The 72,089-nt window shown below is 39.5% G+C and overlaps 3 protein-coding genes across 8 annotated transcripts; 1 reads left to right on the top strand and 2 right to left on the bottom strand.

The window, feature by feature from the left end:
- Window positions 1-29,163: 29,163 nt before the first annotated feature.
- On the top strand, window positions 29,164-33,948 carry LOC104237358 (alcohol-forming fatty acyl-CoA reductase-like). Its single transcript, XM_009791491.2, has 10 exons — window positions 29,164-29,326; window positions 29,426-29,529; window positions 31,171-31,373; window positions 31,634-31,734; window positions 32,168-32,360; window positions 32,535-32,696; window positions 32,886-32,967; window positions 33,074-33,343; window positions 33,458-33,585; window positions 33,737-33,948. Exons 1-10 carry the CDS (start codon window positions 29,251-29,253, stop codon window positions 33,888-33,890), a joined length of 1,473 nt encoding a protein of 490 aa, XP_009789793.1. The 5' UTR covers window positions 29,164-29,250; the 3' UTR covers window positions 33,891-33,948.
- Window positions 33,949-34,059: 111 nt separating this feature from the next.
- Window positions 34,060-45,519, bottom strand: LOC104237359 (proteinaceous RNase P 2). Of its 6 annotated transcripts, none has more exons than XM_009791495.2 (8): window positions 44,879-45,518; window positions 43,861-44,253; window positions 43,642-43,743; window positions 43,360-43,532; window positions 42,839-42,959; window positions 41,674-41,742; window positions 40,412-40,702; window positions 34,060-34,444 (listed from the first exon to the last, which is right to left on the bottom strand). In XM_009791495.2, the coding sequence occupies exons 1-7, from the start codon at window positions 45,374-45,376 to the stop codon at window positions 40,421-40,423; spliced, it is 1,638 nt and encodes a 545-aa protein (XP_009789797.1). In that variant the 5' UTR covers window positions 45,377-45,518; the 3' UTR covers window positions 34,060-34,444; window positions 40,412-40,420. The 6 variants fall into 6 exon arrangements, with proteins under 6 accessions (XP_009789797.1, XP_009789796.1, XP_070003618.1 ...); XM_009791494.2 differs by lacking the exon at window positions 34,060-34,444 and adding an exon at window positions 39,832-40,220; XM_070147517.1 differs by lacking the exon at window positions 34,060-34,444 and having other exon boundaries at window positions 39,832-40,702; window positions 43,642-43,728; window positions 44,879-45,519.
- Window positions 35,537-35,848, bottom strand: LOC138871231 (uncharacterized). Its single transcript, XM_070149100.1, has one exon. It carries the CDS (start codon window positions 35,846-35,848, stop codon window positions 35,537-35,539), a length of 312 nt encoding a protein of 103 aa, XP_070005201.1.
- Window positions 45,520-72,089: the final 26,570 nt, after the last annotated feature.

Raw genomic sequence — 72,089 nt, 5'->3', positions numbered from 1 at the left:
ACTAAAGCCACCAAAATAATAAGGCCTCTTCTCAAACACCGTCTCTCTACCCTAAATATGAATCATGTCGATCCTTCTAGTAATCTTTATGGCCCTCTAGAAGGAAATATCATCCAAGGTCTCCTTGGCCATATGTAGCCTGATGCCAAAAGTAAGTCCAATAATGAATATCCTCACCCACTCCCTCTTAGTAGAAAGTAATATAGTTGCATGGAGAACTAGGTCCACAAATCAAGTCTCATACTGGATAATAGTCATGATACCCTACTAAAGGTGCTCAAACTTCCTGCAATACTCCTCTCTTAGAGTGAAAGGAATAAAATTCTCCAGAAATTGATGCAAATAATGATCCCAAGTGAGGGGTGGCGAACCTGTTGGCCTACCCTGCTCAAAATTTTGCCACCACCTCTTAGCAGAACTGATCATCTGGAACACTGCAAAGTTGACCCCATTAGTCTCAACAATACCCATATTGCTCAACACCGCCTGGCAACAGTCCAAATAATTATGTGGGTCCTCAGAAGGTGCGCCACTGGAATGAATAGGGAAGAGCTATGTAAACTTATCCAACCTTATCAATCCCTTAGAAGACATCGCGGGCCTCTCCCTAGTCTATGTAGCAATAATAGGTTGAACTACCCCGACTAGCGGGACTGTTAGAGTCTGATACATGGGAGCCATTTGCTCTGGAGAGTGAGAAGCGAGAGTTTGTGCTCCTCCCCTAGACAGGTGGTGCCACCGGAATGCTCCAGTCTGGGCCACACTCTCCATAACTCTAACTAAGCGGGCTAGAGCGTCCTGAAGTACAAGAGTGGCTATGAATCCCTATAGGACCTGAGCGGGTCCAACTGACGCGGTCTGGACTGGGATATCCTCCTCAAGATCAATCTGGGGCTCCATGGTGGGTGCTGCAGCATGTGCTCTAGGCTGAGCTCTGCCTATGCCTCTGCCTCTACCCCTACCTCGGCCCAGCCCCTACTTATGGTAATGGCTGCAACAGAGGGCTCCGTCTCCTACCTCGTTGTAGATGTTGTGTAAGTTATCACCATCTATGAGAGCAAGAAATGAATGATTCAAACATCAATGATAGAATAAAATTGCACGATAAAGAAAGAAGAGGTGATATTTTTCCTAAAGCTCCATAACCTCTAGAAGATAAGTAGAGACGTCTCTGTATCGATCCTCCAGACTCTTCTAAGCTTGCTCATGACTCGTGAGACCTAGGCAACCTAGTATTCTAATACAAACTGTCACGACCCGAAATTCTACTCTCAGGACCGTGATGGCACCTAACATTTCACTTGCTAGGCAAGCCAATATTAGCTAGATTTTTTAATAAATATTAACAATTCAAAATAAAACAGTAACAAAATAAATCGAAATAATCTATAATGGAATAATAAAATACATATGACGATATCTAGACATCTCCCAGAATCGGAGTCACGAATACACGAGCAACTAGAGTACTACACATAAGGTCTAAAGCAAATACAACTGTTTGGGAACTTGATAAATAGTAGAATAGATAAAGAAGGGGACTTCAGGGCTGCGAATACCGTACAACTATACCTCAAGTCACTGAATGTAGATGAGTCCGAGCAGAACACCTCTTAACGCTGCTAGGATCAGCACCAGTGTCCGCACAAGAAGTATAAGTGTCGAGCCTAACCTCGACGAGGTAGTGACATGACTATGACAAGACACCTACATAAAATCATGTCCATATATATATATATATATATATATATATATATATATAAAGAATTAAAATAACAAGTTGAACAAGTAAAATATTAACTGGGAGGGGACATGCGAAAGGGGAATATTATAAGAATGACAAGTACTAAATCACCAAATAATATTGTAACGACCCGATCGGTCATTTTGAGCGTTAGCGTTCCATTCGGTGTTTTAATACTTTGAGTAGCTTCATATTATGTATTATGACTTGCATGTATGGTTGGTTTCGATTTTCGAGCAATTCGGGGTTGATTTGGAAGAATGATTCTCGTTTTAGAAGCTTTAAGTTGGAAGAGTTGACCAAGGTTTGAATTCTGTTAAACGGACTCAGAATCAAGTTTTAATTATTCCAATAAGTTTGTATGATGATTTTGTACATGTCCACAAATTTTGGTTAAATTCCGATGAGTTTTGGATAAGTTTGGGTTATATGGTGATTGTTTTTGGTTTCGACGTTGATTTGAGCATAAAGGTTACCATATTGAGCAAACGGTCATTGATTCGTATTTCTACTAAACCATTATATCTGTATCGTAATTTTAGAACCATAGCAACTGAAATCATCAAGTTTCGGCATCGTATGAAGAATTTATGGTCATTTCACAAAGAATTGGTTTGCGAGATTTTTAGATTAATTACGAAATTGCCACTAAATTCGTATTTAAAAATCTGCACTATTTCTAAATATTGAAACCAACATATCTACTTTATTATAAGGTCAAATGAAGTGATTCAAAATCCTATCTTGATTGAAATTTTCTGAGGAACTCGTTGGAAATATCCAAAGCGAGTTTCAGGTTCGTTTGGTACAAGAAACGAGGCAGAACAACCGGGCATTTTAGCTATTAATGTTGTTGGGGTTTTTCTCATCTTGAAAGTTTGAGATTGGGATAACTCAAGGATGTTTTTCAAGTTTATTCTATGGGGTAATGTCTAAACCATAACCTAAGTATTTTCCTTTGACTCAATCCCTTGGTTTAAGCTTTAATCCATGATTTTAATTGAAAACCCATTTAATTACTTAAATCAAGACCTAGGATTATGTCCTAAATTATAAAAATTGAAAATGAGTTAGAGGCATTTATTTCCTTATTCCTTTTGGGGTTTTGTTTTCCTATATTAGGAGAACAACATACTCGAATTTGGTGAGTTTTGGAGGAGTATTTCATAAGATATGGCCCAAAGTAGTGTGGGTAGGACTCTTGGGTTATGAACACCCAAGAGCGAACTTTTGGCTAATTGGCTGAGCTATCGGACTCTGATTGAGTCGGTTTCCATTCGTGTGAGCTTGTATTGGTTCGGGCTTCGCTCGGGCAAGCTTGGATTCGGAATTCAAGGGGGGTCTGGCGTTGACTTTTTGGGAAAAATGTAAAAATCCTATCTTTATTTATTGTAATTGATTTCTCTTGCATTATTTGATGTTATTAAATTATTTTTGGTTAGATTGGAGCCGTGTGTAGGCAAATTTTAGGGGAAAAGCTATTTCGGAGGGTTGAGTTGGCCTAGTTGAGGTACGTACCTTGCCTAACTATGTGGGGGGGGCTACCCCTTATGATTTGTGTTATGTGAAAGCCGTGTACGCAAGGTAACGAGTGGGTATACGGGCTATATGTGGTATTGACCGATTTAAATTATCTAGAATATTTCCATGTCTTTAATTGAATTGTCATACATGTTATATCTCTCATTGTTAATCTACACTTACATGCTCAATTTGATGTTGTTAGCACTTGTTCTACCTCTTACTTGTTATTTTTCTCTTATATGCTTTAGTTCAAGTTATTGCCTTCTTTATTGTTTTGTTACCTCTTAATTGTTTGAATCACTTTTAATTGAAGTTGTTATTTTGTGGAATATAATTTGTTGAGTTATTGGTGTTGAAGTTTTAATAGTTGTTATCACATTGAGGCGAAGTTATTAATTGTTGAGATACCTTTTTTTGTTGAGCATTCTCATTCATTTTATTATTGTCGAAATTCTTATACACATTATGGTTTGAGCCATGGGCTATTTGTTGTAGAAATATTGGTGTTGTTGACTTTGTGGCAAGTTGTGGCATATGAGCACTTGTGGTGCGAGTAGTGATTGTGTTTTGATATTGATACGCATGCAGTGGTATAAGGCTAGGGGTTGATGTCGCGCCCCCTTTTTACTTTGCGGGGAAGTTCGGGTTTCGATATTCATGGGGAACAACTCGTTTCCTTTTGGGAATTGGGTATTTGAAGAGTCGCCACCTAACGAATTAAGGTGCGTTAGGGCACCTAGAGTAATTAACTCATGTAACCAATTTTGCATTACCAGAGATTAGGGTAAGGGCTCGAAATAACCTTGAGGGGAAGGTGTTAGGCACCCCTTGCGGTCCACAACGGTGGTTCCATGTCGAACTTAAACTATGTGAATTAGTCAATTAACAAGTAAGCAGTCTTAGCATATATTTGCAAATTAAGGTAGTTTTCCCAGTCTAAATACATATATGATCAAGAAAGTTTAGAGGGTCCAATGAAAGTAAAAGAGGTTTGGACAGTTTAAACACATATATGTAAAGAAAAAGAAGTTTAGATGGTTTTAACACATATGTGAATTGGGAAAGGAAGTCCTAAGTTGATCAGCCTATAGGATCAATCTGTGCAATGCCCGGTAATCCTCCTCAACTAGAGGGGCTACACGTGACATTAGCGCGCAGGTCATCATATCCTTTTACTACCCATTACCCTCCCCTTAATGGTGATATAAGAGAATTTCATTAACGGCCTCTAAGCGTGATGTTACCCGTCCCTTCCTTGTGGCCCTGGAGGAGTTTAGGACCTCTAAACTTAGGCAGTTCTAGACAATCCTAAGGTGTTTAAAAGGCAAAAGTCTAGGCGACAACAAATAACACATAGGACTGTCAATTAAGGAAGCAGATAAAAGGCTTATAATTACCTCCACATATACATAGGGAAATAAGCAGCACGTCTTAAACAACCAATTTTAAAAGGATTCAGAAAGCCTAGGAACATGATATCTAGATGACCATCACAGATACAAAATATGCAGCATTTGTTTAAGGGAAGTGGCAGAATCCTAACCAGTCTGCCTACTGGCTTTATGGTCTGTTAAGCCTGGACAATTTCACACATAAATAGAACCTTATTTCATAGTTATTTAACGGCCTAAGGCTTTCCTAGGCGTGAATATGTAGTCATAATCTGGGAACCACTTAAACAATTTGAAGTTCTTTAATCCTATAGGCATGCTGATCTATAGCAGGTGATTTTATACTGATTCATACTAGAACATGGTACCTATTTGTGGGGGCTGTTTTAACCTACTTATTTTAGCGACATGTTTCAAGGCAAAGTGCTCACAGTCCTAAAACAGGATCTCTAATGCACATGGAGAAGGTTATTTTATTAAACAGTATTAGTAACTTAATGGAAGGATTTCTAAGTGATAGCGACTTATGCAGAATCAGAAGTGATGTGATGAACTATAACATGTGATATGCAGAAGCAATAAACATGATTGTCCTAAGTCAAGGCATCTAATGCACAAATTTTGTGTGGTTTAATGCGAGTAAGCATAGAAATCCTAAAGCATGATATATAATGCGTCATACAAACCTAGAACATGATTTCTACAGCAACTCAACATAATGTAACACCTAAAGCATGATTTTTACCCAATTTACCCCACATAATCATATAACCACCCTTCCCTTTTTACTAGTTACCCCAATATCTGTTTACAAAGGATTATTACAGACCAAGATTGAGTAAATTACATAAATGAATCGTAAAATTCCACTATAGGGAGTCTGAAGCAGTCCCAAAGTAAACCTGGGAGCACCAGGCCTTCAATGTAGTCTCAAATGCTCAGAAATCGCATGGCCAACAAGTGTCCAAGTGTGTCAAAGTTCCCTAAGGACCTCAAGGATCCCGGGCAGTGCTCACACCAAGACTTTTCTCAAATAGGGGGCTGCTTATGTGCAGTAGGAAGAGCCAACCCTGGTATGCCAAAGTTCAGAGAGATTTCAAGGATCTCTAAGTAGTACACATGCCAGAGGGGCAGAACTTAATAATCTAAGAGTAAATGAGAGTGTTTGACATAATTTGAAAGATTTAGTGAAAAAACACTGTGGAGATAACTTTTAAGAGTGAAATTTGTTTTCTAGAATAGACCAGTTTTAAGAAAATGCTAGGAATGAAAACTAGTTTTTGGAAGAATAGTGATAACATTTTGAAATCAGTTCTGAAGAGAGCAAATTCAGTAAACAGCCAATCAATCATAGAAGGCTCAGATTCACAACCACTTAGCAAGCAGGTTTGCACACATTGGTGAAAGGGATTGGGAACATATAGGAATATCATTGAGGGTACATGTATAGGGTACATAGAGGCATGTAGACAATAATATGCATAGAACACTTAGGAGATTCATAGCCTTAACAAATTAACCAGGATAGTAGGCAATTAAGACATGGAGCAAAGATGTAAAGGACAAAATCAGACACACAAGTGGGGTCAACCATATGCGTTAAGTAGCCAACATGATCACATAGTTAAGGGATTAAACATAAATCAACAAACAGACTGGTCAAGCATCAGATAAACAGCTGAAGTGTAGACATACTAGTTATACATTGAACAGGGCAGAATTCAGGCAAGCTAAGCAAACAAGTAAACAGGAAGACAGGTTGAATTCATAGTCAATGAACTAGTGCAAGAATGAAACACATAGAGTTTGGGTTTCCAATTTAACTACAGACATACCAGTTGAAGAAAAGAGTGCAGAATATAAAGCAGGTATAGTTCTAATATCTAGCCTTGGCTTTCAGTTGGCTAGATCAAGAGTTATCACAAGTAGCAGAGAAAGAAAGAGAGTTTGAGTGTGAGTGTGTGTTTCTTTATAACTTCTGTCCGTGTCTTAAGAAGTAAAACAGAGGAGTTTATATAGTAGTTCAAGAGTAGAGCAAATAAGGTAAAAGAATCAACTTTAGTTAATCAAGGGAAGATTACATAGCCAATTACACGAAAATCAGCATAGTCTTCCCTTAATTAAAGGTAATTAACCAACGGTAAGGACAAGAAATATTTAAGGAAAGAAATTCAAATCAGACTTAGGCAAAGAGTGAATAATTAAGAATCTAATTAAGGAAATAATCGTGCAAGGAATCAGTAGATACTACAAGCAATTAAATAAGGCAAGAAAACTAATTAAAGTCATCAATAAGGTAATAATCAAGAATCATACACTGAATTTTAACAGAGCAAATCACTCAACAATTTTGGAAAGAATATATCAATTTCCATAAACAAAATAGGCTGAATAAAACTTTAGGGACACAGAGAAATTAGGCGGAAAATAATTCAAAAACTCTAATAGAGATTAATTAGGATAAAAATCACAAAGCAAGGAATTTGACTAAGGGAAAGCGTGCAAATCAGAATACAGCATGAACCAATACGACTAGTAACTTTGAAAACCTCAGAATTGAAGCAAAACATCAGACAGTTAGAGTTTTAACATAAATCAACTAGGGCTTATACAACTTTAGCATAAATTAGTCAAGGACACTTAAGAACAAACGATTAAGCATTCAAAAATCAGAAAACCTTTTGAGAAGATGACTTAGGGTAAACCCTAGTTTAGGAAAAACGGGAAATCAGTTGAAAACCAAAAAAAGAATTCAAGGAAAACATGTGAGATATGTTCGATTCGTCTCAGATCTGTCAGAGATAAAAAAATTACGGTTTTTTAGAAAGCATGACAGAGACGAGAAAATAGGCCTAGAAAATCATGGATTCATATCAAAATAAGAGAGGTTTCTTACTCATGGTCGAGCAAACGGCCTGAAACAAGCAAAGAAATCAAAGGTACAAACCAGACCGCCTATGACCCTTGAGATATTCCCCAGGATCTAAGAAACTGATGAACCATAGCAAGTAGTAGGCCAGTATAGGCCTGAGATGACAAAGAAACATCATAGAATGGAGGGCTACACCGGTGATTGTGCCTGAGGATTAGGGTTCGGATAGAGAGCATTTGAGAGAGAAAGGAAAGGGTGATGGCGGCGTATGGTGGAAATGAATTAGGTTAGCAGGGGGTCGTTTGGAACTAAAATGGTATGAATCAATACGGGCCGTTGATCTCAGAGATCAACGGCCAGGATTAGGAGGGCTTGGGTCGGGTTTAGAATAATTGGGGTTGGGTTTGACCAATTTGGGTTTAGTCTTAGTGGGTTAGGGGTTGAAACTGGGTTGTTCAATTAGGCTAAATCCGAAATAAAAGGGCGATTTGTTAAATACTCAGGTATTTGAATAAAAATTATTTTATAAAATACTTAACAATGAGAAAAAATAAAATTCATGCACAGAGATGCTTTAAAATAGTTGTTTAATATTTTAAAAATATAATGGGCTAATTTATGGTAAAATAATGCAGTGATGTATGCATGGTCTATAATTGCAAAATTATTGCAATTGTAATCAAAAGGCGTGAATCTGGCCATTTGTGAAATAATTGGACCTTAATATGACCATAAATGGTATTAAATCAAGAGATGTTTTAAAATCATCTGTAATGCAAATTTGTAATTATTTATTTAAATATAATATTGAGATAAATTAATTTAATAAATGTAAAATTATGGAAAAAACCAATTGATGCTAATGCATAGTTTTAATGGTATGCATGCATTTCAAAAAATATTATAGGGAAAAATTGGATATCAACAACTGCCCATCATTACCCGGGAAGGATGGAAGAGTTTTCGGGTAAAGAAATGATGACCAATTTTTCCGAACGGGCATTTACAAAAATATAGGCCAAACTCTAGTCTTTGAGCTGCCTGCATATCCCCGGTTTTACAGGAATTAGGCCATGTGTAGTTCTGGATCCACCGGTGAATGAAACTGATGGAGTTGTTATAGGAATGGTTGCCAACTTCAACAAAGGCTCTTTTATGAAGGGTAATGTCGGATGGAGTTATGATTGTGGGTCTAGAGTGCTTCGGGTGCATTATAGGGCAGGTAGCTGGATATCACGAGGTAAGATGGGTAGCTAATAAAGATTAGTTATGAATGGTGAAGTGAAAAAAGGTATGGAAATCGGAGCAAATGGTTACTCCTGTTTGAAAACAGTTACCTGCGAGATCACCTGCAAACTCAAAACACGATACATGCAAGTACGTAGATTACTGCGGGTATTTAAACGTGATGCAAATTTCCTTTGAACCATGAAAGATTGCCTTTGGACGGTGCAGATGATGTCCTTAGACCATGATGTCCTGGGCCATGAATTGTTTAGTGAGGGATTTGCAGCCCATGAAATGATGTTCACGGGCCATGAAAATGGTGCCTCCGAAACATGTCACCTTTGAATAATGATATGCAAATTCGAGAGATCCTCAGGCCATGGCATGGCGTCTTCCGGCTATAAGGATGATGCCTTCAGACTATGGCGCCTTTGGACAAGTTGACGATATTTCAGCCCATGAGATACAACAATATGATGCTAAAGTCAACAAGACAAGGCTTAGTCTTGAGAGGTTGAGGGAAGAGCTTAGCCCGAAAGAGGAGCAAATAGATAGTGCCGGAATAGAGCAACATTTATGCAAGGTGGGACAATGCTTAGTCCCATGAGAAGGCAATGCTTAGCCTTATGCAAAATAGGAGACAGAGCTTAGTCTCATAAAAGATGCGGGACAGGGCTTAGTCCCATGCAGATGGAAGGCAGGGCTTACCTTTATACAGATATGGAGGCAGGGCTTAGCCTCATGCAGGGTTCGGGACATGGCTTAGTCCCATACAGGATGCGGGACAGGGCTTAGTCCCATGCAGATGGAAGGCAGAGCTTATCCTTATGCAAATAGAGGCAGGGCTTAGCCTCATGCAAGGTTTGGGATAGGGCTTATTCCATGCAAAAAATGAGTAGCGAAATAAGAGTAGAATATTTCTTAGCTGTAGATATATTCGGTGTCTGGTGGCCCAATTGATAGTGATTTTGCTGCGTGTATATCTTTGTGAATGCTACTGTTATGTCAATGGTCAAAGAAAAACTGTAACTTTTGTAAAGGGATACTGGTTCGTGCCTTTGTCTGTTGGCTTTGCTCCTCCTTTCTGGAGGCCTTGTTTGAGTTTACCTAGGTAACCTGGCTGTTACAAAAATAGAGTTTTTGAAAGTATGCAATAATCGATGAAAATAGAGTTATTTTAGAAAACATAGTGAAATATCAAGTAATTACAGATGAACTAGTGATAGTAACATATTTCAGAGACACTGTGGCTTTCTTGTATTAGAATTTTGAGGATCCTCCTCAAAATTCTACCCCAGTTTGGTTGATGATCTTTCAGCTGTTTGAAAATGACGAAATTTGTTGAACCTTCTTCGGAATTTTGAGAATCCTTCTCAAAATTCTACCCCAGTTTCTTAACCAATTTCTGACTCTCTGGCATGTGACGACGTCGACTGAACTTGCTCCGGAATTTTGAGGGTCCTCCTCAAAATTCTGCCCTAGTTTTGGGTCCTAGAGGAAATGAAAATTTTATTGTGATATGTTCGAACCCTTAGGGCTACCTACATATCCCCTCTTAAATGGGAATCAGGTCAAGCGTAGTTCAATTACATCATATGAAGAAATGTAAATAGTCTAATCATAGTATCTTTTGACTGCGTCTAAATTGATTAGTTTTGGTTGGATCTCTCCATCCATTTTTGCGTGTATGAGCGCTCCTCCCGTTAGCACCCTATAAACCATGTAGGGACATTACCAGTTGGGAGAGAATTTTCCTTTGGCTTCATCTTGATGTAGGAAGATCTTCTTCAACACCAACTGTCCTAGTGCAAATTGTCTTGGCTTGACCCTTTTGTTGAAACCTTTGGACATTCTGATATGATAAAGCTGACCGTGAAATACCGCATTCATTATTTTCCCATCTATAAGGGCCAGTTGCTCATAGCGGCTTCTTATCCATTTTACATCGCTGAGTTCGGCTTCCTGTATGACCCTTGAAGAAGAGATCTCTACCTCGGGTGGGATGACAGCTTCGGTACCATAAACCAGCATGTAGGGAGTTTCCCCGGTTGATGTGCAAACTATAGTGTGGTATCCCAACAAAGCAAAGGGTAGCTTTTCTTGCCATTGTTTGTGGTTTTCTACTTTCTTCCTTAGTATCTTCTTGATGTTTTTGTTGGCGGCTTTTACGGCTCCATTCATCTGAGGTCTATAGGTTGTTGAATTCTTGTGCTTGATTTTGAAAGTTTCACACATGACTTTCATCAGATCACTATTGAGATTGGTGGCATTATCAGTGACAATGGACTCGGGGACTCCAAATCGGCAAACAATATGATCCTTGACAAAGTCTGCAACGACCTTCTTGGTTACAGCTTTGTAGGGTGCAGCCTCTACCCATTTTTTGAAGTAGTCAATGGCCACTAGAATAAACATGTGGCCATTTGAAGTAGTGGGCTCAATCAAACCGATGACATCCATTCCCCAGGCGGCGAAAGGACAAGGTGAGCTTGTTGCATTGAGTTCATTTGGCGGCACTTTTATCATATTGGCATGCACTTGACATTGGTAGCATTTGCGGACATACAGGATGCAATCTGTCTCCATAGTCATCCAAAAGTAACCGGCCCTAAGTATCTTCTGGAAAAAGACAAAACCACTCATATGTGGGCCACAGATCCCATTATGTATCTCCTCGAGTTGCTTAGAAGCCTCTTTTGCATCGACACATCTTAGCAATCCCAAATCAGGCGTTCTTCTATACAAGTTTCCTCCGCTATGGAAGAAGTGGTTGGACAATCTCTGGAGTGTGCGTTTCTGAGTATGGTTTGTATACTCCAGGTATTCTCCCTTTGCCAAATATTTCTTGATGTCATGGAACCAAGGTTTTCCATCTGTTTTTTCTTCAACATGGGCACAATACGCCAGCTGATCATGAATTCTCACTAGGATGGGATCAATGAAATTCTTATTTGGATGTTGTATCATGGATGATAAAGTAGCTAATGCATCAGCAAACTCATTCTAAATTCTGGGCACATGCCGAAACTCTATCTTCGTGAACCTCTTTCTCAATTCCTGTACACGGTGCAGATATGGCAATATCTTTGAATTCTTAGTGGCCTACTCTTCTTGTACCTGGTGCACAAGCAAATTTGAATCACCAATTACCAACAGCTCCTGAATATTCATGTCGATTGCCATGTTGAGTCCTAGTATGCAGGCTTCATATTCTGCCATGTTTTTGGTGTAGGGAAATCCAAGTTTAGCAGATACCGGATAAATTTGACCTGTTTCTGATACCAAAACAACTCCAATGCCCACTCCTTTGAAATTTGCAACTCCGTCAAAGAACGTCTTCAAACCATTTTATACATCAGTAATGTCCTCTCCTATGAATGACACTTCTTCATCAGGAAAATATGTTTTAAGGGTTCATATTCTCCTCCCACAGGATTTTCAGCAAGATGGTCTACCAATGCTTGTACTTTGACCGCCTTTGGATTTATATAGACGATATCGAACTCACTTAACAGTATCTGCCACTTGGCTAACTTCCCAGTCGGCATGGGTTTCTGAAATATGTACTTCAGAGGGTCCATCCTGGATATGAGGTACGTGGTATAGGCATAGAAGTAATGCCTCAATTTCTAGGCTGTCCAGGTTAAAGGACAACAAGTGCGTTGTAGCAGAGAGTATCGTGCTTCATAAGGTGTGAATTTCTTACTTAGGTAGTATATGGCTTGCTCCTTTCTCCATGTCTTGTCATGTTGTCCCAGAACACATCCGAAGGCTCCATCCGGTACAGATAGATAGAGTAGCAAAGGTCGTCCTAGCTCTGGCGGGACCAAGACCGGTGGTGTGGATAGGTACTCCTTGATTTTATCGAAAGCTTTCTAACAATCCTCGGTCCAGCTTGTTTCAGCATCTTTCCTCAGCATCTTGAAGATGGGTTCACATATAACTGTGGACTGTGCTATGAAGCGATTGATATAGTTGAGACGTCCTAGGAAGCTCATCACGTCATTTTCGCTCATAGGCGGCGGTAACTCCTGAATAGCCTTAACCTTAAATGGGTCCAGCTCGATCCTCGACGACCGGCAATGAATCCCAGTAACTTTCCTACGGGAACCCCGAATGCACACTTTGCGGGGTTCAGTTTTAAGTTGTACCTCCTTAACCTATCAAAGAACTTTCTCAAGTCCGTTATGTGATCCGCGACCCTCTTGGATTTGATAATGACGTCATCCACATACACCTCTATTTCTATGTGTATCATATCATGGAAGATGGTTGTCATGGATCTCATGTAAGTAGCCCCAGCATTCTTTAGACCGAATGTCATCATCTTGTAGTAGTATACCCCCTCATGGTGTAATAAAAGCTATTTTTTCTACGTCTTCTTCATCCATCCAGATCTGGTGATAACCCGCGAGGCAATCTACAAAGGATTGGAGTTCGTGCTTGGTGCAATTGTCGATAAGGATGTGTATATTTGGCAGTGGAAAGTCGTCCTTAGGACTCGCTCTGTTTAAGTCTTGATAGTCAACACATACCCTGACCTTCCCATCTTTCTTCGAAACTGGTACAATGTTGGCTAACCAGGTTGTGTACTCAACCACTCTGAGGACTTTGGCTTTGATCTACTTAGTAACTTCCTCCTTGATTTTCAGGCTCATATCTGGTCTGAATTTTCTGAGTTCTTGCTTCACCGGTGGACATATGGGATTGGTAGGCAATTTATGAGCCATTATGGTCGTGCTCAAACCAGTCATATCATCATAGGACTATGCATAGATATCCTCAAACTCCTTCAAGAAATGAATGTACTCCTCTTTCTCTGTCGGTGATAAGTGAATGCTGATGTGAGTCTACTTGATGGTTTCGGCGTCTCCCAAATTAACTGCTTCGGTTTCATCCAAGTTGGACTTAGGCTTATTCTCAAAGTTCTCAACCTCCTTGACAACTTCCTCAGGTATTTCATCTTCTTCATCTGAGTCACTATCCTTATATTGTGTTGCCTCATTACATGTCACAATCACCGGTTCATCAAGAAAAGTAATAATAACGTTGTAGAAAGAAAAGTGTGGAAGATAATAATGAATAGTAAATAGCAATGCATTGATTAAAACTGAGAACATCCAAAACAAGTACGGCTCGATGAATTGAGCAATTATTTGAAACAAGTAAGTCTTTAAAAACAAAACTACTGAAAATCTTAGATGCCTAGCATGGCTATAGAAATAAAATTAAGTTGATTGCCAAGCTACCCAGGGACTCAGCGGGCCCAGGATGGTATAGTAGTCCAGTTCCTGAGAACAACTCCCTTCTCCACAGTCTGAATAGTGAGGCCTTCTTCCTCCTCCTCCTCAATTATTGCACTGCAATCTATGTCTTTGTCCTCTAGGAACAGATTCCTCAGCCCAGCTAATGCTTCTTCTTCTGTAGTCCCCATATTATATCAGCTTGGTGAAACATCTGACCTAGATATGGAACTAGTTGCTCGAGAGGGTAATAAGGTCCACTCCATGGAGGCAACCAATCATCATACTCTTTCCATGTATACTGGTATCCGAGCCCGAAGGTAGTACCATGACGTTTCAGTTGTATCGGTTTGGTAATACCCTGGAGATTCTTCCCAAGCCCTTTTCCGGGTTCATACCCAAACGATGCTAGTATGATTTCTATTTTGTTACTCCACTATTTGTCTTTCTCAACGGCATTGACACGTTCGATGTGATGATAGGTTTCCCCTCCTAGCCTTCTTCGGTTCCAGATAACCGGGATGTTTTTACTAGTGTAAATGAGGTTATTCCCATCCCCGTAAATGATCACCTCCTGATGGTTTCATCCAAATTTCACGACCTAGTGTAGTGTGGAAGCCACAACTCCAGCAGCATGTATCTATGGTCGACCTAACAGAAGATTGTATGAAGCCGATATGTCAAGCACCTGGAATTCAATGTCGAACCAAGTTGGCCCCATCTGTATACAAAGATTAATCTCCCCAATCGTGGCCCTTTGAGACCCACCAAAGGCTTTCATGTTCATGCTTCCTGCCCGTATTTCATGGAAACCTTTGCCCATTCTTCTTAGAGTATCCAACGGACAAATGTTGAGGCTTGAACCTCCATCAATCAAGACTCTGGCAATGAATTTGTCTTCAAATTATTGCTCGGTTATGATTCAACCCTTCAGGTAGTAGCTCATCATCGTGGAACATTATCTTATGACTTTCCAGCACCTGCCCTACCATGTTGGCCATCTCTCCACATGTGATATAGTTGGGTACGTAAGCTTCACTCAACACCTTTATCAAGCATTCTTGTAAGCCTCTGAATTTTGTAACAATGATAGGATGGATATCTGAGCTGGGGTTTTGTTTAAATGATCAATGACAAAATTTTCCCTTGCTTGTACTTTCCTCCAAAGGTCATCTGGTCCTGTTTTAATGATAGGCTGCTTGGTAGTGGCATCCTTACTTGGTCCTCCCAAGTGTTCTGGTGTATAGATGCAGCTACCTCAACCTCGATTGGTGACTGAGTCTGTACCATTATAGGAGTATGCGTGACTGCGGGTTTAAAGTCATCGCCTTCTCGAATAAGCCTGATTGCCCCTCAGAATCCCATTCCTCGTCCACCTCTATCACATGTATCCCACCACCCTTATGATCCGGGAGAGGATTGTTGCGGATATTGGGTGCAACCTCTTTCGCCTGTATGACCTTGTTGTCAATCAATGTCTGGATTTTATCTTTCAATGTTCGACATTCATCAATGGTGTTCCCCTTCATACCGGAATGGTATGCATAGGTTTTGTTTGAATTGACCCATTGGGATGGGTTCTCTACTGCCACAGCGGGAATATGAGTGACGTAACCAACGGCTTTCAATCTTTCATACAGCTGGTCGATGGGTTCAGCAATAGCAGTGTATTTTCTGGGTGGTTTGCGATCAAAATTGGGTCGTGGTCTTGGATAATGTTGGCGAGTTGGAGGTGACTAGAAATGAGATGGTTGGGAATTATATGTGTGATAGACAGTGGCCGGTTGGGAATATCTAGGAGATGAGGGTTGATATGTAGGTGGAGGTGCTTGGTATGTGGGTGGAGGTATTTGGTATGTGGGTGGAGGTGTTTGTTATGTGGGTGGAGGTGTTTGATATTTGAGTGGAGATTTTGGGCCCTGAGCCACCATTACTGCCCCAACATCTTTTTTCTTTCATATGCTGCCTGATTGTAATGTCTTGTTTATGGCTTGTAATGCCTCAAAGTTTGTTACCATCTCGTTTTTGATGTCTTCTTCGATCATTTCACCAAGTTTGATGATATTAGAGAATTTCTGGTTTTCGATAACCATCAATCTTTCATAGTATTGTGGATCATGTGCTCTGACGAAGAATTTGTTCATCTATTCCTTGTTTAATGATGGCCTGACTTTGGCTGCTTCTAACCTCCAACGAGTAGCATACTCGTGGAAAGTCTCGGTAAGCTTCTTCTTGAGGTTCTAAATGTAGAAAACATCCAGTGCATTCTCTGTGTTGAAGCTGAATCGGTCCATGAAATCAGATGCCATATTCACCCAGTTGGACCATTTGTTAGGATCCTAGCTGATGTACCAGGATAAATCATCTCCCGTAAGACTCCTCTTAAAAATCTTCATCCGGATCTTTTCATCCTTTCCGACCCCGGTGAGTTTGTCACAATAGTCCTTAGATGAACCTTGGGATCACCTGTACCGTCGAACCTTTTGAACTTGGGAGGTTTGTCACCCTCTGGAAGTTCTACATCTGGCTGTATACATAGGTCTTCATAATTCAAACCTTCTATCCCCTTGCCTCCTTGGACACCCTGAACCTGACTTGTCAATTTCTTGAGTTCCTCGGCCATGTTCTTGATGATCAGGTCCTTCTCAGCGGATTCTGCTATATAGGAGGTTGGTTGAGTAGAGTGAGGTATGGTTTCCACATATATAGGGTTGTTTTGGTGAGTGCCAGGAATTTGGGTGTAGTGGTGGTCATTCATTGAGTTTTGAGGATCGGGAATGGGTTGTGGTGTGTTTTGGGGAGTGTGATAAGTAGCGGTTGGTGGGTACTGGATTGGTTGATGATGGTGTTGCGGTGAAGTTGGTATCAATAATGGATTGAGATTTTGAGGTGGGTTGCATATTAATACGGTGTAGGAGGGTTTTGTGGACGCTGGTTTGGTGCGTTTTGGGGAGGAGTTGGGTTTTTTGTGTTTTGTTGGTTGATGTCGGGGAAATTCAGTGTGAGGGATAAATTTTCCAAGTTGTGGACCTGTTCAAGTTCTCCATGTAGCTCCAGTATCTTTTGTTCCAACCTTAAAACTAAATCATTTGGTGCCGAAGTACTCCGTTCGTCTGAAGTTTCTGCATTTTTCGCATTTTCCTTTCGAATACCACTTAAGTCATCCATTTTAGCTTTTCCTTTTGCTCTTTGTATTACTTGGAGGAGGAGGAGATGGAAGGCCTCTAGATCTGGTGTGATACACTAATGATACTGGTATGTGCGATCCGACCTTAGGGGATGGGAATAAAGGATAAAGAAAACAAAAGGTAAATAAGTCAGTAAGGGTTCTGAAATGTTTGCAGTATTTAAACACATATTGCGAGAATGTAAATTCACGTCCTAATTTGGGAGCCTTGTTATGCCCATGGTAGGCCTAGCGACAAATAGATTTGGAGAAATTCAATGAAATAATTGCCTCATTTCATTAATGTACAAATAAACGAATCAAAAGGACACTAAATAAGATAACATTGCTAATGGCAATTGGCCTTACTACATTTAAAAGGAAAGCAAGTAAACCTAATCTACTTGGTCCTAGGAGGACCCTCTTCAGATCGGATGCTGTTGTCGATCAACTCTCCCAGCTCGCGCAGGTTCAGTCGTAGGAATGCCCTTGCCAAGTGCCCTCCTTCATTTCCCTCAGCGTTCTGGCAGTCGGTGGCCCTCTTTCTTATCTTCCCTTACAATTCCATTAAATTGTACTCCAGATATTCCAGCCTTTTGCTGGATTTAACAGCTCTTTCTTTCCACTCGTTAATCATTTCCATATCAGCCTTATGCTGCGCCATATGCTCAGCTTCAGACTCTCGAACTCTTTTGCGTAGCTTGTTGTACTTCACCTCTGCTTCGGCAAACTCATCTATGACCCTATTTCCTGGACCGACCCTTGGCTCAAAGATTCCTGATAGATTATCATCCAAAACCCTGAGAGGAGCGTAAGGGTATATTCTTCTTAACCCAATCAACACCAAATATGGGACGTCTCTAGATCTAATGATAAACTCGTCAGTGGGGAACCACTCGAACATCCACTGAACCTGGTCCTCAATCAACTTGTTGAAGAACTGCACCCATCCTATAGCATCCTTAGGCTGAGCAAACATGTCGAATGTAAGTCATTCTCTTAGGGTGATGGAAGGCTATGTGGTCATTCCACGGCCTTCGTGGAAACTCTTGGCGGTATTGGCCCCTTTGGAGATGTTCTAACAGCCAAACTTGTAACAGCAAATTGCAACCCTCAAAGAATCTGGATCCCTTCTGGAAGCATTCTAAGACCTGGTACATATCCGCAATGATCATAGGGACAATAGTATATGTCTGCCCCTCGATCCCGTCCATCAAAGTTTTGGCCACCATGGCCAGCCTAGTATGGATTCTATCCCCTTGGGTTGGGAATACCAATATGCCCAAGAAGCACGCAATGAACACGAATACCCTAGATGAACCCAGCCCAAGGAGATGATTGAGAATTCATCATCAAAAATGCGGTAAGAGCTACTGTTGCCGTATCTTTCATAGAGGAAGTCAAAAGGTACGTAAGAGTGCTTCATGCACTCTAAATCATCTTTTTTCTTCAGCCTCATCATCTTAAGGAGCCCTCTAGCGGTGCAATTTTCAGATGCTAACAGACCAGGGCTATCCCAAGGCAACCCAGCAAATCCTCCTATTTATTCTAGGAGGGGAGTCATTTTATATCCCCAAGGCTGAACACCGCCCTTTCCTTATCCCAAAACAGAGTGGCAGCCTCGATCAACATTTTGTTTGGCTGAAGATCCAACAGTGACGGAAAATTCCCTAAGACTCTTTTCACATGATTTTGGTCACTTGAGGGAAGATCCCTCCACCAATCTAGTAAAAGTGGAGGTATGCTACCGACCATACCAAATTTGGGGACTCCGTGCCTCATTTTTCTGCAAAACAAAAGATACTTTAGCCCTTCCCACCTCCAGGTTCGTCTATTTATACAATAAATATTAGCATATTGGCACTTATTTCTCCAAAATTAATGCACGCAATCATGGTTGCATCCGTTGGGATTATGGAAAACCCAATGAACTTTGGACGAGGCTTGTCTTAAAGGGTTGTTATGCGGACAACATATTATACCGGCTAGGTTTGACCATGATACATGCACAATTAATCAGAGTAAGGTTGCTATAGAGGTCTAGACTGGGACCCTCAAGCGGACAACTTGAGGGGGAAAGGCACAGAACCGTCGAACTCACCGATTATTGACTAGTTTTACTGCAAATACGCCTTTCCGAATTTAAAAAGGGTTATATATAGGAAGAGTGCAAACACTCATCAAGCGTTGCTATAGTATTGATTACGCACGAATGGAATATGATGTTGAGCATGATTTATGGAACAATAAATAGTATGTTGTCAAATATTTGCACGTTAAAAATGATAAATGCAGTATTTAAATAATTGAAAGACAGTTACGGAAAAGAAAACAAAGATACAAGTCAGTTTGAGGAAATAAAGAAATCATAAATGCTTGAAAATAAGCAGTTAAATTCAAATAAGAGGGAGGGTGCACGGGATAAAGCATGCTTAAGACTAATTCACAAAAAAATTGTTATGGTAAGAGCCTAAAATATCCCCAGCAGAGTCGTCATATTGTCGCGCCCCTTTTTTCTTTCGCGGGAAAGTCCAGGTTTTGACATTCATGGGGGAACAACTCGTTTCTTTTTGGGAATTGGGTATTTGAAGAGTCGCCAGCTAATGGATTAAGGTGTGTTAGGGCACCTAGAGCAATTAACTCATGTAACCAGTTTTGCATTACCCGAGATTAGGGTAAGGGCTCCAAATAAACTTGAGGGGAAGGTGTTAGGCAACCCTCGCGGTCCACAACGGTGGGTCCTGGCCGAATTTAAACTATGCGAATTAGTCAATTAACAAGTAAGTAGTCTTAGCACATATTTGCAAATAAAGGTAGTTTTCACAGTCTAAATACATATATAATCAAGGAAGTTTAGAGGGTCCAATGAAAGTAAAAGAGGTTTGGAAAGTTTAAACACATATATGTAAAGAAAAAGAAGTTTAGATGGTTTTAACACATATGTGAATTGGGAAAAGGAAGTCCTAAGTTGATTAGCCTATAGGATCAATCTGTGCAATGCCCGGTAATCCTCCTTAACTAGAGGGGCTACATGTGATATTAGCACGCAGGTCATCATATCATTTTACTACCCATTACCCTCCCCTTAATGGTGATATAAGCAAATTTGATTAACGACCTCTAAGCGTGTTGTTACCCTTCCCTTCCTCATGGCCCCGGAGGAGTTTAGGACTTCTAAACTTAGGTAGTTCTAGATAATCCTAAAGTGTTTAAAAGGCAAAAGTCTAGGCGACAACAAATAACACATAGGACTGTCAATTAAGGAAGCAGCTAAAAGGCTCATATTTACCTCTACATATACATAGGAAAATAAGAAGCATGTCTCAAACAGCTGATTTTAAAGAAATTTAGAAAGCCTATGAACATGATATCTAGATGAACATTATAGATACAGATTATGCAGTGTTTGTTTAAGGGAAGTGGCAGAATCCTAACCAGTCTGCCTACTGGCTTTATGGTTTGTTAAGATTGGACAATTTCACACATAATAGAACCTGATTTCATAGTTATTTAATGGCCTAAGGCTTGCCTAGGCGTGTATATGCAGTCATAATCTGGGAACCACTTAAACAATTTGAAGTTCTTTCATCATATAGTCATGCTGATCTACAGCAGGTGATTTTATACTGATTCATACAAGAACATGGTACCTATGTATGGGGGCTGTTTTAACCTACTTATTTTAGCGACATGTTTCAAGGCAAATGTACTCGCAGTCCTAAAACAGGATCTCTAATGCACATGGAGAAGGTTATTTTATTAAACAGTATTAGTAACTTAATGGCAGGATTTCTAAGTGATAGAAACTTATGCAGAATCAAAAGTGAGGTGATGAACTATAACATGTGTGTTTACCGTGAAAATGGTAATAACAATTAAATTTGTTGATGGAACTGTAAAAATATGTGATCTATTTTTATGCTTGTTGTTAGAGTAGTTGATGCCAGATATGTGAAACTTAACGACGAAATACGAACTAAAACAGTGTTATAATCAAACTAAGGTGCTTGTTGTCCGGGCCTCAGACTGACCTATGAGGGGCCTCGAGGTCGATGCCTGGGCTCGGGATCAAGCTATCGGGGATAATCGGGAAAGGGCTAACAGTTAAAGTATAATCGTTAGAGGCTCTTCATGGCCTATGGGGAGCAATAAATGAATAACAAATATGAAAGCAATAAATGAAAGTGGTAGCCTCGAGCGAGTAAGTTAGACAGAAAAGAGAGAGAGAGAGAGTTGTTATTGATCTTGTGTAGAATAGTTGGAGCAACAACAGCCCTTTACAAAGTGGTGAGGATCCCCTTTATATAGTAGGGGAAATACAACATAGTACAGAATGCATTAATTGTAAAGATACGGAGATGGGACGGCTAGACATGATACCAGACTCTGCTAGTATTACCTGCTTGCCTTGGGAATTCCCCATCATCGGCATTATCGTTGGGTCGAGCATACATGAGCATCGAGGGAGAGAACTCGACCGCAACCCCACAGCCTCGAGATCTCGATATGACTTCCCGGAACCCCGTAATGACGAGAAATTGGACCCTCCGATTTTACCGTATACAAATTGTCTCCGTGTTTCCTAGAATGAAGTAATAGGAAACGATTTTGAACCGTCTTTACGAGGACATCATTGTCGTGACATCAACCGATAAGAGCATTAAATGCCATGTTCCAAAACACCGTGCAAAGGTCTCTATCAAATGCGATAAACATGATTGTCCTAAGTCAAGGCATCTAATGCACAAATTTTGTATGGTTTAATGTGAGTAAGCATAGCAATCCTAAAGCATGATATCTAATGCGTCATACAAACCTAGAACATGATTTCTACAACAACTCAACATAATGTAACACCTAAAGCATGATTTCTACCAAATTTACCCCACATAATCATATAACTACCCTCCCCTTTTTACTAGTTACCCCAATATCTGTTTACAAAGGATTATTACATACCAAGATTGAGTAAATTACATAAATGAATTGTAAAATTCCACTATAGGGAGCCTGAAACAGGACCAAAGTAAACCTAGGAGTACCAGGCCTTCAATGTAGTCTCAAATGCTCAGAAATCTCATGGCCAACAAGTGTCCAGGTGCATCAGAGTTTCCTAAGGACCTCAAGAATCCCGGGCAGTGCTCACACTAAGATTTTTCTCAAATAGGGGGCCGGTTATGTACAGTGTGGAAGAGCCAGCCCTGGTATGCCAAAGTTTAGAGAGATCTTTAGGATCCCTAAGCAGTACACATACTAGAGGGGCAGAACTTAATAATCTAAGAGTAAGTGAGAGTGATTGACATAGTTTGAAAGATTTAGTGAAAAAACAGTGTGGATATAACTTTTAGGAGTGAAAAAGATTTTCTAGAATAGACCAGTTTTAAGAAAATGCTAGGAATGAAAACTAGTTTTTGGAATAATACTGATAACATTTTGAAATCATTTCTGAAGAGAGCATATTCAGTAAACAACCAATCAATCATAGAAGGCTCAGATTCACAGGCACTTAGCAATCAGGTTTGTACACATGGGTGAAAGGGATTGGGAACATATAGGAATCTCATTGAGGGTACTTGAATAGGGTACATGGAGGCATATTGACGACAATATGCATAGAATACTTAGAAGCTTCATAGCCTTAACAAATTAACCAGGTAGGATAGTAGGCAATTAAGACATGGAGAAAAGATGTAGAGGACAGAATCAGACGCACAAGTGGGGTCAACCATAAGTAACCAACATGATCACATAGTTAAGGGATTAAACATAAATCAACAAACGGGCTGGTCAAGCATCAGATAAATAGGTGAAGTGTAGACACAATAGTTATACATTGAACATGGCAGAATTTAGGAATGCTAAGCAAAGAAGTAAACAGGAAGACAGGTTGAATTCATAGTCAATGAACTAGTGCAGGAATGAAACACATAGAGTTTTGGTTTCAAATTCAACTAGAGACATACCAGTTGAAGAAATGAGTGCAGAATATAAAACAGGTACAGTTCCAATATCTAGCCTTGGCTTTCAGCTGGCTAGATCAAGAGTTATCACAAGTAGCAGAGAAAGAAAGAGAGTTTGAGTGTGAGTGTGTGTTTCTTTTTACCTACTGTCAGTGTCTTAAGAAGTAAAACAGAGGAGTTTATATAGTAGTTCAAGAGTAGAGCAAATAAGGTAAAAGAATGAACTTCAGTTAATCAAGGAAAGATCATAGAACAAATTACACGAAAAATTAGCATAGTCTTCCCTTAATTAAGGGTAATTAACCAACGGCAAGGACAAAAAATATTTAAGGAAAGAAATTCAAATCAGACTTAGGCAAAGAGTGAATAATTAAGAATCTAATTAAGGAAATAATTGTGCAAGGAATCAGTCGATACTACAGGCAATTAAATAAGGCAAGAAAACTAATTAAAGTCGTCAACAAGGTAATAATCAAGACTCATACACATGAATTTTAACAGAGCAAATCACTCAACAATTCTGGAAAGAATATATCAATTTCCATAAACAAAATAGGCTAAATAAAACATTAGGGACACAGAGAAATTAGTTGGAAAATAATTCAAAAACCCTAATAGAGATTAATTAGGATAAAAATCACAAAGCAAGGAATTTGACTAAGGGAAAGCGTGTAAATCAGAATACAGCATGAACCAATACGACTAGTAACTTTGAAAAGCTCAGAATCAAAGCAAAACATCAGACAGTTAGAGTTTTAACATAAATCAACTAGGGCTTATACAACTTTAGCATAAATCAGTCAAGAACACTTAAGAACAAATGATTAAGCATTCAAAAATTAGAAAACCTTTTGAGAAGATGACTTAGGTTAAACCCTAGTTTAGGAAAAACAGGAAATCAATTGAAAACCAAAAATATTTTAAGGAAAACATGTGAGATATGTTCGATTCGTCTCAGATCTGTATAGATCTGAGAAGATCGGAGATAAAAAAAATTAGGTTTTTTTAGAAAGCATGACAAAGACGAGAACATAGGCCTAGAAAATCATGGATTCATATCAAAATAAGAGAGGTTTCTTACTCATGGTCGAGCAAACGGCCTGAAACAGGCAAAGAAATCAAAGGTGCAAACCAGACCGCCTAGGTCCCTTGAGATCTTCCCCAGGATCTAAGAATTTGATGAACCATAGCAAGTAGGAGGCTAGTATAGGCCTGAGACGACAAGAAACATCATAGAACGGAGGGCTACACCGGTTACGGCGCTTGAGGATTAGGGTTCAAATAGAGAGAATTTGAGAGAGAAAGGAAAGGGTAACGGCGGGGTATAGTGGAAATGAATTAGGTTAGGAGGGGGTTGTTTGGAAATAAAATGGTGAGAATAAATACGGGTCGTTGATCTCAGAGATCAACGGCCAGGATTGGGGGGGCAAGGTCTGGTTTAGATTAATTGGGGTTGGGTTTGACTGATTTGGGCTTGGTCTTAGTGGGTTAGGGGTTGAAATTGGGTTGTTCAATTAGGCTAAATCCGAAATAAAAGGGCTATCTGTTAAATACCCAGGTATTCGAATAAAAATTATTTTATAAAATAGTTAACAATGAGAAAAAATAATTTTCATGCACGGAGATTCTTTAAAATAGTTATTCAATATTTTACAAATATAACGGGCTAATTTCTGGTAAAATAATGTAGTGATGCATGCATGGGCTATAATTGTAAAATTATTGTAATTGTAACCAAAAGACGTGAATCTGGCCATTTGTGAAATTATTGGAACTTAATAGGACTATAAATGGTAATATTAAATCAAGAGATGTTTTAAAATCATCTGTAATGCAATTTTATAATTATTTATATGAATAAAATATTGAGATAAATTAATTTAAAAAATGTAAAAATATGGTAAAATACCAATTGATGCTAATGCATAGTTTTAAAGGTATGTATGCATTTCAAATTAAAAATTAGGTTTCAACAGCTGCCCCTCTTTACCCGGGAAGGATGGAATAGTTTTCGGGTAAAGAAATGATGGCAATTTTTCTGAACGGGCGTTTTGGAAAATATAGGCCGAACCTTGGTCTTTGAGCTACCAACATATCCTTGGTTTTATAGGAATCAGGCCATGTGTAGTTCTGGATCCACCGGCGAATGAAACTGATAGAGGAGTTAGAGGAATGGTTGCCAATTTCGGAAAAGGCTCTTTTATGAAGGGTATTGTTTGATGGAGTTATGATTGTGGGTCTAGAGTGTTATGGGTGCATTATAGGCAGGTAGATGGATATCACGAGGTAAGATGGGTAGCTGATGAAGATTAGATATGAATGCTGAAGTGAAAAAGGTATGGAAACCGGAGCGAATGGTTGCTCCTGTTTGAAAATGGTTACCTCTGAGATCACCTGCAAACTCGAAACACGATACATGCAAGTACATAGATTACTGTGGGTATTTAAACGTGATGCAAATTCCCTTTGGACCATAAAAGATTGCCTTTGGATGGTGCGGATGATGTCCTTAGACCATGATGTCATGGGCCATGAATTGTTCAGTGAGGGATTCGCAGGACATGAAATGATGTTCTCAGGCCATGAAAATGGTGCCTCCGAACCATGTCGCCTTTGAATAATGATATGCAAATTTGAGAGATCCTCAGGTCATGGCATGGTGTCTTCCGACTATGAGGATGATGCCTTCAAACTATGGCACGTTTGGACAGGTTGGCGATATTTCAGCCCATGAGATGCAACAATATGATGCTAAAGTCAACAAGACAAGGCTTAGTCTTATGAGGCTGAGGGCAGAGCTTAGCCCGAAAGAGGAGAAAATAGATAGTGCTGGAATAGAGCAACATTTATGCAACGATGCTTAGTCCCATGAGAAGGCAATTCTTAGCCTTATGCAAAATCGGAGACAGAGCTTAGTCCCATGCAAGATGCGGGACAAGGCTTAGTCCCATGCAGATGAAAGTCAGGGCTTAGCCTTATGCAAATATGGAGGCAGGGCTTAGCCTCATGCAAGAAGAGAGACAGAGCTTAGTCTCATGCAAGATTTGGGACATGGCTTAGTTCCATGTAGATGGAAGGCAGAGCTTAGCCTTATGCAAATATGGAGGCATGCTTAGCCTTATGCAAGAGGGGAGACAGAGCTTAGTCTCATGCAGGATGCGGGATAGGGACTTAGTCCCATGCATATGGAAGGCAGGGCTTAGCCTTATGAAGATATGGAGTCAAGTCTTAGCCTCTTACAGGGTTCGAGACAGGGCTTAGTCCCATGTAGGATGCAGGACAGGGCTTAGTCCCATGCATATGGAAGACAGAGCTTAGCCTTATGCAAATATGGAGGCAGAGCTTAGCCTCATGCAAGATGGAGACAGAGCTTACTCTCATGCAGGATGCGGGACAGGGCTTAGTCCCATGCAGATGGAAGGCAGAGCTTAGCCTTATGCAAATTGAGGCAGGATTTAGCCTCATGCAAGGTTTGGGACAGGGCTTAGGCCCATGCAAAGAACGAGTAGCGAAATAAGAGTAGAATATTTCTTAGCTGTAGATATATTCAGTGTCTGGTGGCCCAATTGATAGTTATTTTGCCACGTGTATATATTTGTGAATTCTACTGTTATGTCAGTGGTGCCTGCGTTCAAAGAAAAATTGTAAGTTTTGTAAGGAGAGGTTGGTTCGTGCCTTTGTCTGCTGAGTTTGCTCCTCTGTTCTCGAGGCCTTGTTTGGGTTTCTCTGGGTAACCTAGCTGTTACAACAATAGAGTTTTCGAAAGTATGCAATTATCGATGAAAATAGAGTTATTTTAGAAAACATAGTGAAATATCAAGTAATTTCAGATGAACTAGTGACGGTAACATATTTCAGAGACACTGCGACTTTCTTGTATTAGAATTTTGAGGGTCCTCCTCAAAATTCTGCCCCAGTTTGGTAGATGATCCTTCGGCCGTTTGAAAATGACGAAATTTGTTGAAACTTCTTTGGAATTTTGAGAATCCTTCTCAAAATTCTGCCCCAGTTTCTTAACCAATTTCTGACTCTATAGCATGCGATGGTGTCGGCTGAACTTGCTTCGGAATTTTGAGGGTCCTCCTCAAAATTCTACCCCAGTTTTGGGTCCTAGGGGAAATGAAAATTTTATTATGATATGAACGAACTCACAGGGCTTCCTACGTATCCCCTCTTAAATGGGAATCAGGTCAAGCGTAGTTAAATTATATTAGTTGAAGAAATGTAAATAGTCTAAACATAGTATCTCTCGACTGCATCTGAATTGATTGTTTTTTGCCAGATCTCTTCGTCCATTTCTGCGAGTATGAGCGCTCCTCCTGTTAGCACCCTATAAACCATGTAGGAACCTTGCCAGTTGGGATAGAATTTTCCTGTGGCTTCATCTTGATGTGGGAAGATCTTCTTCAGCACCAACTGTCCTAGTGCAAACTTTCTTGTATTTCCTTTTTGTTAGACTTTGGAGGATAGAGATACTGATTTCATTCTGTAGTTTGTGATTCACAATATTCTGGATTTTGGGAAAACTGTGTACGTCCAGTGTTTGGTTATTGTACATGCCAAGCAGCTTTATTATTGGTTGTTCAGTATCTAATACAGTTAGTAGTTTATTTGGTTCTATTGTTGATATTTTTCCGCAATTTGTTAGGCTTACCTAGTCGTAGAGACTCGGTGCCGTCACGACATGTCTCGGAGGGAAGTTTGGATCGTGACAGTGTGGCTCCTGTAGATGACAAGATGCGAGAAGCGAGGCTCAGATGGTTCGGACACGTGCGGAGGAGAACCCTTAATGCTCTGGTGAGGAGGTGTGAGCGGTCGGCTTTGGTGTGTACACGAAGAGGTAGAGGGCGACCTAAGTAGTATTGGGGAAAGGTGATCAAGCAGGACATGGCACGAATGCAGCTTTTCGAGGACATGGCCTTTGATAGGAAGGTCTGGAAGTCGAGCATTAGGATTGTAGGATAGGGGGTAGTCGAGCTTTTTCTACTTCATTCTGGGGGTGAGGCTGGTTTGATAGGGTTGATCTTAGACATATAGTGGTTAATGTTGTGTTCACACTATCCTTTCTGTTTTTCATAGCTCCGCGCCTTAATTATTGGTTATTGTTATTGCATGTCATCTACTTTATGATTTTTATGATGCTGTTACTATTTCTATGGTTTCTGTTGACGATACTGATACATTGTCTCTTCTTGTTTTCTTTCCGTCTTCCTGAGCTGAGGGTCTATCGAAAACAGTCTCTCTGCCCCATCGGGGTAGTAAGGTCTCCGTAGACACTACCCTCCCCAGACCTCACTTTGTGGTATTTTACTGAGTTATTGTTGTTGATGCTGTTGTAAGACAACCAGACTAATCGCACGATGGATTAAACTCGGTAGTTTTAACATCGAACATTAAAAAGTATATAAGAAATTACTAAAATATTAAAAATATATATGAAATTCGAACTCATAATTTCAAAAGGACGAATTAATGTAAGAACGTTAATCCTGAATCCGCATTTGATAGAAGCTAATTAATTCCAATACATAAGGATACTAGTAAAATGTTTCTTTTTAATTTCTTTAGAATATATTTTATTTTTAAAAAGTAATGGAGTATTCTATTTCAGTAAAAATGGTAGGTTAGACCAAGTATAAACCAATAATATATAGTTATATAGGTAAAACCTTCTCTTACCAAATCTTTAGAGAGTTTTGCCACATAGGTTTCTTTTCTTTAGAATTGCATGTATATGTAGATGACCTTTCGCATGCAACAAAAATAGAAAGAACCAAGGGAAAGAAAAGAGGATAAGAAAAGTCAAACCAAATGAAAGAGCATTTATAAAAAGTTGAGTATCCCCTGACCATTCATGTCTTGATATGAAACTTCAGTGTCACAAGGAAAAAATAATAAAATAAGTAATTCTGATAGCATTACTTTTTCAATCTACCATAGAAAATATCAACAACTTGCGTGTACTCAATCCCATTTACAGTATATAAAATAAATGCCACCCCAGTTCTTTAGTCTTATTGTGGTTTTCTCCTGGCTAATTCTACTATCCTTGCTACGTACACAATATTAAGTGTTTTCTTGTCTTTCTCTTCTCTACTATTATCTTTCGCCTGAGTTACTACAATGGAGTTAACAAGTGTTAAGTTTCTTGAGAACAGAACCATTCTTGTTACCGGTGCCACTGGCTTTCTTGCAAAAAGTAGTTTTATTAAGCTGCATCTCCTCTGTGTCCCTCTCTTGTGATTCTCTTAATATATATGGTGTATTTAAATTTTTTTTTTTTTTTTTTTGGTTGTAGTTTTTGTGGAGAAGATACTCAGAGTACAACCAAATGTGAAGAAGCTCTATCTGCTTTTAAGAGCTAAAGATAACAAGGCAGCTTTGCAGCGTTTCAATACTGAGGTATAAGCTACTGAAAATGTTCTCCATCCCGTCTTTGAAAAACGAAAATTTCTTTCTCTTTAATTTGTTCTTTAGTTTTACATGAAAAAAAAAAAATTGCTATCAGATGATTTCTTCCGTCTAACTCCACCTCAAAAGTAAATTTATAAAGTCAAAAAGATTGTCCATGATCATATAAGGAAATCATATCTCATACGCTCAACAAATATAAGATACTATCGCCTACCTCGCACGTCCAAATTTTGACATTTGGAGATTGAAGTGTGGACAATATGAGGATTCAATATTGAATAAACTAAGAACAGGGATGGCTTTGACATTAATACCATGTTAAGAAAATATACCTTGAAACAATAGCCCATATCCTCAACTAATGTGGGACTTTTAACCCGGAAGAATATAATCTAAGTTGAGGTCGTTGAAATTTTTCACAAGAATGGTATCATTCTTCTCTCCAACATACAATTCTTTTTTAAAGAAAATCATGATTAATGCGAGATGAAAAACCTAAAACATAGGAAAAACTTATTCTTTTCTTTAGGGAGGGAGAGAAGTAAAGAATCAAATTAGACAAAAATAAGTTACTTTTGTACTAACTCAAGTCCAAGTGCAGAATATGATTCTGTTGAAAAATGAGCAGTAAAAAGAAGATATGTTTTATTTTGTACGAACTCATGTCCATATTTGGTTGTTTAACTTTTAAAAATCTTCTTTTTCATCCTTCTGCTTAATCTTGTTGGGCCAACAATAGCTAACAACATATAAATAGGAGAAATTCAAAAATAGCCAGATTTAGAAATGGTCATTTAAAAATAGCCACCGTTTCAAAAGTAATCGAAATTTAGCCACTTTTCATGTAAAGATAAATCTGAACGAAAACACTGTTCAAAATCCGGAAAAATACTCCAGTATAATATATTGAAATTTCAGTATAATATATTGGAACTCCAGTATAAGTTCCAGTATAATATACCGGTCCAGCATAATATGCTGGAAGTTCATACACGGGTGCACCAATCTCCAGTATATTATGCTGGAACTTTCCGTGTTGCAGCAAAATAGTGACTATTTTTTAATAACTTTGCAAACGCTGGCTATTTTTGAATGGCCTGTCCGAAAACTAGCTAGCTCGTGCTATTTTTACCATATAAATTCATTCCGTTTATGACATTATTTCCGGAGAGTACATATCACACCACTCATCATTAAGTCAATTTCTTCTTTTGAGGGCCTATTTCACGAATTAATTACTTCCCATATATATTTTCTTACTCCCTTTGCCTTGCAAACATTCATAAATGAGTGGGAAATACCTATTTCTTTAAAAGGTTAGTCCGTTAGTAAATAGAACACATATAGTATGGTATGAGAGCATGGGTTCTATTACTAAAAGCACATGATACAATTAGGGGCGGAGCTAGGCGGCACAAGCAGAATTCCTTCGCTTGAAAAATATATTTTATATAGAGGGTCAAAATTAATTTTATGTATATATAGTAGATAGTGAATCCATTTGGCTTCTTTATGTGTTTACTTCTTTAGTTTTTGAATTTCTTAATGAAAATCCCGAATACAATAACTATAGTAAATATCTTTTCACAACTTTTTGTACATCGATAAATTCCATCTTTTAATTAACAGGCTGTGGCAAAGGACTTGTTCAAGCTTCTAAGGGAAAAATATGGGGCAAATTTGAATACGTTTATCTCAGAAAAGGCCACGATTATAGCTGGTGATATCACATGTGAGAAGTTGGGGGTGAAAGACCCTAATTTGGTGGAGGAAATGTGGAGGGAAGTAGATGTTATTGTTAACATAGCTGCGACTACCAATTTTGATGAAAGGTACGTACGTACTACCAAATTCTTTTAGTTTTACTTATTTCAAATTCAGGTCAGTTTAATTTATACCTTGATAGTGTGAAAGATTTTTACATTATCAGAATACTTAAAAAATGAGACATGTAATGTTCATAATAAATGAAATTAATTGTCTAAAAAATAAGGCGGATAACCAGCAGTAAAAAGATTTACAAGTTTACAGCCAAAGCAAATTAAATTATACTATGTGAATTAGTCTTATACAAATAGTTTTCAATTCTCAGATACGATGTGGCATTGGATCTCAATACGTTTGGAGCTATATTCGTACTCGACTTTGCCAAAAAGTGTAGTAAATTAAAGGTTCTTCTTCACGTGTCAACTGGTTGGTACCTTCCACCTCATTGTCTTTAGTCCTATAGTATTTTCTCCTCTTACTTTTTGTTATGTTTATCCTTTAATATTGATTAATATCATCCAGACCACAACAAAATCGAAGTATATTGCATTTAGGATATTAAGGCTTTTGTACTTTTTTTACTTTTCCTTTAAAAGGTATTAATGGATTATGGCATTGAGTACTTGTTTATGAAATTCCAATAAGTAAAAGAATATATGCAAGAGAGAGGAATACGGTAGGTACCTTACCTCTTTCAATTCTTAATTCTCGAGTCTGCTAGTGTTATGACTTTCTTTCTGAAAACAAATGATGAACATTTCTAATTGATAAACCTAGAAACTAGTTAATCTACTATATATATTGATTTTATTTCAAGGAGAAGGAAATTAAAAGTAATTACATTTGTAATATTCTATAGCATTTGTATCTGGGGAGAAGGCAGGTTTGATATTGGAGACGCCCTATAACTTAGGGGAGACCCTGAACGGTACATCAGGACTAGATATTGATACAGAGAACAAAGTTATGGAGGAAACATTGAAACAACTCAAAGCTGAGGGTTCTTCTGAACAATCTATTACTTCAGCCATGAAGGAGCTTGGCCTTGAAAGGTATCTTCCCTTAAATTAACATAAACACACAACATCAGAAATATCGGGTCAGTTTGTGCGTACCTCGACTAATTGCACGGAGTACCTGCTACCTCCCACCAGCACAGATAATGATAACATCAAACTAGAGTATGATTTCACTAATATATATTGTCTTGACCTTGATTTGTGAAGAGCAAGAAAGTATGGATGGCCCAATACCTATGTATTCACAAAAGCAATGGGAGAGATGCTATTGGGAAACTTGAAAGAAGACATACCTCTTGTAATCCTTCGTCCTACTATAATTACTAGTACCTTCCAAGAGCCTTTCCCTGGTTGGGTTGAGGGTATAAGGTATATAAATATCGATCAATACTCCACCTATTTTTTATTTTATTTGTTGAAACCTGAACGAAAAAATTTCATGAGCTGTTATATATATATATATATATATATATATATATATATATATATATATATATATATATATATATATATATATATATAATTGGTGCTTTTCCTGGTCTTCTTTGGGGCATGCAGAACTATTGATAGTTTAGCAGTTGGATATGGTAAAGGAAGACTAACATGCTTCCTCGGCGACCCTAAAGCCGTTATTGACGTAGTAAGTATTAAAGCTATATATATATTTCAACGAAGATAATGATTTTTCGTATGATGCTCGACTTTAATTTATAGAGGGGTCAATGGGTGTGGTATATTATTGGCAGATTCCAGCAGATATGGTGGTGAATGCAATGATAGTAAGCATGATGGCTCATGCGAACGAAAGAGGAAGTCAAATAATATACCAGGTCGGATCGTCAGTGTCAAATCCTATAGATTTCATTAGTCTTCAGGACTATGGATTGCGTTACTTCAGAGCGAATCCATGGATTAACAAGGATGGAAAACCAGTCATTGTTGGAAAAGTTACTGTTTTGAGTACAATGGATAGCTTTCACAGATATATGGCTCTTCATTACTTGCTTCCTTTGAAGGTTTGGTTTCACTTTTCACTTATGCCAAAGAGCTAGACCTAAATGAATAACAAAACTAAATGGTATAATTCTTTGTAATTAGTATTTGAAATTATCCATCTAATATATATACAGGTATTAGAAATAGTGAATACAACACTCTGCCAATACTTTCAAGGCAAATGTTTGGAGCTTCACCGGAAAATCAATTTTGTGATGCGGTTGATAGATCTTTACGGGCCCTATTTATTCTTCAAAGGAATGTAAGTAAATACATATCTTTATACGGTCTAAATTTGTATAAAGAGTCCGTCTATAGAAGTTAAACTCATCTTTTCTTTAATCAAGATCTCTCTCTGCATTGAGTTGTATGATCGAAGCTAATACGTAATAATGTTGGAAATTTTATGACAGATTTGATGACATGAACACAGAAAAATTACGTAGAGAAGCGAAGGAGGCTGGTATTGAAATGGACGTGATCAATTTTGATCCCAAGAGCATCAACTGGGAAGATTATTTTATGAACACTCACGTACCTGGTGTGGTAAAATATGTATTTAAGTGATTAAAGCAGGGGGGGGGGGGGGGAATTGTTTACCACTTTAAACAATTTATGTTTCTACTTTGATGGTTTAATTGATAAGGCGTGAAAGTGTACCAGGTCTCCTTTGCTGATGATACTTATCACTTTCAATTAAATGTATCCATTTCGTATTTTTTTGATGAAGTAAGAATTTCATTAAAAGCATCAAGAAGATGCATAGCAAAAGAGAGTACTAGTAAATAGAGTGTGTCTGCTCATAAACAAAACAAAAATAAACCTATGTTAAAACTAAAAGGCAGACACAGTCAAAAAATGATCACAACTAGATACAGGTGTCTGATTAAGCCAAGTAAAAAGGTTCAATAAACATTTAGCTTTAAGAGCATGGTTTGGAGTCGATATCCCATCAAAACATCTGATATTCCTTTTAGAAGCGGGGACCAAAAGCCAAGTTTTTTTGATAGATTTGCCAACTCTCCAAGAGCACCAGCTTTCGTAGGCCTCTTTAATACTATTAGGCATGACCCAGGCTAGTCCAAAAATTGAGAAAAACATACTCCACAAATCTGCTGCAACTGCACAAGGGAGAAAAAGATGCCTCACACTCTCTGCCTTCATCTAACACATGTAGCACCTATTCACTATGTAGATGTTTCTTCAACTTAGATTATCTTGAGTGAGACATGCTTCATATAAGGTTATACAAGTGAAGCCAATTACTTTAGGTGGAAGTTTAGTTATCCAGATGAGTTTCCATGGCCAGTTGTCAATCAACACCTTGTTCGAGCACAAATGTGCATAACCTTTCTTTACCGTCTATATCCCATCATGTTGGCCATCCCATAATAGTTTGTCTCTCTCCTGAGGTTTGATAGAGACCCCTGCTAGCTTAGATTGAAGCTCCAGATAGTCGTTTAGCTCCCAGTCCTGTAAGTTTCTCCTTGTTTGTAGGTCCCATGAGTTTTTGTGCCATATTGTAAGTTTCTCCTTGTTTGTAGGTCCCATGAGTTGTTGTGCCATATTTGACCCACTGTGGAGTTTTGATTGCTAGCTATGAGATATAAATTTGGGTAGTCTTCTTTCAGAGTCTGGTTCTCTAACCACTTATCCTTCCAGAATGATACATGTGCTCCATTGCCTAGCTTTATCGAACAGTTGAGTTGGAATTCACCTCGTAGGCTTGAGATATGCTTCTAGGGACCAGTGTCATGTGGTAACCTGCTCTGTTTGGTGCACCATTGACTCCACACCTCATACTTTGCCATGATCACATCTTTCCACATCACAGTGTTCTCAATGTTGTACCTCCAATGTCACTTCATTAGAATGCTCTTGTTGTGCAATGCTAGGTCTTTTATGCCCAATCCTCCATGCTCCTTTGGCAGAATCACTCTTGGCCATTTCACCAGATGAAATTTGTTGTTTTGACCATTCCCTTCCCACTGAGTTTATTCTAATTTTGTCTAGCCTTTTCTGCACCCTGGCTGGTATTGGAAATAGGGACATGAAGTATATTGGTAGGTTGTCCAGGACACTGTTAACGAGTGTTATTCTGCCCCTAGTGAAAGATACTGTATTTGCCAAGTTTCAAGCCTTTTTTCAAATTTCTCTACTATCTCATTCCAGATATCTGGTGACTTGACTTTGGCTCCAAGTGGTAGACCCAATTATGTTGTGGGAAAAGATCCCACATTGCAACCCATTAGCTCTGCTAGCTCCTCCATATTTGGGACTGTGTTTACGGGGTAAATAGTGCTCTTCAATCTGTTCATGTGGAGGCCGGATATAGCTTCAAAAATCATGAGTGTGAGGTTAAGATAGAGCACTTGCGACCTATCAGCTCCACAGAAAATAAGCGTGTCATTTGCATACAAGAGATGAGAGACACTAATTGAGTTCCCAACAGAACTTTCCACCTTGAAACCCTCCAACCAGTGTATTTGGTTTGCTTTGTCAAGCATTTTGCTAAGGCCTTCCATTGCCAAAATGAACAAAAAGGGTGAGAGATGATCCCCTTGTCTCAATCCTTTCTGTGAGGAGAAGAACCAATAGGACCTCCATTAACAAGGACTGAACACTTCACAGTTGTTACACAAAACTTGATCCACCTGATCCAACCTGCACCAAACCCCATCTTCCTAAGTATATTGAATAGGTAAGACCAGTTTAGCTGGTCAAAGGCCTTTTCAATATCAAGTTTGAAAAGGAGACGTGGCTTCCCTGATTTTTGTCTCCAGTCTAGTGCCTCATTAGCAATTAGTGCAACATCAGTGATTTGTCTTGTTTTGATGAATGCATTTTGATGCCCTGAGACAAGCTTCCCAATCACTCTTTTCAGCCTTTCTGCTAGGATTTTGGAGGCAATCTTGTATACACTTTCAATTAAGCTGATAGGTCTATAGTCCTTTCTATTGCACCTTTCTTCTTGGGAATCAGTGCAATAAAAGAGGTGTTGCATGACCTGGCCATCTGGTCATTCTGGTGAAAGTGTTGGAGTGCTCCCATAATATCTTCTTTAATTATCTCCCATGATTTCTGATAAAATGCCATGGTGTAACCATCTGGACCGGGAGCTTTGTCTGGAGCACACTCTTTAATGACTGATATAACCTCCTCTTCTGTAAATGTTCTCTCCAGCCACACTTTTTCTTCCCCTGTGATTGTTGCAACATCATCAAACCTTGTTGTAGGTCTCCAATTCTCATTTTCTGTGTAGAGTTGCTGATAGAAACTAAGAATTTCACCCTTGATGAGACCTTTGTCTTCTATAATTTCATCCCCTACTTTGAGTCTGTCAATTCCATTTGATCTTCTGTTGGAATTAGCCATTTTTCTGAAAAAACTTTGTGTTCCTATCGCCTTCTTTGAGCCACATGCATCTTGATTTTTGCCTTCATGATACTTCTTCTGCTTTGGCCATTTCTACCTTCAGTGTTCTGTTGCAACGTGAGAAGGTCTTCTAGTGCTTTTCTTTTCTTAAGCCCTATCAATCCCAATTCCTCCTTATTCCAGATGGTAAGATCTTTTTTGAGTAGCTAGAATTTTTGTGTAAGAATAAAGTCGGGATTGCCATTAACGTCATAGCTCTGCCACGATGCCTTGACTTTATCCATGAAGCCCTCCATCCCCAACCACATGTTCTTAAATTTAAAGTAAGAAAGGTTAGTGTTCCAGTCACCACATTCTAGCATGAGTGGAATGTGATTAGAGATGACATTAGGGAGAGCAATCTGATTGATTTTGCTGAAGGAATCATTCCATTCATTTGAGATAAAAAATCTATCTATTCTAGATGCTTGAATGGTGTCCTCCCCTCCAGTCCATGTGTAAAAAGCCCCCTGCAAAGGAAGATCCACCAAGCAAAGATCCTGAATTACATTTGAAAATTTTTGCATGGCCCCGGATCTTCTCACACAATTTAGTCTCTCATTTTCGAATCTACATACATTAAAATTACCCCATATCACCCATTAATCAGGCCAAATCCCTCTTATGGCTCCAAGTTCATTCCACAACTCTTCCCTTTCAATGTTAGTGTGGGGCCCATAGACGCATGTAAAGCACCAACAGAAAACCTCATTTAGACTTTCCAACATACAAGAGAGAGAGTAAATCCCCTGCTGTATTTGAGAGCAATTCCACTATCTTTTATCCCACATGATGATGATCCCACCCCTAGTACCATTGGCTTTGAGTTCAGCCCAATCAACCCATCTGTTTCCCCAAATCTGCCTGGCTAAGAATCTGTTCCACTCTTCTAATTTAGTTTCTTGAAAACAGAGAACATCTGGTTTCCACTCACTGATTAATGATTTAAGAGTGTCCCTCTTCCCATTGTTATTCAACCCCCTTATGTTCCAACTCAAAATCTATTGGTATTTCCTACCCATGTTCTTCTTCTCAACCCCATCATAATTCAACTGAGCAGATGATCAATCTCTTGACTTCAGTTTCTCCCTTCGTCTTCTTTGTTTGCTTGCACTTATCCCTTGCTTTATTGATTACCAGTTGTTCTTGTCTTCTTTGTTCCATTCTCATAATCATGTCGAAGATTTCATGCTCAAAACCCTTTACGTTAATTCCAAACACCTTGCATGCTTTCCCCATCACCAATTTAGTCCACTTGGATATTTCAATTAAAAGGATTCTGAATTCTTTAGTCTACAGAGTCGTACCATGGGAGAGATGGAGAGTCGCTGAAATAGAGAGAAGAATGAGCAGAATCAGTCACTTACCAATGGTGAAGTGATCCCCATAGTTGGCCCAGGTAGAAGAAGAGGGTAACTCCTTTCCTCTGTTTCATCATCCGCTTCTAAGTGTTGTTCTGTATCTTTTGGTTGGTGAAAACTTGACGAGGATTGATATGAGGAGTGGGTATATAATAGGTTAGTTATGGGTTGGTGTAGTGGTAATTGGGCCTTTATATTTCCAAATTTGTTTGGGCCTTTTATAAACAAATTTCTCCTTTCCCTTTCCCCTGTTTTTTGGACTTTTAGAATAGTATGCCTGGTCCAAACTTTTCGTACCCAAAGGCCCAGCATTATTCGGCTTAAATGAAAATTGAATCGGCATCGGTTCTTTGCAAAAGTTGTCCATCAATTTTGAATCCCTGCTAGGTCTGATCCTCACATGATCCTCCACATGCTTGTCAACAGACTTGACAATAGGTTTGGTAGGGTTCGAGATGTCCTTTCCCTCTGGTAAGATTGCTATTTCATATCTCCAATCACCCACTTCTACCTCCACCTTGCTTGGAATCTCTAACAGCGATTCTTTCACGTAGATTCGTGCCCATATCAAATTGGTTCTTGATTTTGTATCCATGTTAATTCCAACAAAGCCTCCACATAATTCCCCGATAGACCGAAAGGTGCTTTCTGACCAGACATGTAACGGGGATACCAAAGGCTCTAACCCATTTTTGATTGAGCGTGGCTTTGCCATGTTAGACCCAGTCACCGGCGACCACCATTTAAGTGATAATTTTCTTCCATTCCAAAACCACTCTCCTGCTTTAACTCTCTCGGCGTCCTGTTGTGATGGCAGCCGAAAAAAGAATTGATTGTGGGTTAGACTTGTTACACTGATTCCTGCTGTGACTTTCCATCTCTTAACGAACCAGTTCCGTAACACCTCTGGTGATGGTAAAGGACTGAATGGGTCGTTGAGAGTACCAATTAGGACAGTAGACAAAAAAATTTGAGTGTTGTTGCTTGCTTCTGGTATAATTTTGACCATATTATCCTCCACCACAGCTTTCCCTCTTGAACCTTGTTCTGTCCAATCTTCCTTGCTAGCAGCTTCAAAGTATGATACTTCTGGCTTAGTGCGACGATGTATGGTGATGCAATGATTACCCAAAATTTGCAGAATTTTTCCTGCTATATCTCTCCATCCAGTATTATACCCCTCTTCTGGAATTATCACCCATGATTTCTTATCCCCTAGCCATGCTTCAATCCTTACAAAACGACCATAGCGATTGAAGTTCTGATATACTCTATAGGTGTAAGCTTGAATCTTTCGCCCCCAACGTCTGCATAAATCACAGGTACCCATTGAAGCTTGTTCAAGCTGCTTGCAGACCCATTTGAGATTATCCTCGTCGATCTTTAGGCTGCTTGTGAAGCATCGGCTGCTTTCTACTAATAAGAACCATCTGTTAACATTCAAGTTAGTGATTATTATATCAAAAGATTTCCCTCGTGCCGAGAAGGAAATCTTCTTATCCATGAAGAAAAAATCAATTGGAAAAGGGGTCGGCTATGGCCATCGGAAAGAGAAGTAAAATTGCACATTTCCCAAGTCAGAGTTTCTCTCTCCTTTTCTATGTTTGCCCAAATATTCTCTCCACTCCATTTTATATAATATGCTAAGAAGGAAACTATGTCCGAATTACTTTTCTGGTAAGACGTAAACTAGGATAATCAAAGCCTTTTGCATGTTAGCATTTCAAAGAAAAGGTAATAACAAGATAAAACCCCGGAAAATTCGGTTATAATGAGTGTAAATACTTAAATATGTAGGTCTGCGACTCTTCAAAAACATCTACTTCCTTAAACATACAAGTGTGCAACCTCTTGAAGAACATCAAGCTCCTTGCATCTTGCAAAGGATTACCAACCTCGATGGAGAAAAACTTCAGATGCCAACACAAATTTGCAGAAACTGATTACCAACGTCGACAGAGATAAACTTAAGATGCCAACACAAATTTGCAGAAACTGAAGAATCCATTTGTATTAGGAAAAAACCCGAGTGGTGCTGAAGAGATGTATCCCCTGCCAGTCATTTATGCTGCTAATGTTTCAGCTTTGACATTACGTTTAGTACAACAGTCTTGACCAGAAGCTGCATTCCATGCAAGGGATTATGCATAATTTCAAATCTTTTGAGTTCATTTGAGGAACACGCACACAAATAAATTCCCCCCAGTTCGTTAATTTGTTGGGGGGGGGGGGTTAACTTGGTGAGGAAACAGTTGAGTTGATGTGACTGGGGAACCCATAATGCAATGCAGTTGGTAAGGTAAAAGGCATCACCTTCAAATTTCAAGATTGTAGACTGGAGTGAGATGGAGACCTCTCTTTCCTCTTACCAGCCAAACCAGAACATCTAATTAAGCCATTCTGACTTGCAAAACTATCTGAATGGCAAGAGTCTTCAATTTGATCACTGCATACAAGTTCACTAACTTCGGAAGCTTCTACACTTGCATGCTGCTTAGTGTTGGATTCACATGAAGCTTGTCTGGTGATGCAGAGCCATATCCTTGAAGACTCCTCAGCAATTTCACCTGACAGAGGCACATGCCATGATCCATTCTCGGATTCCTGAGATAGACATAAAATAATATATGAGATGTAAAAATCCAAAGACTAACAATACCGGAACATTATTACATTAATTGGAAACTCAAAATATAGATAGAAAAATATACTACTAAATAACTTGAGCTAACTGCTCGTGAAGTAAAACTAGAAATTAATCAATAGGTCATAATAGATCATTTTTCATTACCAATCCATACAATATTAAGTTATGTCATCCAGAAATTGTCATCCAATATAGTATAAGATGCAAGTTAAGGTAAGAGATCAAACTCCGCAAGAATTGATAGAAGTATTAATGCACTTAGGTAGGTCTCAATATTTAAAGACATATTGATCATCTCAACTCACCACTCGGCAACAAAGAAATACGTCACATTTTTTCTTTTATTATAAAAAGGCAGCCTGGTGCATGAAGCATCCCACGTTCACACAGGATCCGGGGAAGGGCTGTCCACCAAGGGATGTAATGTAGGCAGCCACCTGCAAGCATCAGTAGTTGATTCCACGGCTCGAACCCGTGACCTATAAGTCACACGGAGACAACTTTACCACTGTTCCAAAGCTCCCCTTCATTTTTATATTTTTTTATAAAGACACGAGAAAACTGTATAAATTCATCTACATTACCCCTTTTAAACCACTCCAATAAGCATAAATCATGTTAATAAAGTTAGCTGGATCATGGGCACTGAGAGCCTATATCTATAACAAATAGATATTTCTCTTAGTTTGTCATCTGGCCTTAAGAATGAGATGAAACCCAGCTTGCTGCGTTTATTCTCTTTCCCTAGACACCGGGAAAATAAAAGAAAATGTATATTTAACATTAAGTGAAAAATAGGAGACACGAATAAAAGACATAATTGAGATGCTGACAGTCACCTTTGTATAGATTACTATGTATAAAGAACAAGAAACATCAGTCAAGGAAAGAACACAGTTTAATAGCAAATGAGAACAAGATAGAATACCTGAATGACAACAGAATATGTGGGTGGCATCAGAAGCTTAGGTTCCCCTTTAACAAAAGTGTACTTGACCTACAAAATTACCAAGACACATCAACTTGTCAAAATAATTTATTTTTTTCCCAGAGAAACAGAGCGTCACATTATCATAATTATGAAACATCATCTAATCAAATACCCACTAATTATAAGAATCATAGCATAAAACAGACAAATTTTGAAAGAAAGAGATAGCCAAGATAGAGATGGACTAACATAAAATAGTCATAAATAAATGAATGAGTGCCTGAACATTTTTTGAAGTCTTTATAACATAGGTAAGACCATAACTGACCCTCATCCATATTGTCAATGGCCCATTACAAAACTTACGAGGATCAAGTATTCACATACTTCATATCAAGCCAAATTTGGTTCAATCCATCCAAAAGGGTGATAGTGAAGATAGAGAGGAACTAATTTAGTTTAGGTTGGTTGATTAATGAGATAAAATAATACTGAAACAAGGATTGCAACTCACAGGAACATCAACAGCATGACCGGCATAAGATCACAAGTTAATAGACCAATTTACATCGAGTTTTTTCTTATCGAGGCGGTGTCCAGACCAGCTTTTGCACAATAAATATGGATCAAAATTAATTGGATCAAATAACTAATGTCTTCCTATAGCTTAATCATGCCACTGAATAAAGCTCTTTGTTGACTTGATCTACCATGATGAATTACATAAACTTAACATTTTCGATGAAGAGGAAAAACGGAAATGCAAGGCACCAAGAAATAAATTTTCTGATTGATTTCATTTGTCCCTGAAACAATAGACAACCAATTGTTTCTGCCATTGAAGGGCTTGAGATGAATCTAATAACCTGATAGAATTTTTAATCCAAGAACACAAGGGATTTAAAGCCTGTCTATTACATATCAATTGATAGCATTATTCCAAAAGAAGAAGAAGAAAATAAAATATAATGAGTACATCATCCAAATCCTATCAATTTTCACATTCAATCTATCATCTGAACAATGGATCTCAATTGAAGGAAAAATATGAATACAAAAGTTACAGGACATAAATTAACTTTTAAGAATCCATTAAAAACATAAAATGACTGTAAAGAATGAAATTAATATTTGGAAAAATAAATTCTCTAAGCAATTGAACCTGATGTCTTTCTTTCCATATGGCAAAAAAGCTACTGCCCAGGAGCTCAAAAATGTGATCTCTCATTTCATCATTTGTCAGGAGCAAACACTTACGTTTCACTGCTGCATAAAGCCAGTACCTATATCATATTGCAGTACGTCAGATAGCATAGGGTTTTTTTTTTGGTGGTAATAACTGTAAATATTACCATACAAACAAATTCAAGTTCCGTACACCATATATAAAGTAGATTTACTGAGAATGCTATAGGAAAATAATATACAACAATCAAATGGACAAGAAGAAACAAGGTATTTTCTCAATTCCCAGGTAAAAAACTAAGTATTGCATATTATCACAGGAGGCACAAGAAAAGCTAGACAAATGAGGACTACAAGAGGTCTCAACAATGTAAAAAGGTGAAGGAAATCAATGTGATATAAAATTGCTAAATTCAACTTTTCGTTGATCATTAGAATATTTTAAAACAAACCTAGTGAAGAGGGGAGAAGAGAGGTCATAAAGTCTTGGGCTTTTACCAGTCATCATTGGATCCAAAGGGTGTTCCATAAAGTACTTTTTCATTTATCCACTCTTCAAGCAACTCTCTATAGCAAGCATTCTGAAGAAGTGCGCGAAGACGCTTCTTATGTAATACAACCAGTGGCCACTTGTTGCTTCTGCTATGCAATTCTTTCACAACAGTAACAAGCTGCTCTATTGCAATACATGATGGAATATGAGTCAAAATGCTGTTTTAAAAACATTAAATTGAAGAACCAAATGAAATGTCAGTAAATAGCAAACTTAATAATTACAACCTGTGCAATACTAAATCCACCCTCAGCAAAGTTCTGCTGATAGAGCCCAACATTTGCTGCATCCACCACAGCATCATATTCTGAATGCTGTTCCAACCAGTCCTGAGAAGTTAGGAGAAAACTCAGAGAATACGTGAAAGACACAGCATATATGTCACATTTGAATAGAATCGTTGTGGTAAATCACTTACAAAGAAAAAGAAAAAATAACTTCCTCACCTGAAATTCCTTAAAATTAGAATGAACTTCCCTTTCCATAGCCAAAGAAGCGACTGCCTCCGCAAATCTTTCTGTCTCTGCTTTGTCAATATCAACACAAACCAACTGTTCTCGACAAGTTAGACACCTCCCATCTGGAGCTATTCGGGACCTCTGTACAGTCCATTTACCCTTTCCAAGCCATCCACGACCGTGCCACCCCCCTCCATTTTGTAAAATTGCTTCTTTCACCTGACCCATGTCCCAGTCGGATAACCCCACCTTAGCTGCCACTTCCCCTCCAAACCAACTATGTATGATTTCTGCTGCTGACTCACTTACACTCCTAACTGACATTCTCAGTTTATGTAAATACTGATAGACCTTCTCTTCCCTTTCTTTCTCCACACTCACCTGAAAGAAGGTAAAAGTGCAATCAACAAACTATGCCTCAATCCCAAATAGTTGGAGACAGCATTATGAATCCTATAACTATTCCGCTCTATTAGCCCCCATTTCATTCCTATACCGAATAATTTGAAGGTTAGTACAAACGTTAAACAAAAATCAGCATATTACAACTTACTAAACTATTGACCGGTGTATAAGTTCCGCTTTCCCACAAAACAAAAACATGGTACATTCTTTTAGTTGAGTACTATCCCAGAGATCTTAATAGATAGCAAAACCAATAGAACAAAAGTTTTGACAAATGTCAAATGCAAAGCAATGCAAAACTAGTCTGGATTAGCTATATGGATCATGTTTAACTATTCCGCTCTATTCAGGCCCATCTATTCCAATATGTAATAACTTGGAAGATAAAAGTACAAACATAAAATAAAAATCTGCATATTACAATTCATTGAACCATCAATCAGTGTAACTATTAGTCTTTTCCACAAACAAAATGCATGGTGCAAGAAGACTATATCTTGAACCACCATCTAAACAAACTACAACATGAAATTACCAAAACGCTCATTAATTAGCTAATTAGCAATAACTAGGAAAATATAGAAACAAAGAAAGAACTCACTTTTAACAAACCAACAAGCTCAGCTTCCTCAAGTTGCAACCCAATAGACCTCATGTGATCTTCAACTTGATAGGCCTTATCAGCCTCACCCATCTTACAATAACAAAACAAAGCCGGCCCATAAGTCCTTAACTTCCCACAATTCCCCATTCCTTTAGCTAACTCAAACGCTTTATCACCATCATCAGTTGCAGCCGCAAGCCTAGCAACTGCCGTGACAGTAGCCTCATTGGGGGTTACATTGCTCGAAACCATATGATCAAAGATTCGAAACCCGAATTCGATAGCGGGTTTTTTCGTTGATGGGTCTGAAACAGCGTTGGAGCAGATATAAAGAAAAGAGTTGAAGTGGTTATTGGAAAAGCGGATTGTTGAAAGAGCAGATTCGTATAAGGAGATGGCAGTTGAAAGATCTTTGGTTTTTGAACAGTTGTCTAGGTTTAAGCGAAATTGGACTTCTGGGGTTGGGTTTTTCTTCTTCTTTTTGGCTTTGTCCATTTTTTCCGGTAGTGCACGGCTGCGACGGCGGAGGTAATAGACCTGGGAATGGAGCTATTGTTTTGGGTTTTGGGTTAATGTGAAGGTTTAGTTCCTTCTCTTTTACTTTTTAACTTTTTGTAAACCCAGCAAAAATCCCAATTTTTTTTTTAATATTGGAGTAAGACTTATTTATTGTATTGTAATTGTATTTTATTTATTTTTTTGTAATAAATGTGAAATATTTACCATTAACAATCAATGTTTACAAACTCTCAAGCACCTATGTTTGCTACCTCCGTCTCAAGGTGCTACATCCAGGCCAACCAACAAGAAAACAGTAACTAACTCATTACTCTATTCTAATACAGCCTCCTGCTCTAATCAAGCTAATAGAAGCAATAAAATTAGAATCAGTACCTAACCAACTAATAACGGCTTTAATAGCTTTTATTCCCATATTCTATATCTATACAGTTGCTATATAACATTCTTGCTTGCCATGTATGATTACCCCCACATGGCTGCAACCACTTCTCTCTTCATCTTCGCCATCTCCTCGTCTTTATCAACTGCAGCTGTTGTGTGACCCCTTTGTTGGCTATATTGTTTACCCTTAAAATAATACAGTTGAATTTATAGCATGGTTTATAAACAAGCGAATCAATTTGATCCGATAAATAAATGAAATAAAACGCAAGACTTGGCATTGAAATCGAGATAAAATAGTAGATAGCTTGGCTCCGGAAGCAACGCTTCCGAAGGCAGCAATAAAAATGTCGTTAGACAAAAAATAAAGTATTATTTAGCTTGGAATAATGTGTAGGATAAGTTTGTCATAATTTTTGTGTCCTTACAATTGTTGTTGAAGTCACTATTTATAGTTATACATAGGGAACAAGGTCCTAGGATCAAGCCCCTCTTAAATGACAATAATGGGGGTTACTGATAAATATGTAACGGCATGTCATAAATGCTAAAATTCTCTGTAACGGATGTATATTTTATACTGACTAATATTCTTCATTTAATGACATCTGGGGACAAGTATTTGTTTGCTCTCGTTGATAATGTTCCCTTTAGGGTCTACTTGATGCCAACCGAAACGGTTGTTCTCGGTCTTGGTTTCCACTCGCTTCATCTTTCGTCTGTCCCCGGTTCCACGTGTCACTCTGTCATTTGAGTATCTAATGTGAACCAATTTTACCCTATACAAATAGTCTCACTGCTTTCCGTGGCACATCTTTGTGTCATCGGGAAGTTGGTGAAGATTCTTTTCTTGGTGGGAAATTTTCTGAGCCCTTCTGAAAAGTTTCTGACGCTTGATAAGATACACGTCTCTTCGCATTTAATACCCCGAACATGTGTTACTCCATGATTTAGCAATATTTTCGCCAGTTCTCGAGCTAATCATGACTACCATTTTAACCGCCTATTCCTTTACTTATACGCTTCATTCTTCTTCTTTTACACTTAACAGTTTTACAATCTCTCTCAACTTCTTTGCATTCAACTCTTTACTGCTTTCATACTTCTTTGATCTTCTTCAAAGAACTCTTATCACCTTATGCTGATCATGACTTCTTTCACTAACTCTTCCAAGAACTTCGGTCTTCTCTTCGATGAGGATCCGAAGAAGAGCAAAGACAAACAAATCGACGATGAGGCTGACCCTCATATGGTGACACCATCATCCCCAAACATCTCAACACAACCAAGGACGTCGAAGAGAAGTTCCCTTCTTCAAATTCCCACACTTAGGTTGTTCGCAAGTATCCTTCTTCTATTCGCCCTTCCAGCATTCCTGTTGTAACTGAGGACTGGGATTGCCATGACCTGAACATTATTGCTCTCGGTCTGGTGGAGCGAGTAACCTTCACTAAGAAGGGCTTCACGTACGTTTATATGTACCCATTCACTTTGCGTGCATTTTCTTTAAGTGGGGGACTTGACCGCGTGGTTTTGGAGTCGTGCTACTGATACCAGGTTTGTTTGGCACAGGTAGGCCCTTTGGTGTGGCGAACGGTGTCCTATTTGCGCTGGCTGTGCCAGGAAACGAAGGAGGAGCTCACCTTGGCCGTATGATGAGTCTCTACTCCCCCAAAATTTTCTGTGGGAGAGTAAAATTTCAGAAAACGTGGCCACCATGCTTTGTTCACCAGCATGGACGACGACAACGATCGTAGGTGGATAGAGCGATTTGTTGTTATTGCCACCAGGGAGATCATCCCGGCCACAACTCCATTCTTCCCTGAGTCCTGGACTCGTACCCGTAAGTTTAATGTCTATCTCTTTTTTTCTAAAAAAAGGTTGTTTCATGTTGTTGATGATCGTTCTCCTTTCATTATTTCAGCAACTCGGTGGACACCACCAATCGTTGAAGGCCTGGACCGATGGGTTTAGAAGATTCTGGACATCATCACGCCTGAGACCCGCTAGTGGAAAGAGTTGGCCCCCAAATATGGATGGAGGGCCAAGAATCATGGTAAGTTGACTCGTAAAATTGATTCTGCCTTCATTTCATCTTTGTACATAAGAAAATTGGTTAACCTCACCTTTTTGTTTGATTCAAGTCTTCCGCAGGGCTTTATTACCATCCCCGAGGAGGACATTTTGATTATTCTGTAGAGGCTACAAGGTTGTTGTAGGAGGCTCTCACCCAAACAGGCACCATCGGATTTGCTACCGGTACAAGTGCTTCCTCTCAGAGTCCCCGGCCAGAGAACAAGCAACCAAAAAGGTGGAGTTCTTCCTCGGTCGAGGGCAAGAACAGCAAAAGTGAAGAAAGTCGCACCCGAGCTAGCCGCAGCCAGTATGGTTATTGACGATGATGGAGAAACTAGTGATGAAGGAGCTTCCCTACAAAGGAGACAAGACCTTCATTAGCTCAACAGAATGCTCAATCTGAAGAGCTTATAACCCCAACCGAGGACGATGCCCAAGCGCTCTAGAGAATTTGACTTGGTGAAGAATGCCAATTCTCCTTTTCTGATCCCAGTTGCTGCTCCCGGTACTATGAAGCTGAGTACCGGGTCTCTTCCTCCTTCGGTTGGTGAGCAACCAATAAATAGTACTGCATCTTCCGCAGCTGCTTCTCAACCCACAACACCAGTAGCTTTATCTCCTTCCATGCCGGCCATACCTTCAATACCAGCAACTACTACATCACCCCCATTGGCCACACATGCTCGAGAGGAGGATGTCCCTCCTCCTAGTCCCCAGACCACGGGAATTTGGGGCACAACTATCTGCCCCTTCGGCAAATCCCCAGAGGAGGAAGAGTATCTCCCTCTCGGTGTCTATTGAGTGTCATCTACTCTCTTGGCCAGTGGAACTCGCCAATTATCTGATGTTGCTGGCTTTAGAGAAGGATAAGAAGAAAATACACTCTTTTTCGGGAGAGTGTTTGTTAAATAAAGCCATGCACAATGTGGCAGCGATACTGAACTTGCTCTTTTGTTACTTATTTTTTCTAGATTTGTCATGAAGGGTATTTTAGTATTGGTATTTGTTTCGCATGACAACTTCCTTGCTTCCTAGGGCATTCAAAAGTTGATCCTTGATAAAGAAGGACTCAAATCCGAGTAGGATCAATTATTAACCGAGAGGAACTAAATCGTTGCTTGCCTCCCGGTGCTGGAAGCAAAAGCTGCCGAGGCGAGTGAGTTAGAGGCTCGGTTACAACAGAGTGAGTAGGAAGTGATGGCCCTCAGCCGAGAAGCCTCTCAGCTAAATGTACAATTTCAAGAAGCTAAGGCAAAATGAGTTGCGGTCCAAGATGCTCTACTCGCTGCTGCCGAGCGCGAATCTACCTCCATTGAGAGAGTGAATAACATGGAGGTAGCCTTGAACTCCAAAGCTAAAGAGGCTGCTACTGCTGAGGAGAAGCATGCCCAGATGGAGGATAGGTATAAGAGGATCATGGAACATAATAAGGTTCATATAACCACTATCTGTGATCTTGATCTTAGCCTTAGCGCCACGAGATCCGAGCGGGATGGCCTTCTAATCGAGGTTGATAGGCCTAAATCAGAACTTCATCACCGAGCGGATTCCCTAATCATCAAAAATACACATACCATGTATAATATGAGGAGAAAACCCTTTGAAAAGACCAAGTCAGCGGTCATTAATATTGACGATGAAATTGCCAAGGTCAGAGAGCTGGAGTTAACTGCTCGAAGACGCCTCCCGGATCAGCCTGATGCAATTGACTCTTCTGATTTCAATTTCGAGTTCTCAGAGACCGAGGAAGAACTTGAAGAGAATAACGATGAAGGCCAAGATCCTGAGTCGACGGTAGATCCACCTACTTCTCCGGGGGCGCTGATGCTTCTCTTTCCCTGAGTTTTGGGGGGCGATGTAGTTTAGTTTTTTGCTTTCTTTTCCTTTGTTGCTTTTTGTATTTGTGTACTTGTGCTTCTTGGAACGTTTAATAAATAAAAGTGTTTTTTTGTTTAGGCATTATGCAAAATTTATTCCTTTTGAGTCATATTAGGCAAGGTTTCAGGTGCATTTTTCCCCGATAGCATTTGTGTTCCGAACATGAACTCTTCCGGAACCGACCCTTTATTATGAGGGTTTCATAAGAAAGGGCCCTCTTATATTTATGGTGGTCTTGAAGAGGATGTCTCATGTTCATTCTAGCAGTAGCATTTGAAGTACTTGATTAACTTTCAAATGATAAATCAATTCATCGTTTGGACAAGAAACAAGACAAAAATAACAACAACAACCCAGTAAAATCCCACTAGTGGGGTCTGGCGAGGGTAGTGTGTACGTGGACCTTACCCCTACCCCTAAGGGGTAGAGAGGTTGTTTCCGAAAGACAAAGACAAAAATAAAAAGACTTTATTTTATTCCTTCTATCTTCAAAAGTATATAAGCATTCCTTTTACTGAAAGAAAAGAAATTGCCATTAAATGTGGCTAATTTGTACGACTTGTTTCTACAGGGCTAGTTGTGCAGTCCCCGTTCCCAATAAGGTATATTTATTCTTGGATCTCGTAGTCCCGATTTCTGTGGCAATCAAGTTGATGTATTCTCATATTATTCCCCTAGTGTTCGAATGTGAAGAATGCGAATTGGAGCATTAGAAGTCTTGCTCCTTTGAGAATTCCACTAGCGAATGATTGGATAATCTTTGGTTTAATAGCAAGCTTTGTTTCATGTTAGGAACTTTGCTATCAAGCCAAAGATTATCTAACCACCCCCTAATGTCTTGTAGGGAAGAGACTTGTAAATGGTTGAATAGTCATTGGTCCAGCGGCAAGTTTTGCTTCCCATTAGGAATTTGCCACCGAGCCAAAGACTATTTAACTATCTCGCAGTGGTTTGTCGTTTCGATGCCTTGTCGTTTAAAGGTCTTATTTTTGCTGATGGCGTTTCCTTTGTTGTTAGCTTTTCGTTGTTGCCTCGTTAAAAACCTTGCCAGAAAAACCCAATTGGGACAAAATTAGGCAAAGGAAAAAAGAGTGCAGCACATACTTTCAGTACAAGTAGTGCCCATCAGCAGTAATACTTTTTGAGGTGGGTCACATTCTAGTTGCTTGGAAATTTGACTCCGTCTTGGTTTTCTAGTTCATATGATCCTTTCCTGGTGACAGCTGAAACCCGGTACGGGCCTTCCTACGTCGAACCCAGCTTCCCTGCATTGAGCTTCGGGGTGTTTTGAGTCACTTTTCTTAAAACCAAGTCTCCCACTTTGAAATAATGGAGATTGGCCCTTCGATTATTGTATCTTTCCATCCTTTGTTTCTGGGCCACCATCCTTATGTACGCCAAGTCTCTGCATTCATCTAGCAGCTCCAATTTGACTAGCAATACATTATTATTTGTTTCTTTGTCCCCCCGAAAGTATCGCAAGGTCAGTTATACTACTTCTACCGGGAACGGAGCTTCTACACTGTATACGAGAGAGAAAGGCATCTGTCCCGTGCTTGATTTGGCTATCGTCCGGTATGCCCACAACACTCCCGGTAATTTTTCGAGCCATTTGCCTTTGGTTGCTTCCAACCTTTTTTTGAGGTTTTGAAGAATCACTTTATTGGTTGCTTCCGCCTGCCCATTTGCGCTTGGATGGTATGGCGAAGATGTGATTCTTTCAATCTTTAATTCTTCAAGGAATTTTATGACCTTTGAGCCTATAAAATGTGGCCTGTTGTCGTAGGCAATCTCTTTCGGTATTCCAAACTGGCAAACTATGTTTGCTTATAGGAAATCGACCACTTCGCGCTCACCGATTTTCTGGTAAGGACCTGTTTCAACCCACTTGGTAAAGTAATCAGTTAAAATTAAAATAAATCTCATCTTCCTGGGAGCCGATGGCAGCGGGCCGACTATATCCATCCCCTATTTCATGAATGGACATGGGGATAATACCGAATGCAGCAGTTCTGCCGGTTGGTGCGCTAATGGTACATGGAGTTGACACTTGTTGCACTTCTAAATGAATGCGTTAGCGCCTTGTTCCATCTAGGGCCAGTAGTATCCTGTACTAACTAATGTTAGCACCAACGAATATGCACCTGAATGATTCCCGCAAACTCCTTCATGAGCCTCTCTCATAACGTAATAATCCTCGGAGGCTCATAATCATCGGGCCAACGGGCCTTGGAATGACCTTCAGTATAATAGTCCTCTAATCCCTAGAAGTTGTAATGAGCCGCTTTGATGCGGAGTGCCCGAGATTCCTTCGGGTCTTCGGGCAGCTTGCCGTGCTCAAGGTAGTCGATGATCTCATTCCTCCAGTCCCATACCAGGTTGGTTGTATTTACTTTATAATAATCGTCTACATCCAGTAACGAGTGCATAAGCCGTATGATCGTACCGGAATATGATCCTTTCATTTCCGTGGACGAGCCTAGATTATCTAATGCATCAACTTATGCATTTTCTTCTCTCAGGATGTGGGTGATTGACCACTCCCTAAACCGCGCGAGCAGAGTTTGAACTTTAATCACATATTGTTGCATGCATTCCTCCTTAGTGTCGAAAATTACATATACTTGATTTACCACTAGTTGGGAATCGTATTTGATTTCAATGACCTCAGAATCTAGTCCCCGGGCCAATTCAAGTCCTGTAATCAAAGTCTCATACTCAGCTTCATTGTTAGTTAAGAGAACAATTTTTATGGCTTGCCTCGGGACTTCTCCCGAGGGCGTGATTAATTCTACCCCGAGCCTGGACCCTTTCACGTTGAAAGCTCCGTCTATGAACAAGGTCCAAACTCTTGATGTCGTTTCTGACACCATCACTGCTTCTTTTGTGGCCAAAGGCAGTAACCCGGGGCTAAAATCGGCAACAAAGACGGCCAAAACTTATGATTTGATTGCAATCCGGGGCTTATATTCGATATCAAATTCGCTAGTTTCAACTACCCATTCGGCCAGGCGACCTGACAACTCAGGTTTGTGAAGGATATTCCGTAGGGAAAAAGTTGTCACAACGGCTATCGGGTGGCATTGGAAATAAGTCCTAAGCTTTCGAGCAGCGACTACGAGAGCGAATGCCAGTTTTTTAAGGTGCGGATAACGAGTTTTCGCTCCTGATAAAATTTTGCTAACATAATAGATAGGAGATTGAGTTCCTTTGTCCTCTCTGACTAGAATGGCACTTACCGCTACCTCCGCGACTGCTAATAATATTAGTAATTGTTCGCCTTCCTCCAGTTTTGATAGTAATGGAGGGCTCGACAGATACCGTTTCAGATCTTTTAGAGCTTGTTGGCATTCTGGAGTTCACTCAAAGTTGTTTTTCTTCTTCAGAAGTGAGAAGAAGTGATGAAATTTTTTCGAAGACTGAGAAATGAACGTGCTTATAGCGGCCATTCTTCCGATTAGTCTTTGGACTTCTTTCACGTTTGTCTTCGATCCCCCTTTGTGACACCTAGAAACCTAAACATTTACCATAGTTGATTCTGAACGCAGACTTTTCGGGGTTGAGCTTCATGTTGTGCTTTCTTAGGATATTGAAGGTTTCCTAGAGATGTTTCAAATATTCACCTGCATTCAAATACTTAACCAGCATATCATCTATGTATACTTTCATTCTTTTCCCTATTTGCTTTTCGAACATTTTCTTCACGAGTTTGAGCCCGAAGGACATCACATTGTAGCATATGTGCCAAAGTTCATTATGAATGAAATTTTCTCCTTATATTTCGGGTTTATCTTAATTTTGTTGTACCCAAAATAGGCATCGAGGAAACTCATCAACTCACGTCCGGCTGTTGCATCAATCATGTGATCAATGTTTGGCAATGGAAAGGAGTCTTTTGGGCACACCTTATTTAGGTCCTTATAATCTACGCATATACGAAATTTATTATACTTTTTTGGAACTACTACTATATTAGCTAGCCAGTTGAGATACTTTACCTCCCGGATTGAACCGATATCGAGCAATTGAGTTACCTTTTTTTAACAAACTTGTTTCTGACCTCGGCAATTAGGCGCTTTTTTTGCCTTATCAACGGGATGCTTGGGTCCAGGGTTAGCTTGTGCATGTCCACCTCTTGCGGGATACCTGTTATATCTGTGTGCGACCATGCAAAACAATCAATGTTAGTTTTAAGAAATTCAATAAATACTGACTTAAACTCGGGGTTTAGTCTTGTCCCCAAGTGGAACTTCCTCTCTAGAAACTTTTCGAACAATGCCACTTGTTCGAGTTCTTCTGCCGTGGACTTGGTCGCATCCATTTCTTTCGGTACCTGGAAATATCTTGGTACTTGGTGGGATTCCGTCGGCTCCTCCTCTTTTTTCATCTTCGTTTGGTTCGGGAGCAGGCGCCGGTTCCTGTAATTGCGATACTGTGTGTTCCTTCCTTTTACTGGTGGAAACCGAGACCACGTTCGTCTCCATTACCACCGGTTGATTTCCTCTTATTTGTTTGATTCCCTCTAGAGTTAGGATTTTTAGAAGTTGGTGATATGTTGATGGTACGACCTTCATCTCATGTAGCCATAGTCTGCCAAGAATTATGTTGTAGCCCATGTCACCGTCTACTATTTCAAATAAGGTAGTCTTCATGACCCTTTCGAGGTTCGTGGGCAGCAGTATCTCCTTACGGGTTGTCACAATTGCCAAGTTGAACCCGGCGAGGAGTTTTGTTGCTGGAAAAATGCTTCCTGTTAGCTTGGCTTGCTCCAACACTCTCTATTGAATGATGTTGGCTAAACTTCCTAGGCCCACTAAAACACATTTAATTTTAAAATCTAGAATGTTAAGAGAAATTACTAGGGCACCGTTGTGAGGAAGCAGAAGTCTATTGGCGTCCTCTTCTATGAAAATGATGTCGTCCTCGCGACTTCTCGGAGTCTTTTGCTGTGGGAAACCGATGCTTTTGTCTTTTTGCTACCAATTAGGTTACACCGTTGATCTCATTTCCCTCGAAAATCATGTTGATGGTTAGCTTGGGAGGGTCTTCACCCATCTTCGAGGTCTCTGCTTTATCCCGGATGCGGCCGTAATTGTTCTTAGCCCGGTCACTTAAGAATTCTCTGAGATGGTCATTTTTCAACAACATCACCACTTCCTCGCGCAGATGTCGGCAGACCCCAGTCCAGTGGCCGTTAGTCCCATGATATTCGCACCATAGATGAGGATCCCTTTGGCTGGGATCAGATCTTATCGGCCTCGAGAACCGCGTTTCCTTGATGTTCCTCATTGCCAACACCACCTCCACTACGCTGACATTGAAATTGTACTAGGACAACCTGGGATAGGTGGAATCTCGGGAAATCGATTCCTCTTTGTCTTGCAATGACTTGTTATTCCATCCGGGGTCAATTCTTCTATCTGAATCAAACTTATCCGCCGATCGGAACCCTCTGTCGCGTCCTTCAGCCCTTTCATAGGGAAAAAACCTGCCCTTAGAAGATCGCTGATCAATATCAAAATCATCCTTTGATTTATCCCTGTTGTCACGACCCGATTCTCCCTCCTCAAGGTTTCGTGATGGTACCTAGTCTCTACGACTAGGTAAGACTAACATTTGCGGAATAAGGAAAAATGAAAACAAAAATTTAACAACTAACTACTACAAATAATTAAATAACTGATAGAAATGCCATTCAGAATGTACAATAACCAGCACTCGAGCAATACACAATATCCCAAAACCCGAAACATCATAAGTCACAAGCTACAGAAGAAAAAAACTAGTATCTCTATACACCATAGTCTAAGAAAAAGAAGTACGGAAGGTAAATGACATATGATGGAATAGAGGGGGACTCCGAGGTCTGCGGACGGGGCAGATATACCTTGAAGTCTCCAAAGTCTTGCTGCTCACTGAAGAAGATGCTGATATAGAGTACCTGGATCTGCACATAAACATGTGCAAAATAGTAGCATGAGTATACCAAAATGGTACCCAGTAAGTGCCAAGCCTAACATCGGTTGAGTAGTGATGAGGTCAGGTCAGGGCCCACTGGTATATAATAAATAAAGCAGAAGAATATAGGCAATATAACAAGAGACTAGAATTTAACAAAAAGGAAATCACAGCAAAATAACAATACAACACACAGGGATAAAACAGTAGGGGATCTCCCGAGATACCGTCTCGTCATCCCAAAAGTAAATATGCAAGGAGATCTCCCGAGGTACCGCCTTGTAGTCTCAAAAGCAAATGTGCGAGGAGATCTCCCGAGGTACTGCCTCGTAGTCTCAAAAGTAAATGTGCGGGGAGATCTCCCGAAGTACCACCTCGTAGTCTTAAAAGTAAATGTACAGGGGGATCTCCCGAGGTGCCGTCTCGTAGTCCCTAAAGTAAATACAAAGCTCAAACCGATAATACAATAATTAACAACAAAAATTCTACAGTTAAGGTTGATAGATCAAGGAAAAACATGAAATCAACTAGGCATGTTGCACAGAGTTCAAATAAGCAGTTAAAACGCGTAGGCATGCGATATTAGGCTAAACAGGATAACTACACATGTTGGTATAACTCAATTAAAAATAAAAACAGGTTACTACTCATTAAAAATTGGATTTTACAACAAATTGCTCGTGTACGCATTCGTCACCTCACGTACACGGCGCTTACATATCACGACAGTATCAAAATCCTAAGGGGATTTCCCCCACACAAGGTTAGGCAAGCCACTTAACTCGAACCAAGCTCAATCAATCAGTAAGATTGTCTTTTCCATGATTTTTCGACTCCGAATAGCCCAAACCTAGCTAAAAGAAATTACATACCATAAATATAACTATAAGAGACTAATCTAATTAATGAAATCAAGGCTTGAGAAAGAAATTTGAAAATCGTCCCAAAAAGTCAACCCGGGCCCACGTCTCAAAATCAGGTAAAAGTCACAAAATATGAACACTCATTCACTCACAAGTTCACTCGTACTAAAGTTATTCAAATCCGATATCAAAATCCAAATCAAAACTCAAAAACTTAGTTGAAGAACTTATCTCATTTATCCTAAATTTTTCAACCCAAATCTAAAATTAAAGGATGGAATCAACTATAGATTAATGGAATATAATCATAAATGAGTCAAGAATCGTTACCCAATAGTTTCATCTGAAAATCCATCAAAATTTCGTCCAAATCCGAGCTTTCAATCTCAAGTTTTCATAAAAATGGCCTAACCATCAATTTTGAAATGTTATATTCTACCCAGGCATCCTTTCTTCGCGAACGCGGAAGAACCCTCGCGTTTGCGAAACACAAAATTGCGTCAGTCCAAAATCCTTCATCGCGAATGCGAAGGTTACTCAGCTCGACCCTACGCGAATACGGGACCAACATCACGAACGCGTAGGCAAAATGGCCCAGAGACTCAGTTGAACAGCTTCCTCTATGCGAACGCGGGACCCTTATCGAGAATGCATTGACAAATTACCTCAGAGCTTTGCGAACGCGGGACCTCCATCACAGACGCGAAGCACAAATCCCCTCCTGCCTCTAGTTCTTCTTCACGAACGCGGAACTCCCCTCGCAAATGCGAAGAAGGAAACCAATAACTGGGAACACCAGAAAATCTGCAACTTCTCAAGAGTCCAATTCAAACTTAATGAACTTTGAAATTTCAAACTTCTAACCGAAGCCGAAACCAATCAAATCACGTCTGATTGACCTCAAATTTTTCACATAAGTCATAATCGACATTATGGACCTACTCCAACTTTCGGAATTGGAATCCAACCTCGATATCAAAAAGTCCACTCCCGATCAAACTTCCCAAAAATTCAACTTTAGCCATTTCAAGCCTAATTTTTCTATTGACCTCCAATTCACAATACGGACCGCTCCTAAGTCCAAAATCACCCAACAGAGCTAACACAACTGACGAAACTCCATTTCTAAGTCGTCTTTACACAGTCTCAACTAAGGTCAAAATCTTAGAACATAAGCTTCCGTTTTAGGGACTAAGTATCCCAAAACGTTCCAAAACCAAAAACATTACTTCCCGGCAAATCACATAAGAATAAAAAGATACGGGGAAAGCATTAAATAGGGGATCGTGGCTAATACTCTCAAAACGCCCGTCCGGGTCTTTACACATGTTCTTTTCTTAATCCCGTCCCTTAGTTGATGCCCGAAACCCGAGCTGATCATCTTCTATTCTTATCTTTGATTTGTAATAGTTATGAACATCTGCCCATCTAGTTTCTTGGAAATCGAGCAGGTTTTCTTTCTGTTATCAGGAATCATCAGAGCTCCTCGGGTTCAACCCTTTAGTAAATGCCTCAGTTGCTTATTCATCAGGCATGGCTGGTAGAACCATCCTTTCTTACTGAAACCTGATCGGGAGCTCGCGCAGCAACTCAGACTCTCCTTGCAAAATTCTGAATATGTCCGCCTTCTGGGTTTGGACCTTCATAGCCCCAACATTTGACTTGATGAAAGAGTCTTCAAGCATCTCAAATAAATCTATTGAGTGTTCAGGTAAAAGTGAGTACCATGTCAGGCCCCCTTCGTGAGGGTTTCTCCGAACTTCTTCAGCAGGACTAACTCAATCTCATGTTGATCCAAGTCATTTCCTTTCACCGCCGTTATATAGATGGTAATATGCCCCTATGAATCTGAAGTCATATTATACTTTGATATATCTAGCATTTTGAACCGCTTCAAACTCAATTCTAGTGATGCGCTCGACTTGAACGACAATTGGGTATATTTCTTCGAGTCCGAGCCCTTCAACACTGGTGGTGCACCCAGAATTTGATCTATTTGAGCATTTATGTCCCTCATAAATTGCATGTCACGACCCAAATTTCTCCTATAGGCCGTGATTGCGCCCAAGTTCGAAATCATCACACGAACCTATTGGAACCGTCAAAATCCCGATTCTAAGGTCGTTTACTCAAAACATTGACTGAAGTCGAACTTAGCCCTTTTAGCCAACCCTAAGGAACCAAGTGTTCCAATCTCAACCAGAACCCTTCCAAATCCCGAACTAACAATCCCCACAAGTCATAAAACAGTTAAAGCATATATGGGGAGTCTTATTTAGGGGAACAGGGTTCTAAAAAGTAAAACGACCGGTCGGGTCGTTACAATATTGTGACAACAATCATTTAAATCTATTTATGACAAGGATAGACAAATCGAGGAAGGTTACTACTTCACTTTAAATTCAGTCGAGGTTACAGAAAAAGCAGTCAAAAGGTTCAACTTAGCGAAATCTAACATAGCTACCCAACATCTAACCAGAGACATCCTAAATGTATTCTGCTAAATCAGTTTTTAAGAAAAGCCACTTAATCCCTATAGGCATAATATTTTAACCTCCAATGAATGAGAACCAAACTCATGGTCCTCGTATCTCTTTAAAAAATAAGAATGGGAAATGTGTTCATACTCCAATAGAGGTATGATTTTCTTCAATGCATAAGCAATAAATTATTGTCTAAGTGCTATCTTCTTAAAGTAAGGAACAAATCACCTATAGTCATTCACAAACACTTACAATCATGATAAAGAATTTTTTATTTTTATTTTTTCGAACAATAAATTAAAATAAGTTCCTATGGACATGCTGTCTAAGGTGTAAAAGACACAAATGTAGAGTAAATCTTCAATTTCTCAGTACACATATAACCAAATTTGTTTCAAACGAAGTGTTCAAAATTTTAAGCACAATGTCTAAAAGGTCCTGAGCTAGTGTTATTAGTGAATCATTTTCCGATATGGCTAGTTTATAAAATTATGGAATGTAACAGAGAAGTATACACAGGGAAATAAAATATATTCATGTGAGCGTTTTATCAAATATCAGTCCAGCATTCTTCTAACAATATGCACCACAACATAATCTCCTTAAAGGATTATTGCTAACAACTTTAGTCATAGAATCATTCCCATAAACAAACATAAATTAGAGCCATTTTTATAAAACCAAACATAAATCTAAATAGAAACTAATAGCCCTCGAATCGAACACGCACCAGGCATCAAACATGCTCTAATCAGAATCAAAACGAGAGCGAGAGGAGAAGATACAGATCTTTTAAAAGGCAGCGAACTAAGGCAGATCTTAGATGCGCTATTGAACATCGATCTCGACTTTACTTCTCCCTCTGTTAAGACAAAAGCATACTAGACTAAAATAAATAAAGGATAATCAAGTTTCTGCTATGGCAAATACTTAATAGCAACAATAGAGGTGTTGAAATTAAAGCTTTTCTTTAAGAGATAGCTAATAGAAAAATTGTGAATTTTGTAGAGAGGAGAAGATGGTAGTCAGAAGTCCCCTAAAATGTCTTTCAATGCAAGTATTTATAGAGGAAAAATTAAGTTAGGGTTCCTCTTGTGAGACTTGAAATTTGAAGGGCTAAAAGAGCCGTTATGATGACCTGAGGTGGTCGGTCATGGAAAGGGTTATGGAAAAATGAAGGTGGACTATTTGTGTATTGATAAAGAGAGCAAGATCATAGAGAAATAAAGGGAAAGTTGGAAGAAAATGGCAATTAACGTGAGAGAAAGAAATTTTGGGAAAAGGCAAAAGAGATCTTTTGTTGGAAAGGAAAGATTTCTTTCTTTAAAGTGGATTGGGAAATTTTGACCACACTTGTCACGACCCCAGTTCGCCCTCCGTGAACTATCGTGACAGCACCTAGTCTCTACGACTAGGTAAGCCTAACAATTTTGCAGAAAAAAGAAATAACTGATAAAAACTAGTAGAAACTATGAATAAACATAATGAAAATGTTTAAGATGCCGCTCGACATATAAAAATACACACTCTCAACTGAAATATCTCCCAAAACCCGAAATCCCATGAAATCACAAGCTATGGATACTACATAGTTCTCTAACTCCAGAGTTTCTAATTCAAAAGAAATACAGAAAGGCTATAACTACAAAAGACAATGGAGAGGGACTCCTCGGTCTGCGGACACGGCAGATATACCTCGAAGTCTCCGAAGAATCGCTTCACCTCAAAGATAGTAGGGCTGAGTCAAAGAACCTGGATCTGCACATGAAAAATATGTGCAGGAAAGGGCATGAGTACACCACAACGGTACCCAATAAGTGTCAAGCCTAACCTCGGTCGGGTAGTGACGAGGAAGGTCAGGGCCCTACCGGTCATATACATATACATAAAAGGAGATGAAATAGTATGAACTAACACAGGATAATAAGAATAAACAACTACAACAGAGAGAAAAATCATAGATGAATATAGCTTCACACGGAAATAGCAACCGGGGATCTCCCAGGATATCGTCATGTAGTCCCCAAATGTAAATATCTAGTGGATCTCCCAGGTGTCGTCCCATAGTCCAACTCATAGTGCGCTGGGGATCTACCAGAATACCAATCCGTAGTCCCAAATGTAAATATCTAGTACAGGGGGAATCTATCGGGTGCAGTCTCGTAGTTCCAATGTAAATGTGCAGGGGGATCTATCGAAATACCAATCCGTAGTCCCAAATAAACAGGCAAGGGGGATCTACCCGGATATCGCCCGTAGTCCCAAAGTAAACACACAACAATATCACGAAGAATATTCAATTCTATCCAATTCCATACCAAGGAAAAACATGTATTTCTAACCTAGCATGCTGTACAGAATTCAAATAAGGCAGTTTTAGCAAGTAAAACAGTTAAGTCACTTAGACATGCTTCCCTAAGCTAACAGTAGGCTTAAAATTTGCAAGTAATGTACAACAAGGAAGAAAAACACAATTATAGTTACTTAATGAAACCAGGATTTTCAAGAATTAGCACATGTACGCACTCGTTACCTCACATACAAGGCATTTCATATATCAACAATACCAAATCCTAAGGGGAGTTCCCCCACACAAGGTTAGAAAGCCACTAACCTCGAACCAGCTCAATCAACTCGAAATCACGTTCTTGCCATGAGTACTCGACTCCAAATGACCCAAATTTATTCAAATTAATTGCATAATGTAAATATAACTTCAAGTAACTAATTCCACTAAATAATTCGAAGCTAACACATGAAATTAAGAAAATTGCCCAAAAGACCCTCGGGCCCACATCTCGGAATAGGGTAAAAGTTACCGATTATGAACTCCCATTCACTCACGAGTCTAACCATACCAAAATTATCCAAATCCGATGTCAAATTCCCAATCAAAACTCGAAAATTAGGCCTAAGAACTTTTCCAAAATTTTCCCCAATTTCTCACCCCATATCTGAAATTAGATGATTAATTTATGTTTAGATTAATGGGTTCCAAGCAAAAAGGAGTTAGGAATAATTACCCAATTGATATCTCTGAAAATCTCTCAAAATCTCGCTCAAATCTGAGCTCCCATACTCTAGTTTTGATAAAAATAGCTAAACCCTCGATTTTGAAATTTTATAATCTGCCCAGGTAATTCCTTCTTCGCGAACGCGGAAGTCCCATTGCGTTAATGAAGCACAACTTCGCTTGGCCCAGATTTCCTTCATCGCGAACACGGTAGCAACTTTCTCCCTCCTACGCGAACGCGGGACCCTCTGCGCGAACGTGTATACATATGACCTCACAGCTTCGCGAACGGGACCATCATCGCGAATGCGACGCGTTAAGCTCCCACCATCCCCAGCTCCTCTCCGCGAACGCGAGACCCTACTCGCGAACTCGAAGAAGGAAACCAGAACTAGAGACCTGCTGCATTTTCTGCAATTCCTCAACATGCATTTGATTCGTTCAACCACTCGAAACTCACCCGAGGCCCTCGGGACCTCAACCACACATGCCAACATATCCTAAAACATCATTCAACCTTGTTCCAATCTTCGGAATGCTCAAAACAACATCAACACACCAAATTAACATCGGATTCAAGCCTAAGAACTCCAAAAACTCCCAAATTCCGCTTTCGATCAAAAAGTCTATCAAACCTCGTTCGAACATGCACATCACATTCAACACTACGGAGCTACTCCAACTTCTAGAATTCCATTCCGACCTCGATATCAAAATCTCACTATCGAACCGGAAACTTCAAAAATTCAACTTTCGGCATTTCAAGCCTAAATAAGCTACAGACCTCCAAAACACAATCCGAACACACTCCTAAGCCCGAAATCACCCAACGGAGCTAACGGAACTGATAGAATTCCATTCTGAGTCCGTCTTCACACTGCTCCAACTACGATCCAAATTCTAAAGCTTAAACTCTCTTTTAGGGACTAAGTGTCCCAAAACACTCTGAAACTCAAAACAAATCATCCTGACAAATCAAAATAGCAGAAACATAAGCGGGGAAAGCAGTTAATAGGGGATTGGGGCGTTAATTTTTAAAACGATCGGCCTAGTTGTTACATCCTCCCCCTCTTAAAACATTCGTTCGTCCTCGAACGAGCATAGAAACATACCTGAAGTGGTGAAAAGATGAGGGTAATGGCTGCGCATATCCTGCTTAGTTTCCCAGGTCGCCTCCTCGACCGGTTGACCCGCCACTGAACCTTCACTGATGCAATGTTCTTTGACCTCAGCTTTCGAACCTGCCTATCTAATATTGTCACTGGCTCCTCAGCATAAGATAGATCTTTGTCCAACTGGACTGAACTGAAATCCAACACGTGCGACGGATCGCCGTGATGCTTCCGGAGCATCGAAACATGAAATACCGGATGAACTCATAAGCAACCTCCCCAATACGTCTCAATATCTCAAAAAGACCAATAAACCTCGGACTCAACTTCCCTTTCATCCCAAATCTCATAACGCCCTTCATAGGCGAAACCCGAAGCAAAACCCGCTCTCCAACCATATAGGAAACATCACGAACCTTCCGGTTCACGTAACTCTTCTGCCTGGACTGGGCTGTATAGAGTCTATCCTGGATCACCTTACCCTTCTCCAAAGCATCCTGAACCAAGTCTGTGCCCAATAATCTAGCCTCACCCGGCTCAAACCAACCCACCGGGAATCTATACCGCCTACCATGCAAGGCCTCATACGGTGCCATCTGAATACTGGACTGATAGCTGTTGTTGTAAGCAAACTCCTCCAGTGGCAAGAACTAATCCCAAGAACCTCCAAACTCCATCACACACGCATGGAGAATATCCTAAAGAATATGAATAGTGCGCTTGGACTGTCCGTCCGTCTAGGGGTGAAATATTGTGCTCAACTGCACCCGAGTACCTAACTCATGATGTACGGCCCTCTAGAACAGTGATGTGAACTGAGTACCTCTGTATGAAATGATGGAAACTGGAATACCATGCAAGCGAACAATCTCTTGAATCTAAATCTCCGCCAACCGCTCCGAAGAATAGGTAGTACACACAGGAATGAAGTGCGTGGACTTGGTCAGCCGATCCACAATCACCAAAATGGCATCGAACTTTCTCAAAGTCCGTGGGAGCCCAACTATGAAGTCCATGGTGATCCGCTCCCACTTCCACTCCGGAATCTCTATCTGCTAAAGCAACCCACCCGGTCTCTGGTGCTCATACTTCACCTGCTGAGAATTGAGACACCAAGCTACAAAACCAACTATATCTTTCTTCATCCTTCTCCACTAATAGTGCTACCTCAAATCCAGGTACATCTTCGCGGCACTTGGATGGATGGAATACCGCGAACTATGGACCTCCTCTAGAATCAACTCTCGAAGCCCATCAACATTGGGTACACATACCTGACTCTGCATCCTCAATATCCCATCATCACCAATAGTCATATCTCTGGCATCACTGTGCAGAACCTTGTCCTTGAGGATGAGCAAATGAGGGTCATCATACTGACGCTCCCTAATACGATCAAATAAGGAAGACCGAGAGACCACACAAGCTAGAACCCGACTGGGCTCCGAAAGATCCAATCTCAGAAACTAGCTGGCTAAGGCCTGAAAATCCATTGGCATGGGCCTCTCCGCTGCCGGTAAATAAGCCAAACTCCCCAAACTCTCCGCCCGGCGACTCAAAGCATCGGCCACTACATTGACCTTGCCCGGATGATACAAGATAGTGATATCATAGTCCTTCAGCAGCTCTAACCACCTCCTCTGGCGAAAATTAAGATCTTTCTGCTTGAACAAATGCTGCAAACTCTTTATGGGTTGTCACACTTACCAAGTTGAACCCGGTGAGGAGTTTTGTTGCCGGAACAATGCTTCTTGTTAGCTTGGCTTGCTCCAACATTCTCTATTGAATGATGCTGGCCAAACTTCCTAGGCCCACCAAAACACATTTAATTTTAAAATCTAGAACGTCAAGAGAAATTACTAGGGCACCGTTGTGCGGCAACAGAAGTCCATTGGCGTCCTCTTCTGTGAAAATGATGTCGTCCTCGGCGACTTTCCAGAGTCTCTTGCTGTGGGAAACCGATGTTTTTGTCTTTTTGCTACCAATTAGGTTACACCGTTGATCTCATTTCCCTCGAAAATCATGTTGATGGTTAGCTTGGGAGGGTCTTCACCCATCTTCGAGGTCTCTGCGTTATCCCGGCTGCGGCCGTAATTGTTCTTAGCCCGGTCGCTTAAGAATTCTCTGAGATGATCGTTTTTCAACAACATCGCCACTTCCTCGTGCAGATGTCGGCAAGCCCCAGTCTAGTGGCCGTTAGTCCCATGATATTCGCACCATAGATGAGGATCCCTTTGGCTGGGGTCAGATCTTATCGGCCTCGAGAACCGTGTTTCCTTGACGTTCCTCATTGCCGACACCACCTCCACTACGCTGACATTGAAATTGTACTACGACAGCCTGGGATTGGTGGAATCTTAGGAACTCGATTCCTCTTTATCTTGCAATGACTTGTTATTCCAGCTGGGGTCAATTCTTCTATCGGAATCAAACTTATCCGCCGATTAGAACCCTCTGTCGCGTCCTTCAGCCCTTTCATAGGGAAAAAACTGGCCCTTAGAAGATCGCTGATCAATATCAAAATCATCCTTCGATTTATCCCTATTGTCACGACTTGATTCTCCCTCCTCAAGGTGTCGTGACGGTACCTAGTCTCTACGACTAGGTAAGCCTAACATTTGTGGAATAAGGAAAAATGAAAACAAAAGTTTAACAACTAACTACTACAAATAATTAAATAACTGATAGAAATGCCATTCAGAATGTACAATAACCAGCACTCGAGCAATACACAGTATCCCAAAACCCAAAACATCATAAGTCACAAGCTACAGAAGAAAAAAACTAGTATCTCTATACACCATAGACTAAGAAAAAGAAGTACGAAAGGTAAATGACATATGATGGAATAGAGGGGGACTCCGAGGTCTGCAGACGCGACATATATACCTTGAAGTCTCCAAAGTCTTGCTGCTCACTGATGAAGAGGCTGATACAGAGTACCTGGATCTGCATATAAACATGTGCAGAAGAGTAGCATGAGAATACCAAAATGGTACCTAGTAAGTGTCACGCCTAACATCAGTTGAGTAGTGATGAGGTCAGGTTAGGGCCCACTGGTATATAATAAATAAAGCAGAAGAATATAGGCAATATAACAAGAGACTGGAATTTAACAAAAAGGAAATTATAGCAAAATAACAGTACAACACACAGGGATAAAACAGTAGGGGATCTTTCGAGATATCGTCTCGTCATCCCAAAAGTAAATATGCAAGGAGATCTCCCGAGGTACCGCCTTGTAGTCTCAAAAGCAAATGTGCGGGGAGATCTCCCGAGGTACTGCCTCGTAGTCTCAAAAGTAAATGTGCGGGGAGATCTCCCGAGATACCGCCCCATAGTCTTAAAAGTAAATGTGCAGGGGGATCTCCCGAGGTACCGTCTCGTAATTCCTAAAGTAAATACAAAGCTCAAACCGATAAATACAATAATTAAAAAACAAAAATTCTACAGTTAAGGCTGATAGATCAAGGAAAAACATGAAATCAACTAGGCATGTTTCACAGAGTTCAAATAAGCATTTAAAATGCGTAGACATGCGATACTAGGCTAAACAAGATAACTACACATGCTGGTATAACTCAATTAAAAATAAAAGCAGGTTACTACTCAGTAAAAAATGGATTTTACAGTAAATTGCCCGTGTACGCACTCGTCACCTCACGTACACGGCGCTCACATATCACAATAGTATCAAAATCCTAAGGGCAAGATTAGGCAAGCCACTTAACTCGAACCAAGCTCAATCAATCAGTAAGATTGTCTTTTCCATGATTTTCCGACTCCGAATGGCCCAAACCTAGCCAAAAGAAATTACATACCATAAATATAACTATAAGAGACTAATCTAATTAATGAAATCAAGGCTTAAGAAAGAAATTAGAAAATCGTCCTAAAAAGTCAACCCGGGCCCACGTCTCAAAATCGGGTAAAAGTCACAAAATATGAACACTTATTCACTCACAAGTTCACTCGTACTAAAATTATCCAAATCTGATATCAAAACTCAAAAACTTAGCTGAAGAACTTATCCCATTTATCCCAAATTTTTTAACCCAAATCTAAAATTAAAGGATGGAATCAACTATAGATTAATGGAATATAATCATAAATGAGTTACGAATCGTTACCCAATAGTTTCATCTGAAAATCCATCAAAATTTCGTCTAAATCCGAGCTTTCAATCTCAAGTTTTGAACTTTGAAACTTCAAACTTCTAATCGATGCCGAAACCAATCAAATCACGTCCGATTGACCTCAAATTTTTCACACAAGTCATAATCGTCATTATGGACCTACTCCAACTTCCGGAATTGGAATCCGACCCCGATATCAAAAAGTCCACTTCCGGTCAAACTTCCCAAAAATTCAACTTTAGCCATTTCAAGCCTAATTTTTCTATTGACCTCCAATTCACAATACGAACCGCTCCTAAGTCCAAAATCACCCAACCGAGCTAACACAATTGAGGAAACTCTATTTCGAAGTCGTCTTCACACAGTTTCAACTATGGTCAAAATCCTAGAACTTAAGGTTCCGTTTTAGGGACTATGTATCCCAAAACATTCCAAAACCAAAAACATAACCTCCCGGCAAATCACATAAGAAGAAAAAGATACGGGGAAAGCATTAAATAGAGGATCATGGCTAATACTCTCAAAACAGTCGTCCAGGTCTTTACACATGTTCTTTTCTCAATCCGTCCCTTAGTTGATGCCCGAAACCCGAGCTGATCATCTTCTATTCTTATCTTTGATTCGTAATAGTTATGAACATCTGCCCATCTAGTTTCTTGGAAATTGAGCAGGCTTTATTTCTATTATTAGGAGGCATCGGAGATCCTCGGGTTCAACCATTTAGTAAATGCCTCAACTGCTTATTCATCAGGCACGACTGGTAGCAGCATCCTTTCTTACTGAAACCTGATCGCGAGCTCGCGCAACAACTCGGACTCTCCTTGCAAAATTCTGAATATGTCCGCCTTCTGGGCCTGGACCTTCCTAGCCCCATCATTTGACTTGATGAAAGAGTCTTCAAGCATCTCAAATAAATCTATTAATTGTTCAGGTAAAAGTGAGTACCATGTCAGGCCTCTTTCGCGAGGGTTTCTCCGAACTTCTTCAGCAGGACCGACTCAATCTCATGTTGATCCAAATCATTTCCTTTCGCCGCCGTTATATAGGTGGTAATATGCTCCTATGAATTCGAAGTCCCATTATATTTCGATATGTCTCGCATTTTGAACCGCTTCAAAATTAATTCTAGTGATGCGCTCGATTTGAACGGCTGTTGGGTATATTTCTTCGAGTCCGGGCCCTTCAACACTGGTGGTGCGCCCGGAATTTGATCTATTTGAGCATTTATGTCCCTCATAAATTGCATGTCACGACCCAAATTTCTCCTATAGGCCATGATTGTGCCCAAGTTCGAAATCATCACACGAACCTATTGGAACCGTCAAAATCCCGATTCTGAGGTCGTTTACTCAAAACATTGACCGAAGTCGAACTTAGCCTTTTTAGCCAACCCTAAGGAACCAAGTATTCCAATCTCAACCAGAACCCTTCCAAATCCCGAACTAACAATCCCCACAAGTCATAAAACAGTTAAAGCACATATGAGGAGTCTTATTTAGGGAAACAGGGTTCTAAAAAGTAAAACGACCGGTCGGGTCGTTACAATATTGTGACAGCAATCATTTAAATCTATTTATGACAAGGATAGACAAATCGAGGAAGGTTACTACTTCACTTTAAATTCAGTCGAGGTTACAGAAAAAGCAGTAAAAAGGTTCAACTTAGCGAAATCTAACATGGCTACCCAACATCTAACCAGAGGCATCCTAAATGTATTCTGCTAAATCAGTTTTTAAGAAAAGCCACTTAATCTCTATAGGCATGATATTTTAACCTCCAATGAATGAGAACCAAACTCATGGTCCTCGTATCTCTTTAAAAAATAAGAATGGGAAATGTGTTCATACTCCAATAGAGGTATGATTTTCTTCAATGCATAAGCAATAAATTATTGTCTAAGTTCTATCTTCTTAAAGTAAGGAACAAATCACCTATAGTCATTCACAAACACTTACAATCATGATAAAGAATTTTTTATTTTTATTTTTTCCAACGATATTTAAAATAAGTTCCTATGGACATGCTGTCTAAGGTATAAAAGACACAAATGTAGAGTAAATCTTCAATTCACAGTACATATATAACCAAATTTGTTTCAACCGAAGTGTTCAAAATTTTAAGCACAATGTCTAAAAGATCCTGAGCTAGTGTTATTAGTGAATCATTTTCCGATATGGCTAGTTTATAAAATTATGGAATGTAACAGAGAAGTATACACAGGGAAATAAAATATATTCATGTGAGCGTTTTATCAAATATCAGTCCAGCATTCTTCTAACAATACGCACCACAACATAATCTCCTTAAAAGATTATTGCTAACAACTTTAGTCATAGAATCATTCCCATAAATAAACATAAATTAGAGCCATTTTTACAAAACCAAACATAAATCTAAATAGAAACTAATAGCCCTCGAATCGAACACGCACCAGGCATCAAACATGCTTTAATGAGAATCAAAACGAGAGCGAGAGGAGAAGATACAGATCTTTTAAAAGGTAGCGAACTAAGGCAGGTCTTAGATGCGCTATTGAACTTCGATCTCGACTTTACTCCTCCCTCTGTTAAGACAAAAGCATACTAGACTAAAATAAATAAAGTATAATCAAGTTTCTGCTATGGTAAATACTAAATAGCAACAATAGAGGTGTTGAAATTAAAGCTTTTCTTTAGGAGATAGCTAATAGAAAAATTGTGAATTTTGTAGAGCGGAGAAGATGGTAGTCAGAAGTCCCCTAAAATGTCTTTCAATGCAAGTATTTATAGAGAAAAAAATTAAGTTAGGGTTCCTCTTGTGAGACTTGAAATTTGAAGGGCTAAAAGAGCCGTTCTGATGAGCTGAGGTGGTCGGTCATGGAAAGAGTTATGGAAAAATGAAGGTGGACTATTTGTGTATTGAGAAAGAGAGCAAGATCATAGAGAAATAAAGGAAAAGTTGGAAGATAATGGCAATTAACGTGAGAGAAAGAAATTTTGGGAAAAGGCAAAAGAGATATTTTGTTGGAAGGGAAAGATTTCTTTCTCTAAAGTGGATTGGGAAATCTTGACCACACTTGTCACGACCCCAGTTCGCCCTCCGTGAACTTTCGTGACAGCACCTAGTCTGTACGACAAGGTAAGCCTAACAATTTATAGAAAAAAGAAACAACAGATAAAAACTAGTAGAAACTACGAATAAACATAATGAAAAAGTTTAAGATGTTGCTCGACATATACAAATACACACTCTCAACTGAAATATCTCCCAAAATCCGAAATCGCATGAAATTACAATCTATGGATACTACATAGTGCTCTAACTCTAGAGTGTCTAATTCAAAAGAAATACAGAAGGGATATAACTACAAGAGAGAATGGAGAGGGACTCCTCGGTCTGCGGACACGACAGATATACCTCGAAGTCTCCGAAGAATCGCTTCACCTCAAAGATAGTAGGGCTGAGTCAAAGAACCTGGATCTGCACACGAAAAATATGTGCAGGAAAGGGCATGAGTGCACCACAGCGGTAAGTGCCAAGTCTAACCTCGGTCGGGTAGTGACGAGGAAGGTCAGGGCCCTACCGTTCATATAAATACATATATATATACATATATACATATATACATATATATATATATATATATACATATATACATATATATATGTATATACATATATATATATGTATATATATATATATATGTATATATGTATATATATATATATAAGGAGATGAAACAATATGAAGTAACACTAGATAATAAGAATAACAACAACTACAACAGAGAGAAAAATCACAGAAGAATATAGCTCCACACAGAAATAGCAACCGGGGATCTCTCAGGATATCATCCTATAATCCCCAATGTAAATATCCAGTGGATCTCCCGAGCATCGTCATGTAGTCCAACTTATAGTGCACAAGGGATCGACCGAAATACCAATCCGTAGTCCCAAATATAAATATCTAGTACAGGGGGAATCTACCGGGTGCAGTCCCGTAGTTCCAATGTTAATGTGCAGGGGGATCTACCGGAATACCAATCCGTAGTCCCAAATAAACAGGCAAGGTGGATCTACCGGGATATCGCCCGTAGTCCCAAAGTAAACACACATCAACATCACGAAGAATATTCAATTCTATCCAATTCTATACCAAGGAAAAACATGTATTTCTAACCTAGCATGCTGCACAAAATTCAAATAAGACAGTTTGAGCAAGTAAAACAGTTAAGTCACTTAGACATGCTTCCCTAAGCTAACAGTAGGCTTAAAATTTGCAAGTAATGTACAACAAGGAAGAAAAATACAATTATAGTTACTTAATGAAAATATGATTTTCAAGAATTAGCACATGTACGCACTCGTCACCTCACGTACAAGGCATTTTATATATCAACAATACTAAATCCTAAGAGGAGTTCCCCCACACAAGGTTAGACAAGCCACTAACCTCGAACCAGCTCAATCAACTCGAAATCACGTTCTTGCCATGAGTACTCGACTCCAAATGACCCAAATTTATTCAAATTAATTGCATAATGTAAATATAACTTCAAGTAACTAATTCCACTAAATAATTCGAAGCTAACACATGAAATTAAGAAAATTGCCCAAAAGACCCCCAGGCCCACATCTCGGAATCGGGTAAAAGTTATAAATTATGAACCCCCATTCACTCACGAGTCTAACCATACAAAAATTATCCAAATCCGATGTCAAATTACCAATAAAAACTAAAAAATTAGGCCTAAGTACTTTTCCAAATTTTCCCCTAATTTCTCACCCCATTAGATGATGAATTA

This window comes from Nicotiana sylvestris, chromosome 6 (genome assembly GCF_000393655.2).
Source record: "Nicotiana sylvestris chromosome 6, ASM39365v2, whole genome shotgun sequence".
In the NCBI taxonomy this organism is placed as follows: Eukaryota; Viridiplantae; Streptophyta; class Magnoliopsida; order Solanales; family Solanaceae; genus Nicotiana; species Nicotiana sylvestris.
This window is presented reverse-complemented; position numbering and strand designations above follow the sequence as displayed.

What these genes read in the sequence shown, in the direction of transcription:
- LOC104237359 (XM_009791495.2), bottom strand. Translation starts at nt 45,376, where the DNA reads ATGGACAAAGCCAAAAAGAAGAAGAAAAACCCAACCCCAGAAGTCCAA. An exon ending in CTAATTTTAAGGAATTTCAG is followed by an intron (nt 43,744 to 43,860) that starts GTGAGGAAGTTA and finishes CTAACTTCTCAG; the next exon opens with GACTGGTTGGAACAGCATTC. An exon ending in CATATTCTGTTGTCATTCAG is followed by an intron (nt 40,703 to 41,673) that starts GTATTCTATCTT and finishes TGTCTATCTCAG; the next exon opens with GAATCCGAGAATGGATCATG.
- LOC138871231 (XM_070149100.1), bottom strand. Translation starts at nt 35,848, where the DNA reads ATGGAAGGCCTTAGCAAAATGCTTGACAAAGCAAACCAAATACACTGG.
- LOC104237358 (XM_009791491.2), top strand. Translation starts at nt 29,251, where the DNA reads ATGGAGTTAACAAGTGTTAAGTTTCTTGAGAACAGAACCATTCTTGTT. An exon ending in CACTGGCTTTCTTGCAAAAA is followed by an intron (nt 29,327 to 29,425) that starts GTAGTTTTATTA and finishes TTTTGGTTGTAG; the next exon opens with TTTTTGTGGAGAAGATACTC. An exon ending in TCTTCTTCACGTGTCAACTG is followed by an intron (nt 31,735 to 32,167) that starts GTTGGTACCTTC and finishes AATATTCTATAG; the next exon opens with CATTTGTATCTGGGGAGAAG.